This window comes from Zea mays, chromosome 1 (assembly GCF_902167145.1).
Source record: "Zea mays cultivar B73 chromosome 1, Zm-B73-REFERENCE-NAM-5.0, whole genome shotgun sequence".
Lineage (NCBI taxonomy): Eukaryota > Viridiplantae > Streptophyta > Magnoliopsida > Poales > Poaceae > Zea > Zea mays.
The window spans coordinates 53,179,572-53,251,660 of record NC_050096.1 but is presented as its reverse complement, the minus strand read 5'-3'; the positions used below and the strand labels follow the sequence as shown (position 1 = coordinate 53,251,660).

The following is a 72,089-nucleotide window of genomic DNA, read 5'->3' as shown; positions in this document are numbered from 1 at the left end:
CCACTATAAACCACTCCAGACGCCAGCCTTTAATGCTATCCTTGAGGGGTATCTCGAGATACTCGGTCTTCCGCCCCCGGCGCATCTCTAAACTGGCACCTCCGACCAATTGATGTTGCCCCCCGGCCATCCCAGGACGGCAGTGATACAAATATTTCCATAAGCCAAAATGCGGCAGCACGCCAAGAAAAGCTTCGCAAAGGTGAACGAAAATAGAGATTTGGAGAATGGAGTTAGGGTTCAGGTGAGTCAGGTTGATATGATAAAAATCAAGGATGCCACGGAAAAAAGGAGATATGGGAAGGCCGAGGCCGCGAAGAAGGAAAGGGGTATAGACCACTGATTCGTGGGTATCTTCGGTTGGGACAGTAGTCCCATGGCAAGAACGCCAAGAACAGAGTTCCCGTAGAGGGAGAACCCCGACGGAAACAAGGCGGAGAAGCTCAACTTCAGAAATCACAGACATATGGTTACCTGCGAAGGGTAACTGACTGTTGGGATCGATGGCGGGGATCACCGCAGCAGATGAGTTCGCGGTTTTCCTCTTGGGCGCCATTCTTGCTTCTCGCTAGCGAAACAGAGTGGGAGGCGAGTGGCAGAGAAGATTCAGATGCGGAAATGCAAGAACTAGGGCACGGAAAGCAAAGGCGGCTGAAAGCGCGACACTTAAGGGATATTCTTGAGCCAGATACCTTTTGAAAAAGTGCCCGGTCATCACCCAGCGGTCATCTCCGAAATCTCAGCACGCCACGTGGATATCTAACAGTTATTTCCAAGAAAGCCGATGTGCCACCTCATCACTCGGCCATTTTCCTCAAAGAAACTTGAAGAAGCTGGCTATCACTCGGCGTTGCCTCTAAAACGCCGACCACGTGTTCAATCGCTCGGCATTACTTCCAAAATGCCGACGCCGACCTTCAATCACTCGGCGCTGCCTCTAAAACGCAGACCATGGGTTCAATCGCTCGGCATTACTTCTAAAATGCCGACGCCGACTTGCTATCACTCGGCGCTGCCTCTAAAACGCCGACCACGTGTTCAATCGCTCGGCATTACTTCTAAAATGCCGACGCCGACTTTCAATCACTCGGCGCTGTCTCTAAAACGCCGACCATGTGTTCAATCGCTCGGCATTGCTTCTAAAATGCCGACGCCGACCTTCAATCACTCGGCGCTGCCTCTAAAACGCCGACCACGTGTTCACACGCCCAGCATTACTTCTAAAAATGCTGATGCCGGTATTCTATCACTCGGTGTTATTTCTAAAATGCTGACCCCGTATTTTGTCACTCAGCATTATTTCCAAAATGCCGATGCCGACCTTCTATCATTCGGCATTGCCTCTAAAATGCTGGTCTTGTGTTCGATTGCTCAGTGTTACTTCTAAAACGCTGATGTCAATCTTCACAACTGCTCGGCGTTATTTCGACTACATCAAAAGAATCGATTCAACATTTAGCAAAACCAGTGACGAGTCATCAAAAATAGGAGATAAACGACAACTTTCATTGAAGGGAAGTTAACAAGTTACAAACCAACTCTTTATGAGTTGATACTTCCCTAATTCTACTCTACACTACTACTACTACTACTAAACTACATTATACTACTACTACTACTAAATTACACTAATTACTACTACATTATATACTAAACTATACTAAAATCTAAAAAGACCAGTGGCATCTAGCCACTGGCCCTGCCCCTGCCGCCGCCGCCGCCCCGGGTGCTGCCCCTGCTGCTGCCCCTGGTGCTGTCTCCGCTGCCGCCGCTGCCGCCCTTGGTGCCGCCTCTGCCGTCGCCGTCGCCCCCGCCACCGCTGCCGCCGTCGTCGTCATCGTCGTCGTCGTCGTCGTCGTCGTCTTCACCCTCCTCGCCGCCGTCCGAGTCCTCCTCATCCGAGGAGTACTCCGACTCATCCGAGCCTTCGAGCCCGGCGCGCTCGACGGCCCGGATGTATGTCCAGACCTCCGCGGCTATCCCCTGGGAGTCGTCCGAGTCATCGGACGACGCCGGGGGAGAGACGGGAGCCGGAGACCCCTCGGGCTCGGAGGAGAACCCCTCCTCCGAGTACTCCGAGTCGCCAAACTCCTCTGATGGAGGAGTCGGCTCACGCTTACGCTTGTTGTTCTTGCCCATGGTTGAGAGCTTTGGGAGAGAAGAAGGAGAAGAGGCAGTAAGGAGCAACGAAGAGATGCGAAGAAACCAGAGAAGCAAAGGGGTTATTTATAGAAGGGAAAGGCAACCGCTCACTTCTAACCACGGTCACTGAACAGTCGCAAGGCATTCAATAAGCACTTCCACCCACCCGAAGACACGACAGGCGGCGGACGCCGTTTCATGCAACACTACACCCATTGGGACTCCAGTCAACAGCGCAAAGGATATGATTACACTAGCCGTCCCATCGTATTACTACTCAGAGGCAACCAGGCTAAAACACTCAGCGTACCAAGCCGTCCCTTGCCCACACCCATTGGGGGGGGGACGCCCAGGAATTATCAGTATATTTTTCAAACGGTCACATCCGTGCAGGGCGTGCAGTGAATACCTCAAGACAAAAATGAGATATCAACAAGAGTTAGAGGAAAGCCAAATATAGCCAGTGGAGTGCAAAATATGGTCGACAGAAATGACTTGAAGACTAGACAGAGAACGTCCATCAGATGTCCAATCAGTCACAGAGCAAATAAATTACACTACCTAGCGAGATATGGATGGATTGCGAACTCGGCTGCAAAAGACAAAAAACATGCTGACCTCTGAAGCATAAAAACTGATGACATAGCGCGGATGACATCATGCCAATTTTTTACAAGCAGAAAGGATAATTCTCAGCAAAAGGACACAGAAGGAAGACCTTCGAGTGGATTATCCTCAAAAATCCACTTGAAGGTCGGGGGCTACACCCATTGGGTGCACCTTCGGTGCACCCCATGGATTATCATTCTAAATCAATATAGTGCCGACCTCTAAGGCGTAGAACAAGATTGGAAAGGTCAATCCTCAACTGAGATACAGGAACGCGAATGGAGATAATCTTTGGAGAAGACCTTTGAGTAGATTATCTTGTAAAATCTACTCAAAGGTCGGGGGCTACACCCATTGGGTGCACCTCCGGTGCACCCAATGAAGTCTAGAGTCTTACAATCCAAAATGCCGACCTCTAAGGCACAAGCACAAAACCAAACTTTGGTCGAACGAGTGATCAGAGCCAGAGAAGACAGTAGGAAGTCATTTTCCGGACCTTGGATCTTTGAGTTGATTACCTCTAAATTAACTCAAAGATCGGGGGCTTGTGGGAGATAGATATCCCCTGGGTCCACTAAAGAAGTAAAAGGCCTCACGAAAAGCCCAAGGGCCCAAATAATTCGTAAGGTCATTCTTTCGTGGGCCTAGGGAAAGACAACCAATAAAGAAGACGTGGGACTGATTAGTGCAAACACAGGCGGCCCACAACGTCGAACGAATGAATCACAAACAGAGACCCGACTTTCCCGCGCTGAAGCCCCCATGCAACGGAGCCATGCGAGGATAAGTCGGCGGAGGTTACGTAAGGATAAGCTCAAGAAGTTCACTATCTTTCAGCTACTTGTTGTTATCGTATCACATGTAATGCTCCACGGCCGAGTATATAAGGCCTAGGGGGCACCCCTTCAGATGGATCGACCCTATTTTACTTAGCCACCCACAAACATTCTCTGGGCCTTCTAACCAGAGAATCCTCTTGTAACCACGCTCATATACTCACCAGGACGTAGGGTGTTACGCACTTCTAAGCGGCCCGAACCTGCAAACCTTGTCCATTGTCCCTCGTGCGATCGGCACGAACCATTTTGCTACAGTCGTCGACACCGTCCTACTCCTAAAAGCACCTTGAGGGGCAACCCCGGGTGTGCGGTCGGACCCAAAACACCGACAGGTGCCACAAGAAGACAAAGCTCCAACGGTCGACCAAGCTCTGAACCCTAACGGTTGGCTGACGTGCCGACGCACTGGACATTGAACAATGTGTGTCCAGTGGCGCACCGGACTGTCCGGTGCGCCCATCGCCAGCAACCTTCCCCAACGGCTACAAGGTGGTTGGTGGCTATAAATACCACCCCAACCGGCCATTTCAAAGCGTGGGAGTCCAAGCAACATATCAAAGCATATAGTAGACATATTCAAGCCCTCCCAACCACCTCCATTCATTGATCTATTTCATACACAAGATTTAGGCCACAACAAAGCCTCACAAGTGCCACAAAAGAGAGTCAAGCAAAAGAGAGCTACTCATGTGAGATTAGCGATAGTGCCTTGTTAGAATCATTGAGACAAAGTGTGTGCTACATCTTGTGATAACTTGAGCGTGGAGTTTTGACTCCCATTCATCTTCCTCCAAACTTTTGGGGACTTGTAAAGCTAGCAAGAGACACCTAAGAGTGTGGTGGTCCTTGTGGGGTCTTAGTGATCCTTGAGATTAAGAAGAAGCACTTGCCGGTCTTGGTGATCGGTGGAGAGAGGGAAAGGGTTGAAAAAGACCCGTCCTTAGTGGACTCCTCAACGGGGATTAGGTTCTTGGTGAACCAAACCTCGATAAAACAAATCACCTGTTTCACTTGTGTTTATTGCTTGTGATTTATTTGTCTTCTCCCTCTCTAAGTTCTCTTGCACCATTCTTTGTTGATATTACTTTGTGTTGCTTCAAGTTAAATTCTCATTTAAAGAAGCAATGCCTTGCAAGAAAGAACTTGTGCTATTCCTCTTCTTATCTAAGCCCTCTTGCTTTACTCTCCATAAACATTTTAGTTGTATTGATTTGTTAATTCCACATTCTTTGAAAGCAACACTATTTGCAAGCAAAAGACTTAGTTTTATACTCCGATAATTGTGCATCTTGTTCTAATCACTAATCATGGGATCAAGTCTAGGTTTAAAGTTATAATTTTCAGGGTTCGCCTATTCACCCCCCTCTAGGCGACTTTTAAATGGTATCAGAGCCAGGCACTTCATATTGAGTCTAACAACTTGAAGTGATGGCTCAAAGAAGATCCCAAAAGAACAAGAAGACACCTCCGAAGAAGAACAATGAGGTAACTCTTGAGATATTACTTTCCGATTGTTCTAATTATGCTTCATGATCTACTAGTGTGATAAATGCTTTTAGAACCATAGACTCACAATTAGAACAAATCTTAGACAAGAGTATTATACCTTCTAGTTATGATAAGAAAAATGCTTCCGAGGAAGATCAAAGATGTATACGCTTATACTATCTTGCTTATGACATCTTAAGTAATTCTCTTAGCAAAGAAGATTATCGTGCCTTCATAATGAGATATGATGAACCTATTCATGATGCGCATGATATTTGGACTAAAATTAAAAGTAAATTTAATGAGTCCAAACATGTTAGTTCATATGATGCTTCTACTTCCTTTAGTCCTTGTGAAACTAACCCTTTGAAGGAAAAAGAAGAAAATGAACGTTGGAGACCAAACGATGAATCCACCTCTCCAAAAGGTTTGTCTGCCCATTTCAATTCCCACATATGTTGTGTGGCTAATGAAAATGATAGCGGAAGCACAAATAAGGATGAGGAGGATGAAAGAAGCTTCATGCAACTCTACGCTCATCTAAGCCAAGAAAATAAGACGGTCATGATCAAACTTTTAAAAAGAGCGAGAGAGCAAAGCAAAGCTCTTCACAAGCTAGAAGATATCATCATCACTAAAATCCAAAGCTTTGAAGAGTTGACTAAAGAACATGAGGAGCTAAAGTACTCTCCTGTTGATTTGGTCTAAAGGTATGAAACTATTTCAATTGAGCAAGATAACTCTTTATTCTGTGTCGCTCAATTAGTAAATAGGAATACCTTGCTTAAGGATCAAGTAGAAAGGCTAAAAATTGAAAATATAGCTTTTCAAGAAAAACATGATATGTTTCTATGTTCTCATGAAAATCTTATGGATGATCATATCATGTTAAACATTGCTAATGAGGTTGTGATAGAAAACTTAAAATCCCAACAACCTCACTCATGCACATGTATTCAAACTAAAACCATATTGCCATGTGCTAATGCTTGTTGCTCGTCAGCAAGCAAATCCTCCTTTGAGCTAGAATTTCTAGGAATAAAAGATGATACATGTCAAGAGCTCAAGGAAGAAAATGAAAGGCTTAGAACGAGCTTGACACAACTAAAAGGGAAGTGCACTGCACAACCTTCTCAAGATAACCGTGATTACATGGTGAAGAAGTTTGAGATAGGAACAACAGTGGCATGCACAAAATCCCTTGAAGAAAATGTCAAGGACTTGAGGAATGTCAAGGGGAAGGAACAAAAGAAGAAAATCAATACCTCTGCCAAAAACCTCAACCGTGCCTCCATGCAAGGTAACATCCAAGGTAATGATCAAGCCACACTTCACACTAAGAAAAGTAAGAAGTGTAGTGAATGCTTTGAAAAGGGGCACTTTATTAGGTCATGTCCCTATATTAAAGAAAATGGCTTAATTCTTAACAAGGATGATAAACGTTGTTTTAAATGCTCTAAGAAGGGACATTTAGTTAAGTCATTCCCTATGTAAAACAAAAATGCATAGTTTTAGAAAAGAAAATATCTACTAACCATGTAGCAAGCAAGAAACAAGGAAAGAAGAAATCTTCAAGACATGAAGATCGCCTTTGCTACATATGCCGTAAGAAATGATATTAATGTAAGGATTGTCCTATTGGTAACTATCCTGCCCCTAACTTGTCAATTGATTCATATGTAACTAGGCAATCCAAAATTGCAACTTGTGTTAGAAAGGTAATGAGTTTACCAAGTGCTAGCACAAAGGACATTTGGGTTCCTAGATCTTTGTTGACTAACCTTGATGGACCCATCAAGAGATGGGGACCAAAATATGCATGACAAGCCTTGCAGAGGAAAGAAGATGATATGAAGCTTTGGCGGTGCTTGAGGGGGTTAATTCAATTCTTATTGACTCAAGCTATCAGTCTTACAATATTATATATCTCTAAGATTGACCCAAAGGTGTCTTATCATATTTAAAACTCATATCATCTCGAGCAAGATATTAATGTTGTAGGAAATAAAGGATTATCCTATGTGGAAAATCAAAGCCTACAACACGAAGGAAAGCCAAAGAATGGTAACACTTATGTTTTTAAGTGCAAGTATCTTCAATTATCATTTCTCTTGTGTCTTGTGTAGTCACATAGAAAAAGGAAGCACTTAAGAATATTGTCAAATTATGTCACCATTCTTTAAAAAAGGTTCCTCTCATATGGTAGATTGCTTTTTTATCATTTCTATATTTTGGCAATTTACATGCTTTAATAGTTGTAAGTACCTCATGGCATGTTTTACATTAATTATCCTGTTGGTGCCATGTTCTAGACATAAGGAGAAATATTCCATGTTCTTAAACGAATAAGGTGCCATATAAGGAATTCAAATCCTTAGGACACTTATAAAAAGAATCTCTCTTTATGACTAGAATCATGAGACTAATGCTTTTGTCTAAGTGACTTAAGTAGTCTCTCTTGTAGAGAATGAGTTTCTTTATGGAAATGTGAAATCTAACATAAAAAGAAAAATCAATCCAATGGTTTATGATGTATTTCTTCCTGCTTAAATTGGATATGATTCTTCCTCATTAATCGCTCTCCATGTTATGAATTAGATTTATTCCCATAATCTTGAGAAATTAACTATGCTTGTTTTATGAGTTAAAACTGTGCATAATATCATCTATGGGATAATCTAGTTCATGTTGTGAAGTTTTCTCATTCTAAGTAATCTACCTGTCACTCCTTATAAAAAATGATTACTAAAAAGGAAACAAATGCTTGCGTTATTAATTGCATCACTCTTGAGCTTATGTATCTTCATGAGGGTGAGTGCATATTCAATTCATTAAAGGACACAATCCACAAGGGTACTCTGCACCCAAAGAAAGAAAGGTAAAAGCAAAGGATTTTATCTCATGTCTGTGTGACTTGTGGATGATGATTTGTTTATATCTCTTATCTAAAGAAATCGTCATTTATCATACACTCCCTTGTGCTGCTAAATCTCTTTTTGAGTATTTTCAATAAGTTGGAAAAGAAAAGGACACAACCACAAAGAGAGGACACTCAAATCAAAAGGAAGACATCAAGAACAACAACACCCACTTAGACAACAATATCTTCAAATTAATTAATGGTGTGGTTGTAAGTATTCTAAACCTTTTCATCTTGAGAATAATAGGCATAAGTTGATTATTGCAAATTTTATATATGCCGCAATCAAGATGTACATTGCTTTCCCCTATTTGTCTTTAAATGAGAGTGCATCTAACCAAGTCATTTAACTACTTGATGCACATCTTTGGGGGAGCTCATTTCTATATCTTGATCATTTTGAGACTGACACTTTCTCTTAGTAATCTCATGCAGTCTCAAGTAATGAGAATGAGTTTCTCATAGAATATGCTACTACAACTCAATCCAAATTGGTAAAGAAGTATCACTTTTATCAAGGATTGCCACCTTCATTATTAAAGTAGCATAATTACTAGATTCTCCTGTTTTAAGCTTATTTGATAATCTAATGCATATGTTGTTCTTTTGATCACATCTGTTATTCGTTTGATCATTAAATAGCTTCAATTGACACTTACATTGCTTAGTGCCTCTTGTGCTATCAAATGATGTCTCTCTTGATATGCACTGAGGTAAAAGGAGAATTTAGGATAAATTTATGCAATTTATGATCTACTTGATATGTGATAACAATGACTTATTTAGAGAAAGAGGTCACTAGTTGTAGAATTATCTCTTGTGCAAAATAATTTTGAACACTGTCTTGAGCATAGGATTTAAGTAACCAATACCAAGGACAAAGCACAATGAAGAGAGTGTCTCTATGTGAAGGTACAAAAGGGTAAACTGCTTCCTATCATTTACACATGTACCTAAATCTTCCTCTTATACATGTATTGCATATCTTTTACAAAAGGAAGAGAAAGCATGTCTATGCATATCCCTGCTTCATACCTAGTTTAACTTCTCAAAATTTCATTCCTGCTTTGATGCATTTTTGTTAAAACTAGGTGAAGTGATATTCTTATCAAAGAGCTTAAAGCTTAACCTTGCAACGAGGATAAGCTACCTTTGTTTCAAAGGTGGAGGGTCCTTAAGCTTCCTTGAACCATTAAGGGTAAATGCATCAAATGTTTATAGCATGCTTTCTCAAGTGCATAGTTCGTCATAAGCATCACATTTATATTATGATGCATCACACTTCACCGATTCTATGATATAGATATATTCTCATTGACCTCATTATGTGCATCTGGCATTTAAGGCCAAAATATGTATTCCTCTCAAGGCACATACTTAGGGAGAGTAATCTATATTATAAAACTGTAATAAAACCTAACTAACATATTTTTTATCTTCTATGTCTCTTTCATTTGGTACATATACATATCTCCTATTCTTCTTATGCCAAGGCTAAGACTAATATGTTTCCATGAGTATCTCTTGTATTAGTCTTAGATTGAAAGGGAAATGGAGTATTCGGCAAAGTCAACGCATCCACTCAACTCTAATAGTATTATCTACCCTTTGCCGGTATTCCACAAACTCTCGATGGTATGATCTTTCACTCGTATTTATTTCACCATTTGGGAGGTAATGTTAGGCCCCAAAGGGGAGAAAGTGCTAAAGGGCTCCAACGTTCTCTGTTTTTGGCGATTAATGGCAAAGGGGAGAAAATATTAAGCCCAAAGCAAAGGGACCGCACCACCATTTCAAATTTCAAAAATTTTCACAAATGTTTGTTTCTCAATTGGTATTCAAGGAACTTTTTAATTAGTATGATTTTTCATTTGATATCTTCAAAAGTAAAATTTCAATTAATGTATTATCAATTGGTATCTTTATTGACCCTTCAATTGATATTCTTAAAAGTCAAAATTTCAAATTGGTATCTATTTCAAAACCCTCTTGAAAGCTAAGAGGAGAATTTCTTCAAGGGGAGCTTTTATTTAGTCAAATGAAAATCATTTGAAATAGGGGGAGAAATTTCAAATCCTAAAAATGCTTCTTGTAATCATATTCCTATGCCTTTGACTACTTGCAAAAGTTTCTGAAAAAGATTTTCCAAAAGATTTGCAAAAACAAACAAGTGGTGCAAATGTGGTCCAAAATGTTAAATAAAGGAAAGCCAATCCATTCACTCTTATTCTTAGTAAATACTTTCAATTGGTTTAACTCCAAGTAACATATGCACAACCTATTCAATTGCAAACTAGTTATATTTATGCACTTTATATTTGCTTTGGTTTGTGTTGTCATCAATCACCGAAAAGGGGAAGATTGAAAAGGAAATTGGGTTAACCATTTCCTATAATTAATTTTGGTGGTTGACGACCAACGCAAACCTATGGACTAACTAGTTTGTCTAGAATTCATGTGTTACAGGTGCATAAGGTTCAACACAAACCAATAAAAGAATCAAGTTAGGGACACAATTTAATCGGAGCAAAAGGACTTGAGTGTGCTGAAGAATGGTGCACCGGACAGTGTCCGGTGCACTAGGGCCGTACAAGTTTGAACCAGCGACTCTCGAGAAAACGAAGGCGCACTCCGCTATAATTCACCGAACTGTCCGGTGTGCCACAGACTGTCCGGTGAGTCAGCGAGCAATGGCTATCTGCGCCAACGGTCAGCTCTATTAGAAAGAATAGTGCAGCTACAGTGCAACGTCAGAAATCAGAGCAGCGATGTCAGAGGGCACCAGACTGTCCGGTGCCGCAAGAAGACAAAGCTCCAACGGTCGACCGAGCTCCGAACCCTAACGGTTGGCTGACGTGGCGGCACACCAGACATTGAACAGTGTGTGTTCGGTGGCGCACCGGACTGTCCGGTGCGCCCATCGCCAACAACCTTCCCCAACGGCTACAAGGTGATTGGTGGCTATAAATACCACCCCAACCGGCCATTTTAAAGCATGGGAGTCCAAGCAACATATCAAAGCATATAGTAGACATATTCAAGCCCTCCCAACCACCTCCATTCATTGATCTATTTCATACACAAGATTTAGGCCACAACAAAGCCTCACAAGTGCCACAAAAGAGAGATCAAGCAAAAGAGAGCTACTCGTGTGAGTTTAGCGATAGTGCCTTGTGAGAATCATTGAGACAAAGTGTGTGCTACATTTTGTGATCACTTGAGCGTGGAGTTTTGACTCCCATTCATCTTCCTCCAAACTTTTGGGGACTTGTAAAGCTAGCAAGAGACACCTAAGAGTGTGGTGGTCCTTGCGGGGTCTTAGTGATCCTTGAGATTAAGAAGAAGCACTCACGGTCTTGGTGATGTGGAGAGAGGGAAAGGGTTGAAAAAGACCCGTCCTTAGTGGACTCCTCAACGGGGATTAGGTTCTTGGTGAACCGAACCTCGGTAAAACAAATCACCCGTGTCACTTGTGTTTATTGCTTGTGATTTGTTTGTCTTCTCCCTCTCTAAGTTCTCATGCACCATTCTTTGTTGATATTACTTTGTGTTGCTTCAAGTTAAATTCTCATTTAAAGAAGCAACGCCTTGCAAGAAAGAACTTGTGTTGTTCCTCTTTTTATCTAAGCCCTCTTGCTTTACTCTCCATAAACAATTTAGTTGTGTTGATTTGTTAATTCTGCATTCTTTGAAAGCAACACTATTTGCAAGCAAAAGGATTAGTTTTATACTCCGATAACTGCGCATCTTGTTCTAATCACTAATCAAGGGATCAAGTCCGGGTTTAAAGTTATAATTTTCAGGGTTCGCCTATTCACCCCCCTCTAGGCAACTTTCAGTTGCTATCCTACTTAAGAGACAAATTAGATGGGACCCAGTTATTTTCAATAGCTCAGCTACATCAGCGGGCTTTAGCCTGTGAAAGCCGATCTAAAGATACATCAAAATCGGCCGCTCGTACTATACATCTAGTAGAGCGTGATGATTCGGATGATGAATCCGCAGAGGTATATATTGCTGAGTTTGTTTGGCCAACAAAGGCCAAATCTTCTGCATGTTCTTCCTTACAGTCGGTTCAAAAGAATCGGAAAGAAGAGATTAAATTTACCTTTAATGTTGCCAAATGCGAAAGGATATTTGATGAACTACTAAAAAATGGCAACATTAAATTAACTCATACTATTCCTCCTATGGAAGAATTAAAGAGACATGCTTATTGTAAGTGTCATAATTCTTTTTCCCATGCCACCAATGATTGTAATGTTTTTCGTCGACATATACAATTGGGCATAAATGAGGGTCGGTTGGCTTTTCAGGAGATGCAAGTGGACACACAGCCATTTCCTATCAATACCAGAGAACCCACATGCAAAGAGGTATTGGTTCGGCCCGAAGTGGCCGATAAAGGCAAAGGCAAAAACATCATCATTGGCGATCCTCGCACATCAAGTATATCACAAGAAGAGATTGCTCGGAAGACTCCGGACAAAGAGACTAGAAGTCTAGAGGCGCCAGGGGGCAGACTCAATTGAGGAGCCGAGCACGACAACCTGACCTAAGCATTGCGGACGGTCCAACACCTACGTGCGGATGGTCTGGTGCTCAGACAAACGGTCTGTCTGACTCAGCCAGACAGTCCACCCATGGCTAGAGGCATCAGCGTCCACACAAAGTAAGGAAAGAGACGCAAGGGCAAAGCCAACATGATGCACATGGTCGGCTGGTAAAAGCCGATCCTACTTTCGATCAATTGCTAGCCAAATATGCTGGCAAGAAGGTCGTTCTACGCGATCGGCCAACAAAGAAACCCCGGTCGCCCACTAAAACAAAACAGCCGAGTAAAATGGCCCAAAAGACGACACAACAAGCATCGCCTGTTCATCCTGTCATGTCAGGATGCTTCCCACCCACCTACTCATCGTTGATGTATTGTCCTGTTCAAATATGGAATGGTACGACGATGATCCCATGGTACATGTGTACTCCCTTTGTCTATTCAGGCTGTGGGGCACCTCTAGTCTAATTCTTTTGATCAATTGATCAAATGGTTACGGTCGAGAAAGATGTAGTCCTAAACGACCTTTATGCATTGGAGCTCTATTGAATGATCACCATATTGGATTGAAAAAGCCGGTGGCTCGCATCAGACTTAGTTCATATGCTTTTGGTTCGTCAACCTCCATCAAAAGACAGAGGGGCATATGTTGAGCACCAAAATATACTTGCAGACGGTCCGGTCCTGAGTCCGGACAGTCCGCGGTGGTGGCCCGGACGGTCCGCGCGTGCGCAGAGTCAGTTAGGGTTCCTAGCTTCTCGCGGGATTTGTTAGCTAAAACCGTGGGATTAGCTCGGGAAACAACTTGTAGCGGATCCAGACCTCCCCTTTATATAGATGAAGGGCTACGGCCGATTAAACCCCCAACAATCGATCAAATCAAGTCTATTTCTCGTTTTACTTATGCATTAGTAGTTCTAGTTTAGCTCTAGGTTAGCCTTTCCCTACCCCAAATTCTTCGCTTCTCTTCGGCTCTACGTCGATTAGAGGTGTCTAGGGTGGCCTGTCAACCCTAGACAAAGCCTAGGATCTCTCCTCCCCGATGGGGTCCCTCCCGGGAGCGAGATTAAGGCACCGCCGGCGAACTCCGCTGCCCCTATGCACGTGCGGACCGTCCGGCCCGTCAGACAGGGAACTCGAGCCCTGCGTCAGGTCGCGGACCGTCCACGCCTGTGCAAAGAGCACCGCCGCAGGTTCTCAACGCAGTGATTGATGTCCGGATCGGCGCCAACAAGAGTATTATTTAAAAGGATAATATCACTTCTAAATATTATTAGTCCTCGTTTGGATCCTTAAAAATAAATTCCATTCTAATAATCCTAATTTAGGCATAGATCAATTAAGCTAATATAGTTTTATACATAATTTATTTGTATAGTACGTGATGTTAGTCATATGTGGAAGATATTTATATGGTAAATTTCTACTATAGAGAAGCGAGCAGAAGAGCGTGTTATAACTTGTAGAGTATACTAGTGATACATAATATCGATTTCCACACCTTATCATACGAATTTGGGATAGACTTATATCTAAACTTGGGAAACTGGTGAAATATTAAATTCTAAACCCAATAACCTACTCTATGGAATAAATCCCTATTCCTTCAAAATGAAGGGATCCAAACGCTCGAGTATCTCTAGCAATACCTCAAACTAGTGTCTTAAATTGAAATATAGGGCTCTAAAAAACTAATCTAACAATACCTTATTTTATAAAATTTGGTCAAAAAATTATAGAGTACCATTTCAAGTGTCTCAAATATACTACATCTTAGAGCATCGCCAATGAGGTGACTCAAAATATGTCCCATAAATTAAAATACTATATCATTTGAAATATTTATGGCACTAAAAAATTGCGCTCCAAGAGTTGAGCCCTAAATCATGTATTTTAATAAGTAAAATACATTATTAGGAGAAAATATTAGAAATGATGTAGAAAACAAGGATAGAACACTAGAGTGGGGTGTAGTATATTTGGGTCACTTTATGATATGCTCTATATTTTTTATTAAAATTTGTAAATTAAGACACTATTGAAGCTATTTTTAGCCCTATATTTTAAGATAGGGCACTGATTTAAGAAACTATTATAGATGCTATTAGTGGGCTGCCCTATAATCTAGATTTTACGTTTTACTTAGAGATGTCAATGGAGAATTACCCATCGGGTTATAGCATCCCATACCCATCCCCATCATGTTTGATCTATCCCCATACCCATCCCCATACCCATCATGGGTACAAGACTCATCCCATACCCATCCCCATTCGGGTTTCGGGTCCCCAATGGGTCCCCATCCCCAATTAAGGGATAACTAGGTACTAACAGATAGCACAAACAATCTAGATTTCAGACATCACCACATCGATAAGCACTCATCCATGAATCATGATCCATTCATCCATCCATCAGAAAAGAAATAAGCACTTCGGGACCGATAGAAGAATTGGAAAAATGGAGTTTGCTCACCTTCCTTGGTCACCATTTGAGTTCGTTGGCGCCTGAGAATCCATGGTCGTCGCTATCGTCTGGGCAGGGCGTAGCATATGGCTGGTTATTTTAGGGTTTTGTTTTTTGCTAGTCTGCTAGTTGCCTTGTTGGGCTAGGACCTGGGGCCTGGTGTGCTGCCATGCTGGGCTTGGTCGCTGGCTCGACCTCAACTCATTCATACAAATACGACAGGTGTACACGTATGAAATACACATGGGTAATCGGGTTCGGATTTTTGCTTCCCAAACCCATACTCGTTTACCCAATGGGTGGAGATTTTGTCCCATATCCATACCCATGGGGATAAATTTTGTCCCATACCCATACCCTAATAGGGGAATTCCCCACGGGTTGGCGGGTATCGGGTCCCCATTGACATCTCTAGTTTTACTATTGGAGCAGAATATTTTGTTGGTATTCTAAATCCTATAAAATATACACATTTTTAAGTTATAAGTTATTTTTATAGATGACTGTTGAATATGTTGTTAGAGAAAAAGATATAGTTAGTACCATAATAGGAGAATATATTGGGTGAAGATGAAAGTGTGGTGCACATGATGTATGTATTAAATCACCATCACTCATTTTAAATCTAACGTCTCTGATTTCTCTATATATTTTGTAAAGAACACCATCTGAAGTGGTGGAGTGTAGTGGTGAAAGATGTTATTTGTAAAATATAATAAGCAATCAAAGATATCAGATCTAAGATGAATAATAATAGGGGCATAGCCAAGATGTTTCTTTAGGGGGCCAACACATATGTTACTGTAGTTATAATGAGAATAAATAGATTATGTGTACGTATATAATATGTAATAGTCAGTAGTCATAAAATTAACATATATATATATATACTAAGTATATAATAAATATTAATTTATTATAAGCTACCTATTTTATTTTAGACATAGATATACAACCACAAAACATTTTTTTGTTAGGAGGGTTATGATTTTGCTAGATCCTTATCTACATCATTATTAAATGATACTCCCCCCGTTTCTTTTTATTTGTCGCTGGATAGTGTAAAATTGTACTATCCAGCGATAAATAAAAAGAAACGGAGGGAGTAATAATTTAATACGTGTATCATGTGCACCACGTTTCTTCGTGCACCAGATATATGTTATCCCATAATAGATGTTAAGACGATGCTGCGGTCTGCCATAAATAGTCTACGTCTAATTCCGCTGCTTTCACTCTGCTCTCCTTTTCCCCTTTCTCCGTTCACCTTTCTCTCTTCCTTTTTCTTTCCCCTCCCTCTCCCTTTCTTTCCTCCTGGCGACGACTGGGCGAGTGCCGCCGAACTTCGCCAGGTCTTCACCGGCGACGAGCACCTACAAGGTATGTCCGGCTCTTCTATTCCTATCCTGCTGAGCGCAACCGAACATCCGAAACCCTAGTATAAGCTATTTGTATTCCGTATTCGGATCTGACCACAGTTATATACGAACACGATACCTACTAACTTCGAGTTCTTGCAAATAATATCGGGTGTATACATGTGCACCCCGCCAGGCCCATGTCCTCTACTGGGCGAGTTAGTTGGATTAGTTTGGTGGTTTACCGGACTAGGAGCTGAACTCTTTAGTCTGCACGGGGGATTTTCTTGTTGAATAGGGGCATCAGTGACCGACTGACTGCACATGAATGGAATTATTCAGGTGCAAATAGAATAAGGGGGTGTTTGAATGCAATAGAGCTAATAGTTTATGGCTAAAAATTACTAGTGGAATTAGTAAGCTAACAAATAGTTAGCTAATTATTAGCTAATTTACTAAAAGTAGCTAATATCTGAACTATTAGCTACACTGTTTGGATGTCTTCAGCAGTTCAGCTAATTTTATCATCTAAGGGCTAGTTTGGGAACTCTGTTTTCCCAAGGGTTCCTATTTTCCTAAGGGAAAATGAACTAATTTTCCTTGGGAAAATGGGGTTCCCAAACTAGCCCTAACTATTAATTCTAGTGCATTCAACCATGGCCTAAGAAGGAATAAAATTATGAAATAGATTTCTTTCCCGTTTATTCACCTCTAGAACTAGGTTGATGTCACTTGGTGAGATCAATGGGAACATTTCCTGTGCAATCATATACTTTGTGCATCCGAACAATCTTCACCTTTGATTGTCCATCCTATGGTGTCTTCAAATAATATAAGGAGGGGTATTTACACCGAGGGGGGTATTTGCACGGAGACACAAAACAAGGGGTTATTTGTAAAACATTATCACCACATGATTTACAAAATGATATGGATTGCTTGAATATGCCCCCGAGTTTAATTGGCGCAAATTTGTTGTGGGGATTATTACTAAACCTTGTGGCAATGCATATTACCAAAAAATGAAGCTTTATGGAATGATGTATATGGGACCTGTATGCACAGTAATAGTTCACCTGATGCATAATATGTTCTTTTTGCATCCTGGATGGGGTTTGATGTGGCCTAACTGTGAATGGAGTTGTTCAACTTGTTATTCATCCTTCTTGGTTGGAGACAATAGCATGTTCATTACCCCCGAAAAGGAGACATTTCTTCAGATGCTATTTTTTTCCTGTTTATTTTTTTTGACAACACTGACACATTTCTATGTGCATAGGTGACACTATTCCTTTTCTTCACTTGGTGTATAATCTCTCTTTGCTCCGATCAAGCTTTTCAAACATAATAAGCAAATAGTCTCTGCACGTGATTGCCAAAATTAGTCAAGACGGGTGCTCTTTGCTGCGTGGCCGCTAGGCCACATGGGACAAAGTCTGACCCTGCTAGCAGAGATCGTTCTATGGATCCTACTGAGCCTCGTTGGCGCATAAATTCGAGCTTTTCTCCTCCAACGTCAAGGAGGTGGGATTGCCGCTATTCATCAGATGGATTGCCCCACAGAGTTCATGATGCTCCTCATGATCACCCGCCATATGTTTCATCACTATCATCCCATAGCAAAGGAAGCAGAAGTGCATTTGGCAGTGATCAGTACCTCAATCATCATCATTCTGCATCTGATGGAGCACTTTCTTACTTTGGGAGTCCAGCTGACAGCCTTCAGGCCCCACGCTGGACACCCTCTCTTCAAAGATTTGATCTCGGTGAATTCTCTACCCCTGCAGGAGGTATGTACTTTTCATTTCATATGTCAGATGACATTAGCTGAGCAGCTAACCAAATTTTTTTTTCTGTTTTCTTTTATGGCTGTCTCTTCATAGAATTCCGACTTGTGAGTTAGACTGAATTTGGGCTTCTATTGGAAATAATGACACAGTGTGCCAACTTATTTCGATTGGAAAAATATAATATCTTCCTCGTTTAGTCAATCTTCTACAATTTTGTAATCTATGGCTAAAGTAAATTTGATTCTTTACAGACATGCCTTCCCATTGCATTATCAGTGGGGGATTGTAAAGTTAGAATTTGGTTCTTGATTAACAACTTGTATAGCTGCTATTAATTACCAGCTTTTTCCTACTGAACTTTCATGGTGAGCACTCTTATAATCTTTTCTATTAGACGTGTTATTATTTTCATATATGATATATGCTCTGTTACTCAGCGTGCATTCAGTTGTATATGGTTTAGACATGATTATGTTTTGTTAGGTTTTCATTGGGTTTAACAATATTTGAGCCCAAATAATAATAGGATTCATTATTGTATCTTTATGATTTTCGTTATTTATTACTTCTAAGATTAAGTTGGTTCAATACAAACATAGCTTTACATTGCATAATCAATGGGGAACTTGTAATCTGTTTTGTTTGGCCAGTTCATTGGTTGATTTTACATTGTATTCTTTGCGTTAAGACTTACTCCCTCTATTCTAGTTGTTTTAGTTTTTTGTTCTAAGTCAAACTTTTACTTTGACCAAGTTTGTAGAAAAAGATATTAATATCTCCAGTACCTAATAAATGTATTATCAAGAGATTTCATGGTGGATCTAATGAAACTAATTTGACGATGTAGATATTGATACACTTTTCTATAAACTTTGTTAAAGTTAGATAAGTCTGACTTAAGACAAAACTAAAACGACCTATAATGGAGGGATTTACTACTAGGATTTTATGGTCATGCACTCTAGTTGCTTATAATGTTTCCATTGGGTTGGATCTTGGTATTACTTTTCATACATTATATGCACTGTTAGTATAAACATTGCTCAAAGTGTGCCTTGTTCTATTTTGCACAAATTGAGCAATATTTATGCCCAAAGAAGCCTTAGGCCCCTGTGAATCAAACAAATGTATCTGGAATCGGAATCATCTTAGGTGTGATAATTGACAAGTATATTGAGACCAAAAAGATTAGTCTCAACTTTTCTTCTAACTGAATCTACTGGTAGTGTTATTTTCTTCATTGTAAACACTGGGGTTGGCATTAATGGCATGCAAGTCAAAGACTGCTACGCCACAATTTTTCTTCGTTTTTGTGACTACTAGATGTCTTCCTATAATCCTACACAATTGTAGAAGCAACTGAGACATTCATGTGTTTCTCGTATTCCTTTGATATCTTCCTGTTGTATTGTATTAACCGTTGCTTTACTCATTGAACCAGGATCAAGACCAGAAACTTCTGATTATCCTCAGTCAAGTGAGGTAAGCGATGTTTCGCCTTCTCTGTGTTATATCCACATTCCTTTGACAAGTGACATAGATCTAATGAAACTAATAAATAATTTGCAGTTTGTATCACAATTCTGATTTTATGCTCATCTCCTGCAGAGGCCACTGACTGCCACAAGCAGTTTCAGTTCTGCATCCCCATTTTCGGAATCAAGCCAACTAGCTTCGTCTAGTAAACAAGCGGCCCCATATCTACCTCGCAACCATATGGGCAGGCGGTCTTTCATGTCTAAACCAGTGTACCCACTTGTCTTCCGGAACCCTGTGTCCGAATCAGAAGCGTGCAGGATGCTTGAGGTTAGTAATGCCGGGCGAGCGACACCAAGTGATGACAGCCAGGCTTCTCCTCTGTGGCGTCGCAGCTTGGCGAGCCCAGAGCTCAAGTTCCATAACGCACTGAACGAACTTGGGAAGATGGAGGTTTCACCTGAACGGAACACGAGCTCAAGAAGGGAAGGGTTCAGATGGAGCAATGCCAGCAGTTATGATTTTGGATACGATGGAGATGCCATTGACATGTCAGATCATATCAGTATCGAGTCCCAGAGATCACCCACAAGCTCAGTGAGGTTCCTGAAATGTGGGCTCTGCGAGAGATTCCTGTGCCAGAAATCACCCTGGACCTCGAACCGGATTGTTCGAAACGCCGATATGCCAGTAGCAGCGGTTCTTCATTGCCGACATGTCTTCCATGCGGATTGCTTGGAGGAGGGCACTCCCAAGACAGAAGTCCATGAACCACCCTGTCCGCTGTGCACGGCACCCACTGACGACGAAGCACATGTGTCATTCTCGGAACCTCTGCATGTTGCCCTCCGATCTGCTCGCAGGAACCTTTCGCTGGGCAGTGGCGCTGGAGGGAGTAACAGCAGTGGCGCGAGGCCTCCTTGCAGTGACCGTGGCCTGAAGAGGAACCATTCTGCTATCGTGCCGAGACGCGGCGGCGGCGGCTCGTTGTTCCGCAACCGCTTCAAGAGGCAGTTCCCCTTCAAGGCTAGGATCGGGAAGGAGCTCTTTGGCGGCAGGGTTTTCAGCAAGGTCGGGTCGTCTTCAGGTCAACAGGATGACCATCGACAGCAAGCGCCGAAGCGTGATCGGCTCATGAAGTAGCTAGAGAACTTAGTGGCACGGAGTATATGTTGTGTGCCCTCCTGATATTCTATCCGTGCCATCAGTTATCATGTCTAGTGTAACCTATAACAGCATGCGAAACTTGGCATCCATGCGCAGTAGTCGTCCAAGACGGGGGCTCTGTATATGGAGGCTGCCTGCATTGCATGTAGCACCCACCGTTGGCTAACTATGAGGTGTATTTTGGATCCTTGCAGTAAGAATCTCAGAATCTATGCCCTATGATTACTATGTTCTGCTTGATCTTGTTCACGTGTTGTCTTGAGCAATTGGAGGTATAGAATTGATGATCATTCTCCTACTTACCAGAGGAGCCAACGGCGGAACCGGCCCAGTGCCTGCACAGTCAAGCGTGGCGTGCGGCTCCTTGCATTAGCCGTCTAGAATGACCCGTTCTCTAGAAGCGAGAATACCGGTGAACTACTAGAGTCTAGGCGTTATTACTCTCTACATTGATGAATCATTTTAGCCCGCGTGACCTTGATGCGTTGCCCGGTTGACTCTGGAGGGAGAAGAATCTGCACATGCTGCGGTGGTGGTACTGCCGCCGGCGTTTCTGCTGACTTAGGCCATGATTCAGAAGCTTCCATAGCAGGCTCATTTTCTGTCTTTCTGAACCTCTAGAAGACATGATGCGGTGTCATTATAGGAATCGTCTGCGGACAAAGCACGCCGAAATGATGGTGCATTCATTTAACTGAAATGGGATATGTAGTGAAGTCCAAACGGTGACACTGTGTAATAGAGGGGGTGTTTGGTTGCCCCTGCTAAAGTTTAGTCCGGGTCACATCAAGCGTTTGACTTTCAAATAGGAGTATGAAATATAGACCCAACCAACTGGACTAGATTCGTCTCGTCTTTTAATCTTCGGCTGACAAATTAGTTTTATAATCCGACTACATTTAATACTCGGAACGGAGGTTCAAACATTCGATGTGATAGGGGCTAAAGTTTAGTTTGGGGTAACCAAACACCCCCAGAGTGTGTTTGGTTTGACTTTTGGCACTGTGTATTAGGGTGTGTATTAGAGTTCCAGAGTTTTCTCAATCTACATGAGAAAATTACTCTTTTTAATATAATGCTGTGAATGCGGTTTCATCCCGAGCGCAGGTCGAGTTTTTTATATGCCTCTCTTTTCATCTACAGTATAACTCAAACTGACGATCGATGCTCATACAATTTACAACAGCCCACATCTAGTAACTGTACAAACTACAAAGGTTGACTCCAAAACGAGTCCATAGTTCATACTTGATATTACTTAACTAACTAATAATCGGTTGATATGCCTCCCCACGAACCCTAATCATGCACGGGGTTACCTTAAAGCTCGTACTCGATGGCTCGTCTTTCTCCCCTTCGTTCTCCTGGCCGCCCCCCTCCTCAAACACCACAAGCCACAAGTGCCATTGCCGGAAAAATCCTTCCCCATTTTCAAAAGGCGAAAAGCTCTAAGCCCAGGAAGCCGCTACAGGAATGGGCTGTTCCTTGCGATGGTCGTTGCGCGGATGGACTTCAGGGGTGTCGACTCCGAACATGAAGAAGAGAGGCGAGACAAATGGATTTGGCCCAATCTGTGCGGTGAAACCCTTGTATTCCACAGGTATTTCCTCCACGTCTTCTCCGCATTCTCCTCGTCTCTCCAGTGCGGTGACGCGCAGAGGAAAACTAGGGTTTCCCAATGACCTAATTGGGGGTCGCCCTCTTCCTCACCTCGCTGCTTTCCTTTCTTCCCTTTGGTGTTTGCCTTCCTCGGTGAAAACTAGCTTCTGTGGTGGTTGGAAATCTGTTCCCATTCGTCCTCTACCCCCTTCTGATCCGTGGCCGAGAGTAGGGATTGGATTCCAAATCCCTAAAGACTCGACCGCGATGGATCCAAAAGGAAAGAATACGAAATGGGATCGCCAAATCCCTAAGCCACAGAGACAAAACTCTCCTCCTTGGGGAAGACACTGGAACCTTAGCTGGCGTTTGAGACCCCCTCATATGAAGGTTGAGTCCAAACAGGATATGCAGGCTGCAACATTCGGCGAGAGCGCGGATCCAGGTAACATGAATCACCCCACTCCCCCCGTTCCTATGGATCTAGATCTAGGTCGCCGATTTTTTTGCCAGAAATGTGGGGAGGAAGGGCACCATGCTAGAGAATGTTCCAAACCCCTTTGGTGTGAGATTTGCAGGAAGGAAACACATGTGACTGCTAAATGTGTTTGGCCTAAGCAAAGCAAACCTACCATGCCTATTGTGGGTATGGCGGCTGATGGGTTAGGTTTCTACGCTTCTCAGTTTGCAAAAAATGCTGCCAAAAAACCTAGAAAAAGCTTTTTAGGTTTGGTAAAAGTCATTGAGGGAGAGATTAGGTGTGAGGATCTGGAACAAGATTTTAGTTTCCATTTCCCCTGGGGAAAAACTTGGAAAGCCACTAAATGTCCCTCAGGTTTTTAAATACAGTTCCCCTCGCAGGAAAGATTAGATGATGTTGTTAACTTTCCTGAGCTAAAAATGAAAATATCTGGGATCAAAATTAGTGTTATCCCCTGGTCTTCTCAAGCTAAAGCCAAATCTAGGCTTCATACTATTTGGGTGGTTGCTGAAAATGTTCCTGAAGAGCTGTTAAATTACCAGGCTATTTGTGAGATTGGCTCAACTATTGGGGCTATTGAGGAAATTGATTTGAATTCTCTTGAATCCAAAGATATGGTCAGATTTAAAGTTCATGTCAAAAGCATTGATATGATTCCTGAAGTCATAGAAGTGAGAGTTAAACCTTATCTGTATGACATATTCTTTAAAGTAGAGAATATTGATGCAGAAGGGTGGAATGATGACTCTGTTAGTTTGGGAAAAAGGGCTTCTGTTGATGTCCAGAGATCTGGAAAATTTGTGATGGAGAAAAGTGGGAAAAGGCAAAAAATGAGGAGTTTGGGACAGAGGAAAATGATATGGGCATTGAATAACATTCTGAATCGTCCTCTAAAATGATTGGGAGCATGGTCACTTCTGATAAGACTGGCAAAATGACAGAAGTGATAAAAGAATCTGGTGAAAAAGAAGGATTTGAAGGAGATGTGGAATTTAATGAAAGTGAAGATGACCTTCTCAGTTCACAAGAACTTGATGTGTTAGTTAAAGACATGGGAGTTGATGTAACAAACTCTCAGGATGAGATGATTTCTGAAAAAGATGATCCAGAAAAGCATGACATGAACACAGATGAAAGGAACAAAAAAAAATAAAGGAAAGGGAGCTGATCCTATGGAAGGAATTAGGAAAAGTACAAGATTGGAGGCAAATGAAGATATCAAGATAACTGACAAAGCTATCTCTAGGGCGGTAGCTAAAGACGCTTTCCTGAACAAAGGTATGTCATCTAATCCTTTCTCTGTTTTGAGTACTAGTGATAATATTTTGGTTGAGATGGTCGATTTGCTTAATGTTAGTCTAGGAAAGAATGATGAGGATGTTTGTTTGAATCTTAATGACATTAAAATGGTTGAGACAGAAAGATTTATTGCTTGTAGCTCTAATATTGTTCCTGAAGTTAATTTGAACATAACTGAGACTGAAAAAGAAATTGAGATCTCTGATTCTATAGATAAAATGGTTCAGGGTTTGTTAGATAGTGAATCTGAGAAAGAAAAAATGTTGGTTTATAATAAAAAAGAGGATCTAAGAAGAGAGAAAAAATTTTCTCTAAGAAATAAAAAGAAAAATAATTCTCCAAAGGTTAGGTGTACACCTAATAAAAGGAGGATTAAAAAAGAGAGACTCCAGACTTATTAGTTCCATAATAATAGGAGTCATATGGAATTGTCAGGGTCTGGTGAAACCGGGAAAGTTTGAGTTTCTAAAGGAACTTATTACAAAACATAAAGTAGACTTTATTGGTCTTCAAGAGACCAAAAGAAAGGAATTTGATCAAAGGTGGTTTGAGGCTCTGAATCCTCAAAAAAAATTTATCTGGATTTCTTCTCCCCCCAGAGGTAGATCTGGTGGGCTTCTGGTTGGATTTAACTCCGATATTTTTAATATCATTAGTCAGGACATTAGTGAGTTTATGATTAATTGTTTGATTCATCATAAGACTAAAAATGTCACTTTTAGTTTTGTCAACATTTATGGCGCGGCTCAAGCTGAAAATAGAAGTAGATTTCTCAGTGAGTTCTCTTCTGTCTGCTCAAATTGTAAAGGCCCGACCATTTTTGGTGGTGATTTCAATATCATTAGAACTAATGAAGAAAAGAATAAACCTGGGATTCTTTGTAGATGGAGTGCTCTCTTTAATTCGATTATTGAAATGCATGGTCTCATTGATCTTGATCTTTCTGATAGGCTCTATACTTGGTCAAACAATAGGAACAATCCTACCTTTGAAAAACTTGACAGGTTTTTGGTAAACTCTGATTGGGACTTGATGTTTCATAATGCTACAGTCAGAGGTCTTGATAGATCTTTGTCTGATCATGTGCCTCTTGTTCTTCAAACTGAAGAAAAAAAAAGATCCCTCATGAGTTTAGGTATGAACTCAACTGGAAATTTAGACCAAAATTTAAAGATATAGTGAGGACTAACTGGACTCTTCCAGTTAGAAGTAAGAATAATATTGATATTTGGAAAGAAAAAGTTAAAAGACTTAAAAGAACTCTGAAAGGATGGAATATCAACGAAGAAGGATCAAATAGGAGGAAAATAAACACTCTGAAATTGAATCTGAACAGATTGGACATCAAAAATGAGTCTAGAAACCTCTCCGAAAAGGAGAAAGATGAAAAGATGGATTATGAATTTCAATTGAAAAACTTACTTCTTGAAGAAGAAACTAAAATGAAGCAAATTGCTAGAGAAAAATATCATTGCTGGGGATGAGAATACTAAATATTTTCATCTAAAAGCCAATGAAAAAAAGACGTCTGAGAATTCATTCTCTGCTCGATAATGGGAGACTTGTGGAGAATGAGGATGAAATTAATAAGTTAGCCACTGACTATTATAAAGACCTTTTTGGCCCTTCAAATATTTTGACCATTCATATGAATGATATGAATATGCGAAAACTTAATGAAGATGACAGAAATTTTCTTACTGCTCCTTTTAGTCTTGAAGAGATTTATAAAGTTGTTTCTGATCTCAAACATAATAGTGCCCCAGGCCCTGATGGTCTTCCTGCAGAATTTTTTCAGGATTTCTGGGATATTATTAAAAAGGATATTTGGAATATGTGTGATGATTTTTATAAAGGTACTTTGGACATCAAAAGACTTAATTATGGTGTGATTACCTTAATTCCTAAGGTAGATAATGCTATGGAAATGAAAAAATTTAGACCAATTTGTCTATTGAATGTTTGTTATAAAATCATCACCAAAACTTTGAATAATAGGTTATCTTCTTGTATTAACAAGGTGATTAGTGAAAATCAATTTGGTTTTGTTAAAGGAAAATATATTTTAGATTGTGTTGTTGCTCTTCATGAAATTATTCATGAAGTAAAAAAGAAAAAGCAAAATGAGATTATTCTCAAAATTGACTTTGAGAAGGCTTATGATAAAGTCAATTGGCAATTCTTATATAGCATGCTCCAACAAAAAGGTTTTGGAGACAAATGGGGTGATTGGGTGATGAAGGCTGTGAAAGGAGGGAAGGTTGCCATTAGAACTAATGGCATGATTGGCCCTTATTTTCCTACACATAAAGGGGTCAGACAGGGTGACCCCTTTTCCCCTCTTCTCTTCAACATAGCAGCTGATGGTCTTGCGTGTCTTATTGAAAAAGCACAAGAAAAAAAACTGATTGCTGGTTTAATTCCTCATATTATAAGTAATGGTTGCGCATATCTTCAATATGTGGATGATACAATTCTTTTGCTTCAGGACAATCTTGAATTTGCAAGGAACTTAAAATTTATCCTGGTTCTGTTTGAAAAGATATCTGGTCTGAAAATCAATTTTCATAAAAGTGAGGTTTATTGTTTTGGTAATGCTAATAACAATAAAGATGCTTATGCTGAGATTTTTACTTGCCCTATTAAAATTCTTCTCATCTGCTACCTTGGTGTTCCTATTGACCATAAAACATTGAGCATTTCTCAGTGGGCTAAGACTGAAGAGAAATTTGAAAAAAATTTAGGAGTTTGGTAAGGTAGATATCTCAGCCTTGGGGGGAGATTAACTCTCATTAACAGTAGTCTGTCTAACATTCCCCTTTATATGCTTTCTCTTTATCTGGCACCATCTTCTGTTTTGAAAAAAATGGATATCTTTAGAAAGAGATTTCTATGGAATGGTGGAGGCAAGAAAAAAAACACCATTTGGTGAAATGGGATACTGTCTGCACTGCTAAAGATAAAGGGGGTCTTGGTATCTTAAATCTAAGATGGATGAATATCAGTCTGCTGACTAAATGGTTGTGGAAACTTGAGAAAGAAGATGGTCTTTGGCAGACAATTGTTAAAAAAATACATGAAAGGCAAGCCCTTATGTATTTTGGAAAAAAACAAGGAGACTCTCAATTTTGGTGTGGCATCATTGACAACAAAGAAGAGTATTGCAACAACAGAAAAATGAAGATTGGAAATGGATATTCTACTAGTTTTTGGAGGGACAAATGGTGTGGTGATGAACCTTTCTCCATAAAATACAAAAGATTATTTGATTTATCCCTTAATAAAGAGATAAATGTGAATTGGGCCTTGAGAGATAACTGCAACTCCTTAATCTTTAGAAGAAGATTATTTGGAGTTGGAGCTAATCTTTTGGAAGACTTAAAAAAGGATTGTGAAGGGCACTGTCTTGAGGATAGTAAGGATATGCCTTCTTGGACTCTTGATAAGAAAGGGTTTTCAGTGAAGTCGTTATATATAAAGTTTAAACAAAATACGATCAGAAAACCATATTGGTTTATCTAGAAGGCGAAAATCCCACAGAGAATAAAAGTTTTTCTTTGGTTGATCTTAGAAGATAAAATTTTATCCAAAGAAAATCTGAGGAAAAAAAACTGGCAAGGTAATGTTAAATGTGAATGGTGTGGTTGCCTTGAAACCACTAATCATATCTTTTACAAATGTCAGGTGGCCATTTTCACTTGGAGAGTGATTCAGATGGCTTTAGTGTCTTTGTCCCTTCCCAAAATTGCCAACGAGATGTTTGGGTTATGGCTTTGTAGCTTCAAAAAATATGAAAGAAATCTAATCACTATTGGTTGTAGTGCAGTGCTCTGGTCTTTATGGAAGATTAGGAATGATTGTTGTTTCAATAACATCTCCCCTCCTAATGCTGCTAACATTGTGCTCCTATGCTGCTCATGGTTGGATGCTTGGGCGGTTCTTCAGAAAGAAATGCCAAGAAAGATGCTGCTGGAAGGAAGCTCTCTTCTCAGAAGAATGGTTAAAGAGATCTTCAGCAGGAAGTTTGGCTGGGCGCCGGTGGACTATCGTTTATGCAGTTGATGTCAAGTGCGTTGGTTTTTGCTGTGTGATACATCTGTTTGAAGGTTGTCAGCTAGAGTCAGCTTCTGCTTCTTAATATGTCTGGTTTATTTCTGGATGGTATGGACATGTAATTGAGGGCCCTTACCAAAAACATGTTGGTATTGTTAGGGTTCTTGTGAGTGATTTCTTTTTGGTTAGGTGGTTTGCTTAGATGTTGGAATCTGGAGTGATCCAAAACATGTATGGATGGTTAGCTTCTATTCCGTTAGCTTGAAGGGCTAAGTATTGTAATAAGTAGTTTTCTGTTGGAGTCTGTCATACTATGTTCCTATTTCTTAATGAAATAGGGGGTATCTATCCCCTCTCTGTTAAAAAAACTAATAATCGGTTTTGTCTAGCTAGCAGAGCATCTCCAAAAGGAGTTGTCTTTTGAAATATAGGACTCTAACATTAAAAACCTGCTCTAACAGAGTTTATATTTTATATAAAACTCATCAAATAATTATAGGACTCGGCTTGCCAAGTCCTAAATATACCTCATATGTTGGAGAACATTTTATTTCTAAATAGCATGTTCTATTTACTAATAACATGATATGATATAGAACTCAATTGTTGGCTGCAAATGCTTTTGTGACACTAAACACTTCAAATCAGGTCATATTTCAATTTTTAAGACTCAAATATATGACTCCTTGTTAGAGATGCTATTTGTTGGTATTGAACTACCAACTAGCAAAACTATTAGTCGAGCCTTTTTAGATTTCTCTACTCAAGCTATAAAGCACTAAACACCAGTTTCGTCGTTTGTCCCGTGTCATCACTTTTAAGTTAAAAAAGCTTAGAATAAACTAAAATGACTTACTCCATCTTAGTGGCATAAGCAGGACGATAATTCATTGGAGCCAAGAAGACCGCATGACAAAATCAAGTAAGTCGTTAAAAAACTAGTGTTACATATAATCCAAGTTTTATATTAATGGACAATACAAGTTAAAAGAAGAAAGCTATATGGACAAAATAAGCAAAAATACCGATAAGTTTTTGTTGGTCGAATTGAAACTATGTGTATCTTATAGAATGTTGATCTCTTCTAAGGGTGGGGATGCCCAAGAACTAGGCTGATCCGACGAAGATGTCCAGAATGGAATTATTTTAGCCCACCTAAAACTTAATTTTTTCTATACTTAACGTTAGGCACAAGAGGTTATTGAAAATTGAGGTGCCATGGCCCATTTTACACCCTTTGGATTCGGCATGCTCCATCTAGTCAAACATACTTATCATTTGACTTTTCACCGTTTTCTATCTATACATAAATGCGGCTAATATATATTTGAAATAGTATATTCATGTTATCCTCTGAATTTATGAGATTTTACAAGTATTTTCAATACAAATCTTGGTATTTTCAATACAAACATTTGGAATGCCGTAAACCGCCAGGTCTGACGCAAAATCAAACGCTGACGCATTCTGGTCCAATTCGTGCGCCCGCCAGCCATCCACTGACTTGTTCTTAACCCTCACACCCTGGTCTCGCACACCTCTTTCTGCACCACAAGACATCCACGTTCCCTTCTTGGCGTCCTGACTTCGTGAGCTCTCCTCTCCCGCTCCCGCAAGTAACAGAGGAACAGATTCATCGCGCTTGAGCTACTTCTCCCCTTCCTCTTCGAACTCCCCGCCAGTCCCCTGCAAACGACCAAGCGACCACTCCAAAAACTTAGCCACGTCTCTTGTAAACTCCAGCCCGGACAAAATCAAGCGATGCTCCCTTCTTGTCCCGCACCTCGCTGATTCCAATCTCTTCTGCGCCGCGCTGGTTAGTTGGCGGCAGCGAGTACGAAATCGAGAGCGCAGCAGCATGCGACCGGAACGGCCATTGCCGCCGCTGCCGCCGTCACAAGAGACGGAGGAAGGGGTGGGAGCACCAGGAATGGACGTGCCCACCAGGTTGCCAGACCCAGTGGCGTCGCCTATACTGAGGCACTCGTCTGCCAACTCGATGAGGAGGACGCGGTCGCTGCGGTCCCTCATGGCCGACTCGCCGTCCGTCACCTTCGCGGCCAACCTCAGGTCGGGCTCCAAGGCCGAGTCCACCGCGTCCTCGCTCGAGAGCTTCCGGTTCCAGCGCGACGGGTCCGCGTCAGGGACCCCCGCGGTGTTCTCGCGGGTATCCACCAGGCGGTCCGCGTCCGAGCGCGCCGGCTCGCAGCGCGACCTCCGGGACGAGGACGCGCGGTTCGTGTACATCAACGACGCGGACCGCACGAACGCGCCGCCGGCCGGGCTCCCCGACAACTCCATCCACACCACCAAGTACTCAGTTGTCACCTTCCTCCCGCGCAACCTCTACGAGCAGTTCCACCGGGTGGCCTACCTGTACTTCCTCGTCCTGGTGGCGCTGAACATGGTGCCGCAGCTCGGCGTGTTCACGCCGGCCGCGTCCGTCCTCCCGCTGGCATTCGTGCTCGGCGTGACGGCGGTGAAGGACGCGTACGAGGACTGGAGGCGCCACCGGTCCGACAGGAACGAGAACAACCGCACCGCGTCGGTGCTGGTGGGCGGCGTGTTCGTGCCCAAGCGCTGGAAGGAGGTGCAGGTGGGCGAGGTGCTGCGCGTGGTGGCCAACGAGACGCTGCCGTGCGACATGGTGCTGCTGTCCACGAGCGACCCCACCGGCGTCGCCTACGTGCAGACCATCAACCTCGACGGCGAGTCCAACCTCAAGACGCGGTACGCCAAGCAGGAGACGATGCCCACGCCGCCGGAGGCGCTCGCGGGGGTCATCAAGTGCGAGAAGCCCAACCGCAACATCTACGGCTTCCTCGCCACGGTCGACCTCGACGGCCGCCGCGCCGTCTCGCTCGGCCCCTCGAACATCGTGCTCCGGGGGTGCGAGCTCAAGAACACGACCTGGGCCATCGGCGTGGCCGTCTACACCGGCCGGGACACCAAGGTGATGCTCAACAGCTCCGGGGCGCCGTCCAAGCGCAGCCGCCTGGAGACGCGGATGAACCGCGAGACCATCATCCTCGCCGTCGTCCTGTTCGTCCTCTGCGCCATCGTGTCGGTGCTCGCGGGCGTCTGGCTCGGCGACCACAGCGACGAGCTCGGGGTGATCCCCTTCTTCCGCAAGAGAGACTTCTCGGTGAAGGACGACCCGGATGCCACGTACAAGTGGTACGGGATGGGCGCCGAGGTGGCGTTCACCTTCATGAAGTCGGTGATCATATTCCAGGTGATGATCCCCATCGCGCTGTACATCTCCATGGAGATCGTCAGGGTCGGGCAGGCTTTCTTCATGGTGCAGGACAGGCACATGTTCGACGACAAGCGGCAGGCCAAATTCCAGTGCCGCGCGCTCAACATCAACGAGGACCTGGGACAGATCAAGTACGTGTTCTCCGACAAGACCGGCACGCTCACCGAGAACCGGATGGAGTTCCGGTGCGCCAGCGTGCACGGAGCAGACTTCAGCGACACTGCCGGCGCCGGCGCCGACGACGGGCATTCTGTGATCGGTAAGCAGCATTCAATTACTTGTTTCGATTGAACAAACATTCACACCCATATATTTTGGTTGACTAGTCACCGAGGTCGGCGGTTTTAGCATTGTCAAATCAGAATTTTTGTTTTGAAAAAAAAAATAGTCGCCATGCTCGTTTCCAGCACGACCTTGGAAACCCCCTAGAATTTGAGGGTTCTGACAACGCTGACCAAAAAAATGACGCCGCTGCTTCTGTAGTGATGTTTCTTCTGTGTGCCTCCTTTTATAGCTACGGGCATTGGACACAGTCACACAGCTAAGCCCCTTGCCCCCTTTGTTTGGACCGACTAGAGTTTGTCAAATGCGGCTTGCAGTTCTAGCATATTCGAACTGACAGGCCAATAGCTTTCAATAATCCCTAGTGCAGGTTGTGACAATTTCACGAACCATTCGTCTCCCTCTAACTTTTGTCAACTTTTACGATGCACAATCTAGGAACGACCAGTTTTTCAGAATCTCTAACCTATCTGAATGCAGCTTTAACCATGCTAGCTACACTGTTTACCGCAAATTGATGCTGGCGCTGTTTCGCTAAGAATATTTATTATAATAAAGGATCCTATGTGTGTTATATGCTAAGACGATAAGAGAGAGAGAGAGAGAAGCGGATTATTAATGTTGCTCCAAATCCTCCACTTTTGGACTCACACACACACACACACATGCTGAGACCTCTGAAACTTTTGGCACTTCTCTTAATCCCAGGGACTGGATTGAAAAGGCCACGCGATCGCTGCAGCTTTCGTTGCCATTTGACCGACCTGATCGTCCCTTCCTTTGCAACGCCGACAGTCGGTCCAACCACGCGAACGACATTATTGTAGGATGGCTGATTGCCCTAGCCCACATCCCTATCTGATAGGAATTACCAACCCCTTCCCAACTAATCCAACACCCATGTATCGTTGTTTATGGTGGATTCCGATGTCTGGATAAGTCGATAGCGATGATTCGTCACCACCATTCGATCGATTGTTTTGCTGGACCGGCCGGACACACGGTCGAGAGAGAGCCAAATCAGTGGGCTGCTTTGAGCGGTACTCGATGCTGTCGTGTCGTCTGCCGACCTGTCACGAGGAGACAATTCTGTTCTTTTTTAAAAAAATAAAATAAAATAAAAACACGTTTCGAGGGAGAAACAACTGCAATGCCGATGTTTGCAGTCGATGTACGGTGCCAAAATTTCTCAACGTGAGATTTTACTGTGTTGCGCCCTCAGGGGAGGACGGCGTCGCGCTGCGGCCGAAGACGGCCGTGAAGACCGACCCCGAGCTGGTGGCGCTGCTCAAGGAAGGCGGCGGCGGCGCGAGTGCCGACCGCGCCCGCGACTTCCTCCTGACGCTGGCGACGTGCAACACCATCGTGCCGATCGTGGTCGACGACGACGACAACGACTCCGCGGCGGCGGCGGCCAGGCTCCTGGAGTACCAGGGCGAGTCCCCCGACGAGCAGGCGCTGGTGTACGCCGCCGCGGCGTACGGGTACACCCTCGTGGAGCGCACCTCCGGCCACGTCACCGTCGACGTGCTCGGCTCCAGGCAAAGGTACGTGCGTGCGTGCTGTTCCTCGCCCTACCGATTTTCTTGCTTAGCTTCAGTTCGTTGTCTGCCATTGCGTTGCTGTTTTATGGTGAATTGTTTGTTTCCTTTCGAGTCGTGCATATATAACTGGGCGGCGCGATGGGATTCGATCATTGACAGAGACACGTAGGCAGGTGCCCGGACAGAGCGCGTCGCATGAGACAAGGGAGGGGGGGACAAACATACGAGGGATTTGTTTTTCCGATGGTGTGCACCAAAACCTCGGGCCCTGATACGTACGTTTCTCTCTGGATGCGGTGATCAGCAATAGGAGATTTCACATCAACTACTCCACTTCGTTATTAGAGGGCAGACATAACAGAAGAGACCTACTGCATGCGCATGGATGCATACAACACACCCGGCCCTAGCACACCGGCGGAATTATGGCCAGCTCGCTGGTCTGCCGTGCACGAAGGACCGGACACTGCGTTTTTTCAGGCAAGGGAACTAGAGATGGCAACGGGTACAAACCCGTTGGGTTTTGCCATCCCAAACTTGTACCCGTGAAAAATATCTATGTCCATTAAAAAACCCGTACCCCGTACCCATGACGGGTTTAAGATTTTGTCCAAACCCGTACCCATCGGGTTAGCGGGTACCCATGGGTTACTCGTGGATTTCATCTCCAATATGCTTGTTCTTCTCATAATCAATAAGTATAATCAATAAGTATCGTAATGATTAATGATATTATGATCCAAAAATTATGTGACGAACAACGAGTTCATGATTTGGTATAAAAATTATTAGTAAAGAGAAAGAAATACAAATAATAAGTTATATAATTAAGTGACATTGCACTAAGTTATCCATCCACCACATATACAACGCTAGTAAAAACTATAATAGCAAGCAAGCAACACTCTCACCGACTACTTATACATTCACCATTGATTAAAATTAGGAAGTAAATGAAGAATAACAAGTTTGTTGTTCGTTTATAAAATGAAATGGCAATATGCACTAGGTTTGGTCGGGTTTAAAAAACCACGAGTTCACGGGTTTGGGTACTATAGAAATAAACCCATACCCATAAACCCGTCGGGTATAGATTTATGCCTATTAACAAACTCGTGGGTATGAAAATTGGTCCAAACCCGTACCCTAATAGGATAAAAGCACATCGAGTTTCAGGTACCCATTGCCATCTCTAAAGCGAACCGTGCTTGGACTGTTTATACCTGTCGTGGAGGACGTGGCATGGGCACACCCGCGCTTCTCCACACCCAAAATCAAGTAGGTGAATGTCCATAATCATTGGAGAATAGGGATGATTCAGGTAAGCACCTCCATTCACCGTCCGTGAAGCAGATGCTAGTTGGTACTTGGTAGTAGCAAATTGTTTTTTCGGTGGCTCATAGCCGCCATCACGAAGCTAGGGTTTGGTTGGCCCCTAGGATGTTTTTTTTTCTCGGCCCCTAGGGAACGATCAGCAGGCGGCGGCTTAGTTAGTTACGAGCACAGCCAAATCCGTCGGCTTCCATCAGGCATGATGCGTCTACAGAGAGAATAGAAGATTCAAACTAGCGACCATTTTTATAGCCTCTCACGCCAGCCAAGTCTGAAAGCGACGAGGATTATATAAGGGTGTGTTTGGTTTGGCTTTTGGCTTTGGCTTTTGCCCCCTAAAAGCCAAAAGCCAACCAAAGGGCTGGATCCAGGAAGCAGCTTTTTCTAAAAGCCGACTTTCTCGTAGTGCAAAACTGAAAGCATCCCTGGACCTGCTTTTAGTGGCTTTTGGATGGAACTGTGAAAACATATATCGAAGAACTTTTAACGACTTTTAGTGGTTTCCACCAAACGATTTTTAGCTTTTTAACAGCTCACAGTCTACAACAGCTTTTTCCACAGCTCACAGCTCACAGCAACTTTTTCCACAGCCACAGTCCAACCAAACAGACCCTAAGTATATATTCTTCAGCGTCCGGTCCCAGCGCGACACTTGCTCCTACAATCCAATTCAGAAGCTAGCTTTATTTGACGCCGCGGCATGCACAGTTTTGGTTTGCATGTACCACACAACACACGTAGTTGTTAGGATTCCACGCCTCGCCGCCTCGGCACGTTCAGGTGAGCGAGAAGGGTGCGCTGGATTGGACACGTTGACCCCCCCCTTTGCAATCAGTTCTGATATATAGAGAGAGAGAAAGAAAAGAGGAAACGGAACTATGAAATGATCACGAACGAAATCGACCGTACTCTAGAAGTGCATCATCAAGTAATGGTGGACATGTGCGAGTAATTAAGCGAAGACTGGCTCGCGAAGCTTCCACTGGCTTACATGCGGGGCCCAGGTGCGCCGAACCAGTGAGTCACACCGGATGCGTGTGCCGTTCACATGTGCGCCGTGCGGGTTAGACCTTTGGCCAATTGCTTCCACGCACGCAAACCCATCATCATATCATCCGTATTATGGCGCTCGCGCCCTCTGAAAATAGGAGAGGAGCTCCCGAGTTCTGATCAAGTCAAACTCAAACCCGGCCCAGCGACGGGCCCACGGGCACTTCCAACGCCACCAGCACGGCCAGGATTTAAAAATCGGGGGCCGGATGCTTCCGGACGCGACCGAACAGGGCAGACCGCACGGACGGCGCCCACTAGTCACGGCTCGCGACCAGGTTTTCAAAAGTTTCCGTGCTGGCAAGGTGTCTAGACTGACTTGTGACTTGTGCTGCCTGCTAGGCCAACCAAGCCGCGCCGAGCTTGGCACCTGCCTGCATCACCCGGCCGCCGGGCGCGAGATGTCGCGCGCGTACGGGACCCTCCTGAGGCGTGCGTGGGCGGCGCCGCCGTGCTGGATCAAGACTTGTTTGTCCTAAGTAATACTCCGTAGCATCGTGCGCTAACTGTGCCCTCCGCTTGATGGATCCCTGGCGAGTTTGGCGTGCCGTGTAGGACGCTCCGGCAGGGCTTGGCAGGTAAGGTTTACCGTGCTTGCCATGATTCAGCCAACGTTGGCCAGTGTTTCACTTTCACCGGTGGCGTGTCAACTGCAGTGGATTCACAGGAGGGAGTTGACCGGTGCGAGGCCCATGGTTCTGTGTAACCCTGTAGCAGGTCTGTCTTCTGATAGCACGTGTACGCCTAACTTTTTTTTTCAGCGCCCTGTAATTCGTTGAGTAGTCCAGGCTTCGAGTTTTCTTTCAGCCGGTTTGACCTGGTTTTAATTAGTGTTGCAGCCACCGCGCGCATGATTCCAAGAGATCCTTTCCTTGATCACATCTTCATCATAGGGCTGTCCTTTCCCACTACTGTTTTTTAGCCGGTCAATTATGGACAACTCAACGCGGATTGGAGAGATATATGCTCCACACACGAACTTTCTTCTCGTCAAACATTCATAAACTTCATTCACAAGAAATCCAGAGAGTACTCTAATATCTGCCTTTTTCACATGCCAATCCTGTTGCTATCGTACAAGCCTGTTCATTAATAACGAGTACTCTAATATCTGTCTTTTCCCTGGAAAAAAAAAGAGAACTGCAGAACTGACCAACCAGGCTCTCTCCATAGGAAGAAAATTGGCACATCATTTGTCCTGTCCTACTAGCTATCGATCATCCATATGCATGCATATAACAAGCAAGTCACGGGCAGATAAATTAGAAATCCAATCATAAAAGTTGTCTTCTGCAGAGATGCAATTCCTTTTTTTTAATATATATCCAAAAGTATATCGACTGTAGGATATGGCGTGGTCAGTTCAGTTCGTAGTGGCCATCGGTCGTCCATCCATCCATCCAAAAAGGACACACATCTTCGAGAGAAGAATTCAAGTCCGCACAGTGCACACGGTCATTTTATGGCAAGTAGTACTACACCTACTGTGAATGAAAAATTGATATACTGCGCCATCCATCAGCTCAGCTAGAATTGTTTTTTATTTCCCCTAGAAACCAATAGGACCATGCAGGCTCGGCACGTTTCTGAAGCGAACATGATGCATGGTCCGTCGCATCGCATCGCATCGGTCATGGGGGCTTGGACAGGGCGTACTACGTACGTCCAGGAGTGCAACGCAAGCACGGTCGTCATGCGTGAGCGTGATGATCCGGTTCTAGAAGCGGACGGGCGAGGGACGGGGTGACCTGTCACCAATGCAAGTTTACATGGCGCTGATTAATATGGGCGTTAGATAGAGGGTGGGAGGCGGCTTGACGTCGTCAACCGCTCCCTGCCCAAGCCGCCTTGTCCGCAACCGCAAGTTGACTTCCACCCGGCTGCTTAAGGCTAGGCTACGTACGAATGAATAGATGTTTATTGCTGAGCTCAGCGTAACAACAGAAGATTTGTGCGTGGTTTACCATATGGATTAGGAGCAGGCGAGGCGAGGCGAGCAGCTCCCTGACAAGATTCTCTACTGATAGAATAATAGGGCCACGACATTATACACGTCTATTTGTTTTAGCGTGTGATCGCGAGCCTCGCTTGCCGTGATCTCGAATTCAAAAAAATGCTGGAAAAGGAGTACGTGTGGCACGGGAATAAGTCAGCAAGCCAGAGACCCTATCTTCGTAGTACATGTAACTGCCGTGCAAGTCATGCAAAATCTCCCCTATATATATACTCCTTGTTTTTTCCACCTCCTTTTTTTTCCTCCCAAACGGTTTAAGGATTAATTAAAACGTACTAGAGCTGTTTGAAATACGACGATTAAAACGTACCAGAACCAACCGATGAAAAAGGAAACATAGGCTACCACTTCGCTCCGCTGATTAAGATGTTTGCATCTAAAACGTGTATCCTATTTTCCACGCACTATACATTCACGAATTAAAAGTCTGCGCAATAGCGGCTATAGACAGTGCCTTGCAACTGCAAGCTTAAGCACGAAGGGAAGCTTTTCTTGATTCGTGAATAGGATGTGGAGCCCCTTTTTTTCAGCCGGGAAAGATTACTAAAGAGCGACGAAAAAGCAAGCATCACCCATCCGATCCGCCTTTCGGGTCGGAAGCTTCAAGATCTCCGCCCACGAAGCGAGAGCCGGCCGGCCGGCACCGGCGCCCCAAGGTTCCAAACTGCCGGAAACAAGGATAGTTTAGTGGCCGCGAAAGCGAAACCCCTCGCCGCATGGGCCACGGAACGCCGCCCGCTCCCGTCCATCCTGCTGCGCTCTGTGCTCCTCCTCATCCATATATGTGCGACAGCCTAATTTCTCCGTGATTTGCTAGGATGATTAGCAACGAAAACGGGTCAAAGAAATCAAAACAAGTCCCGGCGTTAGCCCCATCCGCTTGTCGATTTTTCTCTGTCCTCTCCTGTCAAGTGGAGCGGAGTGCTGAGAGGGAGCCACAGAAACTTCCACGAGGAATGCAGTCAGCCAAGGAGGGGCAGCGTTGCCAAATCTTCCTCCGCTAATTTAGTATTCTCATCAGGCTCCGCTTAATTACTTCTCTGCGGCAGATTCCTTGCCAGGCTTCATTCAAATAACGCAAACCCAATGCTGGCTGGCAAAGTCTTCGAGCTCCCCTTCTCTCTGTGTCATATCATACAAACGGTGCCGTCGCCCCGTCGTCCTCATCAAGTTCCCCTGCCCAAAACCACACTTCTCCCTTCCTTTCCGTCCGCGCTTCGCTTCCTCCTCCCCGGCCTGCGGGAGCTGGAGTAACCGCGCTTGCTGAGTCCAATCTTTAATGCGGTACTCACCCTAGTTACTCCCAGGCGTCCACCTCGCCCAACCACCTGCGCCTCCTCCACCTCGCTTGCTTTTGTTGCCTGCCAAAACCCAACTCGTCCTCCGCTAGGCTCTGCTCGTTTCCCTCCCTTCCCCCCCTCCCTCCCCTGTTCTCTCGCCCGAACACGGCGACCGTCGCTCCAAAACACGACCTTCACGCGCGCGCCGGGAGCGGCATGCCCGGGAACGCGGGAGCTGAGGGTCCGTGCCTCCCGGTCGTCTGACGCCGCGCCGGTCATCGCCCACGCCTCCTCGCCCGGCCATGGCCGAGGACCACGGGTCGTCGCGCCACATGTCGGCGTCGCAGAAGGAGCTGGGCGACGAGGACGCCCGCGTGGTGCGCGTGGCCGACGCCGCGCGCACCAACGAGCGCCTCGACCTCGCGGGCAACGCCGTGCGCACCGCCAAGTACTCGCCGCTCACCTTCCTGCCGCGGAACCTCTTCGAGCAGTTCCACCGCCTCGCCTACGTCTACTTCCTCGCCATCGCCGTGCTCAACCAGCTGCCCCAGCTCGCCGTCTTCGGGCGGGGCGCCTCCGTCATGCCGCTCGCCTTCGTCCTCCTCGTCACCGCCGTCAAGGACGCGTACGAGGACTGGAGACGCCACCGCTCCGACCGCGCCGAGAACGGCCGCCTCGCCGCGGTCCTCTCCCCGGCCGCCCCCGGGGGCGCCCAGTTCGTCCCGACCGAGTGGAAGCACGTTCGAGTCGGCGACGTCGTGCGCGTCGTGTCCGACGAGTCGCTCCCGGCGGACATGGTCCTCCTCGCCACCAGCGAGCCCACTGGCGTCGCTTACGTGCAGACGCTGAACCTTGACGGCGAGTCCAACCTCAAGACCCGCTACGCCAAGCAGGAGACGCTGTCCACGCCGCCCGAGCGCCTCGCCGGGGCCGTCATCCGCAGCGAGCGCCCAAACCGCAACATCTACGGCTTCCAGGCCAACCTCGAGCTCGAAGGGGAGAGCCGCCGGATACCGCTCGGTCCGTCCAACATCGTGCTGCGCGGCTGCGAGCTCAAGAACACGCCCTGGGCCGTCGGCGTGGTGGTTTACGCGGGGCGGGAGACCAAGGCCATGCTCAACAACGCCGGCGCGCCCAAGAAGCGCAGCCGCCTGGAGACGCACATGAACCGCGAGACGCTCTTCCTCTCTGCCATCCTCGTCGTGCTCTGCTCGATCGTCGCCGCGCTCTCCGGCGTCTGGCTGCGCACCCACGAGGAGGAGCTCGAGCTCGCGCAGTTCTTCCACAAGAAGGACTACCTGCACCGCGACAAGGACAATGACTACAAGAACTACAACTACTACGGCATCGCGGCCCAAATCGTGTTCATCTTCCTCATGGCGGTCATCGTGTTCCAGATCATGATACCCATCTCGCTCTACATTTCCATGGAGCTCGTCAGGCTGGGACAGGCCTACTTCATGATCCGAGACACGAGGCTGTACGACGAGTCCTCCAATTCGAGGTTCCAGTGCCGGGCCCTCAACATCAACGAGGACCTAGGCCAGATTAAGTGCATATTCTCCGACAAGACCGGCACGCTCACGCAGAATAAGATGGAGTTCCGGTGCGCGAGCATTGACGGAATCGATTACAGTGACATCGCACGGCAGCGGCCTCCTGGTAGTGTAGCATCTCCCTTATCCCATCAATTCTTCTGATTAGGAGTGCCATAGCTGGCAATTGATTACTTTTGATTCATAGAAAAGGGCGATCGGATTTGGGCGCCAAAAATATCGGTGAACACCGATCCGGAGCTGGTGAAGTTGATCAGGGATGGGGGCGATACCGAGCGAGGGACGCAGACTCGGGAGTTCTTTCTCGCCCTGGCATGTTGCAACACCATTGTTCCCATGATCGCCGATGGTCCGGACCCTAAGGAGAAGGTGATCGACTACCAAGGCGAGTCACCGGATGAGCAGGCATTGGTCTCTGCCGCTGCGGCATATGGCTTTGTGCTAGTCGAACGAACATCGGGCCACATTGTGATCGACGTCCTTGGTGAGAAGCTCAGGTATTATTGACTGAGGCATTCTTCCTGACATAGATAATGTAGGCACTGATTCATACATTCCGTGGGGCGCTTTTCACAGATTAACGGCCTGTTTGGTTTGTTGCGCCATATTTTACCAAGGTTAGTCGTTCGAATCGAAGAACCAACCTTAGACAAAAAAATTAATCAAAGCGTGGTAAGTTAGGCAGTGAACCAACAACATTAGAAATAGGGACAATGGGAAGTGGAGTTCTCTTTACTCTCTTGGCTACCGTTGGTTTCTGTCTTTTAGTAGTTCAAACTTTTGTTGTTTGTGGCTGTTGTTTGCATCTTGTTTTGGGGGCTTGTAGTGCAGAGTGCAGACAGTTGGTGGCGTCTTTGGTTCTGGAACAGATGAAAAACTGTCTCAGCTACTTTACCTGAATTAGCACAGTACCATGAATGACTCCTGTTTGTCTTGCTATGCATGGGATTTGCCTATGGCCCTTGTATTGTTACTGTCATTTTTCAATTTGACCTTAGATTTTTTTATGTGTCTTTGGCCTTTCCTATTTCTCAGAATATGTGCTTAATTAGTTACCTTTTTACTGGACTTGATCTGCAGATATGATGTCCTTGGTCTTCATGAGTTTGACAGCGATCGCAAGAGGATGTCTGTCATAATTGGCTGCCCTGATAAGTCTGTCAAGCTGTTTGTAAAAGGCGCTGACAGTTCGATGTTTGGAGTCATCGACAAAACTGCGAATTCAGATGTTGTCCAAGCAACAGAGAAGCATCTCCATTCATATTCATCATTAGGTCTGCGAACACTTGTCATTGGTATGCGGGAACTTAGCCAAGAAGAGTTTCAGGAGTGGCAAATGGCTTATGAAAAGGCTAGCACGGCACTACTAGGAAGAGGAAACCAACTCCGCAACGTGGCTGCCAACATCGAGAGAAACTTGCGTCTATTGGGTGCCACTGGAATTGATGACAAGCTGCAGGATGGTGTACCCGAAGCAATTGAGAAACTGAGGGAAGCAGGGATTAAGGTTTGGGTGCTAACAGGTGACAAGCAAGAAACTGCTATCTCCATCGGCTATTCCTGCAAGCTTTTGACAAGAGACATGACACAGATTGTAATTAACAGTCGCTCAAGAGAATCATGCAGGAAGAGTCTAGAAGATGCAATCGCCATGGTTAACAAATACCAATCGTTCTCGACAGACCCCCAACTTAGGGTGCCCCTTGCTTTGATTATTGATGGTAACAGCCTTGTCTACATTTTCGATACGGATTGGGAGGAGAAGGTATACTATCATACTAAAATCTTACCAAGTGAGTAAATTCTACTGTCAGCAACTCATGAAATTTTCAATTTTTTCAGCTTTTTGAAATCGCTATAGCCTGCGATGTCGTCCTATGCTGTCGGGTAGCTCCCCTTCAGAAGGCTGGTATTGTTGATCTCATTAAGAAGCGAACAAGTGACATGACTTTAGCTATTGGAGATGGTACGTTTTCTTTGATTATATTCTACTCCCTTCACTCCAAATTCTAAGTCACTCTAACTTTCTTAGAGTGTTACGTCATCTTAAATTTGATCAAAATTATAGAAAATAATCTACAAAAATATAGCTGATAAAAAAACTAATGATATTTATTTAGTACCATGAATGCTATTATTTTATTACATAAATTTGGTCAAACTTGAGAAGTTTGACTATCTAAAAAAGTCGAATTATTCCAACTTAAAATGTAGGACAAAGGAAGTAGCTCAGAACTTCATATATGTTTTATCTTCACGAGTCAAAAAATATGAAAACATACACGTTTTCAGGTGCAAATGATGTATCCATGATTCAAATGGCTGACGTTGGCATCGGCATCAGTGGGCAAGAGGGAAGGCAAGCTGTTATGGCCTCAGATTTTGCCATGGGTCAATTCAGATTTTTGGTTCCTCTGTTGTTGGTTCATGGCCATTGGAATTACCAGAGGATGGCCTACATGATCCTATATAACTTCTACAGAAATGCTACTTTTGTCTTTGTGCTATTCTGGTAAGCACGTTGCCATAATTGATACTTATTGGTTCAGTCTGCATAACAAATACGTACATATTAATTCGCTGAACATTTCAGGTATGTACTTTACACTGGTTTCACCCTAACAACAGCGATAACTGAGTGGAGCAGCGTGCTATACTCTGTGATATATACTGCTGTCCCTACTATTGTCGTCGCCATTCTCGACAAGGATCTCAGCCGGCGGACATTGCTGAAGTATCCCCAACTCTATGGCCCAGGGCAGCGTGATGAGAACTACAACCTGAGGCTATTCATATTCATCATGATAGACTCCGTCTGGCAGAGCCTTGCATGTTTCTTCATCCCCTACCTTGCATACAGGAAGAGTATAATTGATGGTTCCAGCCTTGGAGACCTATGGACACTATCCGTTGTTATTCTTGTCAATATTCACCTGGCAATGGATGTCATCAGATGGAACTGGATTACGCATGCGGCAATATGGGGTAGCATTGCTGCGACATGGATTTGTGTCATGATCATAGATTCCATACCAATCATGCCTGGTTTTTGGTAAGCACGCATTCCAGTATTTGTTTTCTACACTTAAACGAAAAGTATGTTCACAATTACTGATTCGGTAACTGTATGACAGGGCAATCTACAAAGTGATGGGAACTGGGCTGTTCTGGGCACTGCTGCTTGCGGTAACTGTTGTTGGGATGATTCCTCATTTTGCCGCAAAGGCCTTCAGTGAGTATTTCATCCCCAGTGACATTCAGATTGCAAGAGAAATGGAGAAGTCGCAAGATTTCCATGATGTAACTCATCCAGAAGTTCAAATGAGTACAGTGAGTAGAGCTTAGGGTAGGGGGTTACACAGTGATCTTTTGTTCATTCGAGTAGGATATAGCTCTACACTTTCTTTGGTTCTTTTTGTTGTGTGTACAGGCAATTCTTTCAGCAGTGTGCAAGCTTTCTTGATGCTTGCTCCCTTGCCAACTATCCAAAGGATAGGCCCCTTGTACCATTCTGTGTATCCACCAGCCAAATTTTGTTGATTTACATGAAAGGAGATCATACAGGAGCTATTATTATATTATATATTATATATAATATACATAATAATTAATAACAATAAATTCTGCAGTTCGGAACATGTTCCCCGCCGGAGAGCCACGTCGCCTTAATTTCGTCCGCCGTTAGATTCTCGTGCACAACGTCGATTCACGCAAGAAGCAACTACCTTCTCCAGCCGAGCCGGGCTTCGTCTCACTCAATACATGCGGCTGCTTGGAAAATGCATGAGCTTAAGAATAAGGCTCAGCTGCTTGGAAAACGAGATAAGTTGGGCTCGATTTGGCTTGTCTCTCCCACTAAATGAGCTTAAGGTTTTGTTTGTAACCTTCAGAGCTAATAATTAACTCCTAAAATTAGTTGTAGAGATTTCAAATACCTTTAGTTAATACCCTATATTGTTAGCTACCTCACAGCTAAGAGAGCATAAACGTCAAGCCTGCTGAAGGTTCATTCTGGTATGAATCGACCATTTGATAATAACACTTTATGGCAGTGTGGTCGAGCTTGCTAGCACAGAGGATGATGGCTATTGTCATGAAGGTTTGAAAGTGGTCTAGAGGAGGGTGAATAAGCTAGACCTGAAAATTTCACCAAGAACTCGAAACGAACAGAGAATAACCAGTTCAACTAGTGTAGGCCGGTTTAACCGCTACCAGGGTGGTTCAACTGTTCTGAACCAGTTCAACGCGAAAACGAGAAATAAACTGGATTGATCCCTAAAATCAGCAAATAAACGTTACAATGTGATGTCCTTGATGTTCCTTAGGGTTGTAGGAAGTAGATATAAAAGGGAAACTTCTCAAAACCTACACACCACAAATTTATGGGCAAATCTTCCACAAAGTAACGTGAGTATGAAGAACAAGAACAATCACAATAATTAAGAACACAAGAGACACAAGATTTATCCCGAGGTTCGGTCACACCACCAAGGTGCTCTACTTCCTCGTTGAGGCGCCCACAAAGAGTCAGGTCTCTTTCAACCCTAATCCTCCACTCACCGACCACAAAGATCCAAGTGAGGTCACTTATTAGAGATTGATCAAAAGAGCGAGTAATACAAACCTCTTGTGGTCTTCCACAAGCTTTGGAGACTCACAAGCAATGCCTAGACGTCTAGGAGCTTGGAGCTCCAAGAGAAATGAATCAACAAAGAACTTGTTCTTGCACCAAAGCTCGAGATATAGATCAAAGAATGAGAGTTGAAATCACGTTTGAGATATGAAAACTTATCTCAAATCGAATACTCTTCCCACCGATTGAAGGGAGGAAGACTTGGAGCGTGAGAATGGAGTGAAATCACTTGAATGAAGAGATTGTAGCCGTCACAGAGCCTAGGTTTGAGCCTTCTAGAGTTTAGAGAGAGGGGGAGGCATATACAGTTGCCCCCAAAACAGATCTGGATGTTATTGGGCGACTGCGCAAATCCCGGTTAAATCAGTATAAATCCCGGTTGAATCTGGATTCAACAGAGAGCTCCCTTCCAAATCCTGGTTGAACCTGAATTTAAATCCCAATTGAACCTGGACTTTCCAGATAGGTTCCTGAGAAATCCTGGTTGAACCGGCCCTATGCCTAGTTAAACCGCAATTCTTAGAAAAGATCAAACTTGGAACAAAAACAAGATAAACATTAAAAAAGTTGAAATACATACTTCCCATAAAGATTAACAAGGGTAAAATAGAAGTTTTGAATCAAGATTTTGAGCTTTAGTGCAAGTACCAATGCTCATTTGTAGATCTCTCTTGATAGTATGACTATTCCTAAACTCAAGAACTCAATATAAAAATCAAACTAATTCTCCAATAGACAGTTGGAACTCCAACCTTCAAATCTAAGCAATCCTCTTAACTCATTGAGTTCCAATATGTTGCAATGGTCACCAAGAACATGTCCAAACACTGAAATGACCCAAGTCCAATTCTTTCTAGATTTTTCACTTTTTTGGTCATTTATATCAAAGTCTTGCACAACTATGAGCCCTTTCCAGGTTCTTTCTTTGATACCTCTTCCTTGGACCTGTGACCATGCTTCTTCACTTGTCTTGAGCTAGCAACCCTCGTGCCTTATGGATTGAATCATTTCATAAAAAATGAGTTAAACTTATGACCTCAAATCACATCTTCTTATGTTGTGATCTTCATCATTGTATGACTCTTTACAATCTGATTAGTCCATCAAGTTCTTGCAAGTACTCTTTTCTTCGCCTTAGCCATGTTACTTGTTGGGATTGACTGACACGTGGTCAGGTGGACCCAATCACTCGAGAAAGAGGGGACACATGTGCTCAACAAAACAGTAAGCATGGAACCGTAGCGCCTTGTTAAGCGTGTCCCATCCATGTACAGTGCGGGGGTATTTATAGGTAACGAGTAGGTGGGTGTGTGGGGGATAGATATCCCCTGGGTCCACTAAAGAAGTAAAAGGCCTCACGAAAGGCCCAAGGGCCCAATAATTCGTAAGGTCATTCTTTCGTGGGCCTAGGGAAAGACAACCAACAAAGAAGAGAAGACGTGAGACCCGGACGGCCCACAACGTCGAACGAATGAATCACAACAGAGACCCGACTTTCCCGCGCTGAAGCCCCCATGCAGCAGAGCCATGCGAGGATAAGTCGGCGAGGGTTACGTAGGGATAAACTCAAGAGGTTCACTATCTTTTAGCTACTTGTTGTTATCATATCACATGTACTGCCCCACGGTCGAGTATATAAGGCCTAGGGGGCACCCCTTCAGAACGATCGACCCGGTTCTACTTAGCCACCCACAAAAACTCTCTGCGCCCTCTATCCAGAGAATTCTCTTGTAACCACGCTCATAAACTCACCAGGACGTAGGGTGTTACACACTTCTAAGCGGCCCGAACCTGTAAATCTTGTCCATTGTCCCTCGTGCGATAGGCACGAACCATTTTGCTACAGTCGTTGACACCGTCCTACTCCTAAAAACACCTTGAGGGGCAACCCCGGGTGTGCGGTCGGACCCAAAACACCGACAGCTGGCGCGCCAGGTAGGGGGTGTGTCGACGATCCAAGCTAGCTCAATGGCCGTCACCTTCCACAGCAAGATCACCATGCGTCCCGGATCCATATTCTGCTTCGGGACAATCTCATCCGTGGCGGACGAAGAAGGAATCCTACACCGCCTCGCGGATCTGCCGGAACAGAAGTCTCCTCCAACAAACCTCGAAAATGCTGGAAAGACGATACCTCCGGCTCTTCGGAAAAAGATCGTCTCCGGGGAGGCTGGGGCGAGAAGCTCGCTGACCCGGAAGACTCCGCTGTCTACTTCCCCGACGAAAGAATGGACACGGGTCGTGAGAAAGAAGGAGACCAGGGGGAGGCCAGTCGTTCTTCCCGTTCCTCCGACCTCAAAGGAGAACGGAAAGAAAGTCGCCGCGGCAGCAATACCGTTCTACCCCGACGTCCTCTTCATCGGGAGAGCAGAGTCGCCCGCCATCTCCGACGATGAACCGACCGCGCCTGGAGAAGAACCGCCTCAGCGAGAATCCCGCCGACGAAGGAATCGACGCAGGAACGTTCGACGACATCACGCAGCTGGAGAACGGGGTCCGGAGCAGCCTGTCTCGCGAGACGAGGTCTCAGAGATAGGAGAAACTCCGGAAGAACGCGTCTTCAGGGAACGAAGGAACTCCCGACGACGAGATCGCCGTCGGACTCAGGAGCAAGCCGAGCAAGATGCAAGGCAACGACGCGAGAATCCGCTCTTCGGGCGCAACCTGAACCCCGACTTCGCCCGAGCTATGAATACGCCGAGCGAAGTCGGAGGCGTTCTAGCCCGGATAGCTGACGGACTTCCTCGGACCCCCGACGCCGAGGGATACCGACGCCTGTTCACTCAGGCAGCCAACCATCTTCTACCGCTCGCTCACCCGCCGAACGATCTGTGACACGCCATCAACAGTCGCCGAGACGCGCGAAGCTCTATCAATGCTTCGCGCGAACGACGGCACGAGAACGAAATTCGCCGTCGGGAGGAGTATGATCGAGATCATGGCTTCCCGACTCAAAGCCAGGCCACCCGAACTGAGTCGGCAACAGCTTCAACTGGTGGAACCACCCGGGGACGGTCGAGGAACCACCACCGCCACTCCCCTCCCCGGGACAGACGACATCCTCGACGACAGGAGGACACGTGCGGAGTATCTGCCCTTACTCCGCGCCTTAGGGCCATCCAATGGCCTCCCAACTTCAAGGTATCCAATGTCGACAAATATGAACCTAAGCAGGACCCAGGGGGCTGGTTGGCCGTCTACACCACCGCTGCTCGGGCTGCCGGGGCATCCGAGGACGTCATGACTGCGTATCTGCCCATCGTCCTCGGGCAAGACGCGCTGCAGTGGCTACGACATCTACCCCGACACTGCATCGACGACTGGGGAGACTTCAGTCGACGTTTCACCGCCAACTTCCAGTCTCTCTCCGACAAGCCAGCGCAACCATGGGACCTCAAATCCATCAAGCGCCGGGGGGATGAGACTCTCCGGTCATACCTTAAAAGGTTCCAGACCATGAGAAACCGCATCCCCGAGGTCACGGAGGCGGCCGTGATCGAGGACTTCTACAGAGGATCTAACGACTCGGCTTTCGTCCGAGCCATACTGCAAAAGGCGCCGACTACCTCCGAGGAGCTGTTCCGGGAAGCCGACCTCTACATCACCGCTGACGAGCGGGCCCAGGACCTCATCGGAGGAGCAAAGCCCGCACCGGCGGCACCACGACGCGACGCGAACCAGCCGCCCGACAAGCGCTGGGAGAAGAGGCCTCGCGAAGAGGTACACGCCGCCGGACCACCCGCCTCTCGCGCCCGAGGAGGACCTCGTGGAGGCGAACGCACGCTGGACGACATCCTCGACGCCCAGTGCCCGTACCACAAGGATATGCGCCACACTCTCCGCAACTGCCGGGATTTCAAGCACTCCGTCGGGCATGGCCGACCCTTCCAACCTCTACCACCTCCTCCGCCGAGGGGAGGACCAGATGAACCACGACAGCCCCATCAGCCGGAGGAGGGGGGAGGAGGAGCTTTCCCGCGCGTTGACAGGGAGGTCAACGTCATCTTCGGCGGACATGGGTCGCAGGAGAACAAGAGACAACAAAAGCTCAACGACCGCCAGATACTGGTGGCGACCACCGGCCCTCCCGCCCCGTACCGGTGGTCGGAGCACCCAATCACGTTCACTCGGGAGGATCAATGGCTCAACTTCGACCACCCGGGCAAATACCCGCTCCTCGTCGATCCGGTGATCCGAGAGAGCCGGGTGAAGAAGGTGCTAGTGGACGGGGGGAGCAGCATCAACGTCACCTTCCCCCGTACGCTTCAAGGCTTGGGAGTTCACCTCAAAGAGCTCCACGAGTCAGACACTCCTTTCTTCGGCATCGTGCCGACGGAAGGGGAATACCCGCTGGGCCACATCTACATGCCGGTCACCTTCGGGACTCCGGATAATTACAGAACCGAGTTCCTGAGGTTCGAGGTGGCGAACTTCGACTGCGGGTACAACGCCATCATCGGGAGGCCAGGGCTGGCCAAGTTCATGGCCATCCCACACTATACGTACATGATACTGAAGATGCCAGGACCACAAGGAATCATAACTGTGCGCGCCGACTTCCAAGGCGCCGCAGAATGTTTCCGAGTGGCCATCCAAGCAGCCCTCACCACCAAACCGTCAACGGTTCCTTCTACACTGGCGAACTCTAAGCCTGAAGAAGACCTCGCCGTGCCGGCAAACGAAGCTCAGGCCGCGACCTCTATGCGGCCGACTGAGGACACCAAGCGGATCAACCTGGGGTTCGCTGATGAGCGCAAGACGGCCATCATCAGCTCCAGTTTGAGCGACAAATAGGAAAGCGCGCTCGTCCAGTTCCTGCAAGATAACCGAGACGTATTCGCATGGCAACCTGCGGATATGCCGGGAGTCCCGAGGGAATTGGCCGAGCACAAATTGAAAGTCTATCCTCAGGCGAGGCCGATCCGGCAAAAGCTGCGTCGTTTTACGCCCGACAAGAGAGAGGCCATTCGTGCCGAGTTAGCTCGCTTGGTCGCGGCCGGATTTATTAGAGAAGTATTACACCCCGAGTGGTTAGCCAACCCTGTTCTTGTACTCAAAAAGAATAAAGTGGATTGGCGCATGTGCGTCAACTATACTGATCTCAACAAACACTGTCCGAAGGATCCCTTCGGGCTCCCGAGGATAGATCAGGTGGTGGATTCCACCGCTGGATGTTCGATGCTGTCTTTCTTAGATTGCTATTCCGGGTATCATCAGATTAGTTTGGCAAAAGAAGACGAGGAAAAAACGGCGTTCATCACCCCGTTTGGTGCTTTCTGTTATACCTCCATGTCGTTCGGCCTCAAAAACGCTGGAGCGACTTATCAGAGAGCTATTCAAACATGCTTAGCCGATCACTGGGGCAAGCGTGTGGAGGCTTACGTAGACGACGTGGTGATTAAAACGGAGAATCCGGAAAACTTCATTGAAGATTTACAGCTGGTTTTCAATAGCCTGAGAAGATATAGATGGAAGCTCAATCCTGAGAAATGCGTCTTCGGGGTACCAGCAGGAAAGTTACTCGGATTTATTGTCAGCCACCGGGGAATTGAAGCTAATCCAGATAAGATTGAAGCTATCATGAAGATGGAAGCTCCTCGATCGCAAAAGAAGGTTCAGCGACTCACTGGATGTATGGCAGCCCTGAGCAGATTCATATCCAGGCTGGGAGAAAAAGGTCTGCCATTTTATAAACTGCTGAAGAAGGTGGATAAGTTTCAATGGACTTCAGAGGCACAAGAAGCTCTAGATGCACTGAAGAAATTCCTGACAACACCGCCAGTATTGAAACCGCCCCGGCGAGCTGCGCCGACTCAGCCGGCTGAAGATCTGCTGTTATATATCTCTTGCACGACTCACGTGGTGAGCACTGCGTTGGTAGTCGAGCGAGCGGAAGAAGGGCATGCCTACCCGGTACAACATCCTGTCTACTTCATCAGTGAAGTTCTAGGCCCATCGAAGAAAAAGTATCCTCAAGTTCAGAAGCTATTATATGCAGTACTTCTAACTGCCCGCAAGCTGCGCCACTACTTTGACGACCACAAAGTCATAGTAGTTACTGGTTTTCCAATAGGGGACATTCTTCACAACAAGGAAGCCATTGGCCGAATAGCCAAGTGGGCTTGCGAGTTGGGGTCCCATGATATCGAGTTCCGACCTCGCACTGCCATCAAAACTCAAGCACTGGTCGATTTCGTATCAGAGTGGACAGAACAGCAAGTGCCGGATAATCCAGAAACCGCAGAAGTATGGCGAATGTATTTTGATGGCTCGCTGAAGCTGCAGGGAGCAGGAGCAGGAATTCTTTTCACTGCACCTGGAGGCGAGCACCTCAAATATGCTCTCCAGTTGCTATTCCCGGCCTCTAACAATGCTGCCGAGTATGAAGCTTTGATACACGGATTAAACATCGCCATATCACTGGGTGTCAAGAGACTGATGGTGTACGGAGATTCTCTGGTAGTCATCAGTCAAATAAACAAGGAATGGGATTGCTCAAGTGATTCAATGGGAAGATACTGCGCCGCCGTCCGAAAGCTAGAAGATAAATTCGAAGGTCTGGAGTTTCATCATATAGAAAGAGATCGGAACACGGCGGCTGATGTACTGTCCAAGCTTGGATCCGGTCGGACTCAAGTCCCGCCCGGGGTCTTCGTGCAAGAAATTCTCCAGCCAAGCATCTCGACGGATCAAATAGAAGAGTGCATTATCATAGATCAACCCGAGTCAGACTCTGATGACTGGAGGCAACTGATTATTAAATATATAAAGAATGAAGAAGAGCCAGATGACAAGAACTCGGCAGAGCGCATTGCCAGACAATCAGCTCACTATACACTCATTGGGGAGGTATTATACAGGAGGGGCGCGTCAGGCGTCCTCATGAAGTGCGTTCTCCCGTCCACCGGGAAGCAACTTCTGGAGGAAGTCCATGCAGGGCAGTGTGGAATACACGCAGCATCCAGAACATTAGTCGGGAAGGTTTTCAGGTCAGGATTCTATTGGCCGACGGCGAAGAATGATGCAGCCGAGTTAGTTCAGAGATGCGAAGCTTGCCAATACCTGTCAAAGCAACAGCACATGCCAGCACAACAGCTACAAACCATACCAGTAACTTGGCCTTTCGCATGCTGGGGATTGGATATGATTGGACCTTTCAAGAAAGCTCAAGGAGGATACACCCATGTATTAGTAGCAATTGACAAATTCACTAAATGGATAGAGTTCCAGCCCATTGCCTCTTTAACCTCTGCTAAAGCCGTGGAATTCATACAAAGCATAATATTCAGATTTGGGATACCAAACAGTATCATCACTGACTTGGGATCCAACTTCACCAGTTCAGAATTCTTTGACTTCTGCGAGCAAAAAAGCATTCAGATCAAGTATGCATCTGTAGCCCATCCAAGAGCCAACGGGCAGGTTGAGCGAGCCAACGGAATGATATTGGACGCACTTAGAAAAAGGGTCTTTGATAAAAATGAAAAATTCGCAGGAAAATGGATAAGAGAATTGCCTTATGTTGTTTGGAGCTTGAGAACCCAACCTAGCCGGGCCCTGCATGGAAACACTCCTTTCTTCATGGTCTATGGGTCGGAGGCAGTGCTACCTGCTGATCTCAAGTTTGGGGCGCCAAGATTGATCTTCGAAAGCATAGCAGAAGCCGAGGCCACTAGGATGGAGGATATTGACGTACTTGAGGAAGAACGACTGAATGCAGTGATTCAATCAGCACGATACCAGCAGACTCTAAGGCGCTACCACGACAAAGCTGTGCGGCAACGTTTCTTTTCGATGGGAGACCTCGTCCTCCGCCGAATTCTAACGGGGGAGGGACGGCACAAGTTATCGCCCTTATGGGAAGGACCTTTCATAGTAGCAGAAGTCACTCGTCCCGGATCATATCGCCTCACCCAAATGGATGGCACGGAAGTTGGGAACTCCTGGAACATAGAGCACCTCCGAAAGTTCTACCCCTAGCTGTATTTCAAAACAGTCGGAGCGACCATGTATTCTGTATAATGGAAATATGTCATCAATAAAGAGAGATTTCAAAGATACTTGGCTCATTTATGATTGATTCTTACTTAACTCGGGGTGACCACTATGCCCTACAAACGGAGCAATCGACTTAAGTCGGCAACGACTTAAGGCGGTGCAACATGCTCACGCTTACTCAACTCGGGGTGACCACTATGCCCTACAAACGGAGCAATCGACTTAAGTCGGCAACGACTTAAGGCGGTGCAACATGCTCACGCTTACTTAACTCGGGGTGACCACTATGCCCTACAAACGGAGCAATCGACTTAAGTCGGCAACGACTTAAGGCGGTGCAACATGCTCACGCTTACTCAACTCGGGGTGACCACTATGCCCTACAAACGGAGCAATCGACTTAAGTCGGCAACGACTTAAGGCGGTGCAACATGCTCACGCTTACTCAACTCGGGGTGACCACTATGCCCTACAAACGGAGCAATCGACTTAAGTCGGCAACGACTTAAGGCGGTGCAACATGCTCACGCTTACTCAACTCGGGGTGACCACTATGCCCTACAAACGGAGCAATCGACTTAAGTCGGCAACGACTTAAGGCGGTGCAACATGCTCACGCTTACTCTACCGGGGGTGACCACTATGCCCTACTAACGGAAGTTACCGGCTAAAAGTAATTGACGGTTTAAACCAGAATAGCATACTCGCGCTTATGCAGTTCAAGGGATGATCTCCATATCCCACAAACAAACTTCATAATCATCGTGCAGCGTTACCACAAACTTGCGAACTAATAAATTCTGATACAATAAGGGAGTAATCATGTCATTCGAATGATAAGCCGATAACCTCTAGCGAGTACTTGATTATGCTAACTGCGCGCTCAGAGCACGCGAACTGTTTCTTTATTCCCCAATGTCTTTCTCAGGAACGACCGATGAAGAAGGGCGATTCGAGGAATCAGGGGCAGCATTCACGTCGGCTCTTATATCTTCAGGGACAACCACGCCGGGTCTTCTCATCAAGATCCGTCCCGCCCGAATGGCCTTGTCCAGGGCCTTATCGCGCTGAGCTTTGAAAGTGACAGCAGCTTCTTCAGCAACTTTAACAGCCTGCTGAGCAGTTTCTAACTCCTGAGCAAGGGATTTCTTAGAAGCTCGGAGTCCCTTGATGGTGACGTCCTTTGCTGATAGCAACTGTGTAAGGCGGGCCACTTCGTCCGAGGATTCTTGCAGTTGACGGCGCTGATTGTCAAGCTCCTCCATCGTAAAACGGTGGCTCCTCTCCAAGATGGTCAGCGAGTTACTGGAATCTCGGTACAATCTGTCCAAGTTGTCGCGAGAAGCAGCAAGGATGCGTTTTTCTTCCTACAAGCAAAAATCAACTCATTCAGAATCCAAGAGCACGATAAGGCGAAGCACAGGTTCGTAAGCTACCTTCTCAGAGTCAAGCTGAGCATGAAGAGAAGAACTCAGAGCGTTGGCATCATCCAAAGCCGCAGAGACCTGACTCAACTCGATCTGACTTTGAGAATACTTCTCCTCGAAGTCAGCGCATCGTCGAGCCATTTCAGCTTGATCTTGAGAGTGTTTTTCTTCAAGAACTGTGATCTGCCGAGTCATCCCTATCAAGAGGTATCCAAACAAAATGAGGTCAGAAGGTAAAACAACCCACGGGCAAGAACAAAGAAGAAGAAAGGACACTAACCAGCATTGGTGGCCTCCAACTCAGATACACGACCCCGAAGCAACACCGGATTCCAACGCTCAAGAGATGAAGCCACCTCCGGGATGGAAGCACCCTGCGACTTCAGCTGGCCGACCATTCCATCCACCAAAGCCTGATAAGAAGAGCGGATGAGCATAATGGCAACAATTCATGCAACATAAAGATCAAACTAAAGCACAACACAACACCTGGAGGTTGGAGAAAAGCGAAGGGATCCCCAAGTCAGGAGAAATCAGCTGATGATCAGGTGCCAGACCACCGCTCGAAGCAGCTTGCAGCAGACCGGCAGGAACGAGCTCAGTACATTCAGCAGAGCTTAACGCCAGACCAGTGGGGATGCTGCCCTCCAAAGCGACCCCCTGATCCGGAGTTTGAGCCACCATCATGCCGCCAGAGTGTGGAGGTGAACCCACATGAACATCCATGGAAGTGCAGGAGGGAGACCTCGCTCGGACACCCTCGGGGGCTGGGTCAAGGTTGGCACTGCCCACTCGAGCCGGGTCACCCCCGGCAACACCCTCGGGGGCTGGGTAGTGGCCTACACTCCTCACCTGAGCTGAGTCCTCCCCGGCGACACCCTCGGGGGCTGGGCACATGTCAGCGCTATTCAAGGGATCCAAGCTCTCTGCCGTGACCACCTCTAAGGTTGACGGGCCTTCAGTTACTTCCATAGGATCAGGACGATCCAAATCATCATCCCGACCCTCGAGATCGTGCTCTAAGGTCGACGAGGCACGGGACGACCTCAACCCAGCATCTGGCACGGCTGCACAAGTTTCTGTTGCATCAACGTCTGCAGGTTCCAACAACAAGTTCTCAGGGACCATATCCTCTAGAGCTTGATCAAAATTGGCCATGGACAGCTCTTGCAGACCAATAAGAGCAGACAAGGCAGGAGAAGGAACCCCACTACTACCACCGCTAGCGACGAACTGCCGACTGTTTTTCCGAGTTAATGGAGTTTCATTCTCTTCCTCCTCATCTTCCACAGCAACAGCACAAACAGCATCCTCATTGGGGTCAGCAGCAGGCGGAGCACACCCATTGGGATCAATGTCAGCAAGGCCAGTTGCAGTCATTTCTTCGGCAGCGGGAGCTAAGGTGCTGGCATCCTCGTCAAAGCTGGACACTCGCCGGAGGCGTCTTCTTTTCTTCTTCTGCTCATCAGCAGAAGGCTCGGGCTGACTGGTTCGGCTAGGACGCCTCGGGCGAGTATTGACAGGTTTCGAGACATCCAAGGTCGCATCAACCTCTGGAAGGGGCACCACTGCCAATGTGCCATCCGGAGCAGTATCAGATGAATCCTCAGCTAGCAGATCGAGCATGTCATTTATGTCTGCATCACTGGGGTTCAGGGGCACTTCAAAATAAACCTGTCGTTCATCATCAGGTATTTCCCCGAGCGAAGCAACTAAGGAACGGACCTCTTCAGCAGAAGGTCGCACTCTAAGACCCAAATTGCTATCTGTCACGGGCGGATTAGACACAAAAAGAGTGAAATCTTTGGGAGAAGGCAGGTTCCAAGCCGAGTATGCCACTGGAGCTCCAATGTTTGAAACTTTACCCCTGAGGATCATTTCGAGTCGGCTCACCAAATCAACAGAAGGAATTCTCCTATTAGTAACTCGGGTTGAGTCGGCCAGCCCTCGGTAAAGATATGCTGGATAGGCCCTGTCCTTCAGCGGCTGAATGTTCTTGAAAACAAAATCTGTGACCACAGCTTCGGCAGTCAGACCTCTCTCTTTCAGTAATCCAACTTCAGTAAGCAACACGCCTGCCTCGGCCACTTCTTGGTCCGTGGGAGACTCAGTCCAACTTGGAGTTCGAACGTCTGGTTGTCTTCCTGAACGGGAAGGGAGAGAATTTCCATAATTATCCATTATAAACCACTCCAGACGCCAACCTTTAATGCTGTCTTTGAGGGGTATCTCGAGGTACTCGGTCTTCCGCCCCCGGCGCATCTCTAAACTGGCACCCCCGACCAATTGATGTTGCCCCCCAGCCATCCCAGGGCGGCAGTGATACAGATACTTCCATAAGCCAAAATGCGGCAGCACGCCAAGATAAGCTTCGCAAAGGTGAACGAAAATAGAGATTTGGAGAATGGAGTTAGGGTTCAAGTGAGTCAGGTTGATGTGATAAAAATCAAGGATGCCACGGAAAAAAGGAGATATGGGAAGGCCGAGGCCGCGAAGAAGGAAAGGAGTGTAAACCACTGACTCGTGGGTATCTTCGGTTGGGACGGTAGTCCCGTGGCAAGCACGCCAAGAACAGAGTTCCCGTGGAGGGAGAACACCGATGGAGACAAGGCGGAGAAGCTCAACTTCAGAAATCACAGACATATGGTTACCTGCGAAGGGTAACTGACTGTTGGGGTCGATGGCAGGGATCACTGCGGCAGACGAGTTTGCAGTCTTCCTCTTGGGCGCCATCTGGCTTCTCGCTGGCGAAACAGAGCAGGAGGCGAGTGGCAGAGAAAACTCAGATGCGGAAATGCAAGAACTAGGGCACGGAAAGCAAAGGCGGCTAAAAGCGCGACTCTTAAGGGATATTCTTGAGCCAGATACCTTTTCAAAAGTGCCCAGTCATCACCCGGCGGTCATCTCCGAAATCCCAGCATGCCACGTAGATATCCAACAGTTATTTCCAAGAAAGCCAATATGCCACCTCATCACTCGGTCGTTTTCCTCAAAGTAACTTGAGAAGCTGGCTATCACTCGGCGCTGCCTCTAAAACGCCGACCACGTGCTCAATCGCTCGGCATTACTTCTAAAATGCCGACGCCGACCTTCAATCACTCGGCGCTGCCTCTAAAACGCCGACCACGTGCTCACTCGCTCGACATTACTTCTAAAATGCCGACGCCGACCTTCAATCACTCGGCGCTGCCCCTAAAACGCCGACCACGTGCTCAATCGCTCGGCATTACTTCTAAAATGCTGACGCCGACCTTCAATCACTTGGCGCTGCCTCTAAAACGCCGACCACGTGCTCAATCGCTCGGCATTACTTCTAAAATGCCGACGCCGACCTTCAATCACTCGGTGTTGCCTCTAAAACGCCGACCACGTGTTCAAACGCTCAGCATTACTTCTAAAATGCTGATGCCGACACTTAATCACTCGGCGTTATTTCTAAAATGCCAGCCGCGTATTTTGTCGCTTAGCATTACTTCTAAAATGCTGATGCCGACCTTCTATCATTCGGCATTGCCTCTAAAACGCTGGTCTTGTGTTCGATTGCTCAGTGTTACTTCTAAAACGCTGATGTCAATCTTCACATCGCTCGGCGTTGTTCCTACTATATCAAAAAGAATCAGTTCAACATTCAGCAAAAGCAATGACAAGTCATCAATAAGAGGGGATAAACGACAGACTTCATTAAAGGGAAGTTAACGAGCTTACAAACCAACTCTTTACGAGTTGGTACTTCCCTAATTCTACTCTACATTACTACTACTACTAAACTACAATATACTACTCTACATTACCACTACTACTAAATTACACTAATTACTACTACATTATTCTAGCTATACTAAACTATACTAATATCTAAGAAGACCAGTGGCGTCTAGCCACTGGCCCTGCCCCTGCCGCCGCCGCCGCCCTTGGTGCTGCCCCTGCTGCTGCCCTTGGTGCTGTCCCTGCTGCCGTCGCCGCCGCCCCTGCCACTGCCGTCGCCGCCGCCCCTGCCACTGCCGTCGCCGTCGTCGTCGTCGTCGTCGTCGTCATCTTCACCCTCGTCGCCGCCGTCCGAGTCCTCCTCATCCGAGGAGTACTCCGACTCATCCGAGCCTTCGAGCCCGGCGCGCTCGACGGCCCGGATGTACGTCCAGACCTCCGCGGCTATCCCCTGGGAGTCGTCCGAGTCATCGGACAACGCCGGGGGAGAGACGGGAGCCGGAGACCCCTCGGGCTCGGAGGAGAACTCCTCCTCCGAGTATTCCGAGTCACCAAACTCCTCCGATGGAGGAGTCGGCTCACGCTTGCGCTTGTTGTTCTTGCCCATGGTTGAAGCTTTGGAAGAGAAGAAAGGGAAGAGGCAGTAAGGAGCAGCGAAGAGATGTGAAGAAACCAGAGAAGCAAAGGGGTTTATTTATAGAAGGGAAAGGCAACCGCTCACTTCTAACCGCGGTCACTGAACAGTCGCAAGGCATTCAATAAGCACTTCCACCCACCCGAAGACACGTCGGACGGCGGACGCCGTTTCATGCAACACTACACCCATTGGGACTCCAGTCAACAGCGCAAAGGATATGATTACACTAGCCGTCCCATCGCATTACTACTCAGAGGCAACTGGCTAAAACACTCAGCGTACCAAGCCGTCCCTTGCCCACACCCATTGGGGGGGGGACGCCCAGGAATTATCAGTATATTTTTCAAACGGTCAGATCCGTGCAGGGCATGCAGTGAATACCTCAAGACAAAAATGAGATATCAGTAAGGATCAGAGGAAAGCCAAATATAACCAGCAAAGTACAAGATATGGCCGACAGAAACGACGTGAAGACTAGACAGAGAACGTCCGTCAAACGTCCAATCAGTCGCAGAAGCAAATAAATTGCACTACCTAGCAAGATATGGATGGATCGCGAACTCGGCTGCTAAAGACAAAATATACGCTGACCTTTGCAACAAAATATTGATGACATAATGCTGACCTCTAAAGCGTAATGCAAGATAGCCTCATGCCAGTTTCCACAAGCGAAAGAAAGACCTTCGAATGGATTATCCTTAAAAAATCCATTTGAAGGTCGGGGGCTACACCCATTGGGTGCACCTCCGGTGCACCCCATGGAATATTGTTCTAAACCGACATAGCGCCGACTTCTAAGGCGTAGAGCAAGATTGAAAAGATTAATCCTCAACCGAGATGCAGGAGCGCGAATGGAGATAACCTTTGGAAGAAGACCTTCGAGTAGATTATCTTCTGAAATCTACTCAAAGGTCGGGGGCTACACCCATTGGGTGCACCTCCGGTGCACCCAATAAAATCCAGGGTCTTACAATCCAAAAATGCCGACCTCTAAGGCACAAGCACAAAACCAAACTTTGGTCGGACGAGCGATCAGAGTCAAAGAAAACAGCAGGAAGTCATTTTTTGGACCTTGGATCTTTGGGTTGATTACCTCTAAATCAACCCAAAGATCGGGGGCTTGTGGGGGATAGATATCCCCTGGGTCCACTAAAGAAGTAAAAGGCCTCACGAAAGGCCCAAGGGCCCAATAATTCGTAAGGTCATTCTTTCGTGGGCCTAGGGAAAGACAACCAACAAAGAAGAGAAGACGTGAGACCCGGACGGCCCACAACGTCGAACGAATGAATCACAACAGAGACCCGACTTTCCCACGCTGAAGCCCCCATGCAGCAGAGCCATGCGAGGATAAGTCGGCGAGGGTTACGTAGGGATAAACTCAAGAGGTTCACTATCTTTTAGCTACTTGTTGTTATCATATCACATGTACTGCCCCACGGTCGAGTATATAAGGCCTAGGGGGCACCCCTTCAGAACGATCGACCCGGTTCTACTTAGCCACCCACAAAAACTCTCTGCGCCCTCTATCCAGAGAATTCTCTTGTAACCACGCTCATAAACTCACCAGGACGTAGGGTGTTACGCACTTCTAAGCGGCCCGAACCTGTAAATCTTGTCCATTGTCCCTCGTGCGATAGGCACGAACCATTTTGCTACAGTCGTTGACACCGTCCTACTCCTAAAAACACCTTGAGGGGCAACCCCGGGTGTGCGGTCGGACCCAAAACACCGACAGGGTGTGCCCTCCTAAGTACTATTATGCCCCTAGTTATCTGCTACAACTCCAGAATATTACCCCTTACGGGGTCATTACAACGATGTTAAGTATAGTCTGATTAAACGTACTATGGAACTTACCTCGAGGAGGGGTTTACAAATGGGCCCAAATGACGGCGGAATGCGACCTTCGCTCGCTCGTGGCACCCTTCGCACTATGAATTTGGGTCTTCGACATTGCCAGGACCGTCGTCGTTCAGAACTGTTCGAGCCAATGGAGACGCCTTCACGAGGCTACAACGAGCCCCTTTTAAACAGTGCAGCCCTTCAGTCCGACGTCTCCAGTAGCCCCGGTCGAAGACCTCAATTCTGATACCGGTCGAGGTACCCTCCGCTTCCTATACCTGCGAAAAACATGTTCAATTGATGTTAAAGAAGTCTGGTCGTGGGTTTGAGCCCCACGATGGGCGCCAAATGTTGGGACCGACTGACACGTGGTCAGGTGGGTCCAATCACTCGAGAAAGAGGGGACACAGGTGCTCAACAAAACAGTAAGCAAGGAACTGTAGCATCTTGTTAAGCGTGTCCTATCTGAAAGTCGCCTAGAGGGAGGGTGAATAGGCAAATCTGAAATTTACAAACTTAAACCACAACTACAAGCTGGAGTTAGCATTAGAAATAAAACCGAGTCCGAAAGAGAGGGCGAAAACAAATCAACCAAAGAAATAGAGCGGATGACACAGTGATTTGTTTTACCGAGGTTCGGTTCTTGCAAACCTACTCCTCGTTGAGGTGGTCACAAAGACCGGGTCTCTTTCAACCCTTTCCCTCTCTCAAACGGTCACTTAGACCGAGTGAGCTTTTCTCCTTAATCAAATGGATCACTTAGACCCCACAAGGACCACCACACAATTGGTATCTCTTGCTTTGATTACAAATGTCTTGAGAACAAGAATGAGGAAGAAAAAAAGCGACCCAAGCGACAAGAACTCAAATGAACACGAAAATCTCTCTCTCACTAGTCACTAAGTGTTTGGAGTGATTTTGGACTTGGGAGAGGATTTGATCTCTTGTTTATGTCTTGGAGTGAAGTCTAGAGCTCTTGTATTGAATGCAATATACTGGAAACTTGGATGCCTTGAATGGTGGTGGTTGGGGGGGTATTTATAGCCCCAACCACCAAAATAGCAGTTGGGGAGGGCTGCTGTCGATGGGCGCACAGGACAGTCCGGTGCGCCACCGGACACTGTCCGGTGCGCCAGCCACGTCACGCAACCGTTAGGGTTCTGACGGTTTCGACCGTTGGAGCTCTGACAGCCTAGGCCACCGGACAGTCACTGTTCACTGTCCGGTGCGCCTTCTGGCGCTGCTCTGACTCTGCGCGAACTGTCCGCGCACTGTTCACGTTGCAGGCGACCGTTGGAGTCGACCGTTGCGCTTGGGAGTCGTTGCTCCGCTGGCACACCGGACAGTCCAGTGAATTATAGCGGAGCGCGGCCTCAGAAACCCGAAGGTGAAGAGTTTGAAGTCGATCCACCCTGGTGCACCGGACAGTCCGGTGCGCCAGACCAGGGTTCTCTTCGGTTTCTTTTGCTCCTTTCTTTTGAATCCTAACTTTAATCTTTTTATTGGTTTGTGCTGAACCTTTGGCACCTGTAGAACATATCATCTAGAGCAAACTAGTTAGTCCAATTATTTTGTGTTGGGCATTTCAACCACCAAAATCATTTAGGAAAAGGTTTGACCCTATTTCCCTTTCAGTATCCATGTACAGTGTGGGGTATTTATAGTGTGGGGTATTTATAGGTAACCGAGTAGTAGGTGGGTGTGTCCTCCTAAGTACTGTTATGCCCCCCCAGTTAACTGCTACAACTCCAAAATATTCCCCTTACGGGGTCATTACAACGATGTTAAGCACAGTCTGATTAAATGTACTATGGATCCTACCCCGAGGAGGGGCTTACAAATGGGCCGAAAATGACGGTGGGACGTGACCTATACTTAACATCGGCGACAATAATATCACGTTTCTTTGTTGTACCAAAGTTCATGTTGATTTGTATCATGCATGCCTTTGTGGATGACACAAATTTCTTCTAGAAGGAGTTCTAGACCTCTTTGAAAGACATATCACTGATGACAACTTGAAAGACTTTCTTGGTCATCAACGAGAGAATGCAACTCAACAATTGTTAATATTGATCATACCTATGAGCATACACCGGATTAGGGACTTCAACGATGCCCATGACCATTGATGCAATGATCCTCTTCTTAGATGTGTCATTGAATTCATCAAAGTATCACATAAGCTTCAAGCTCCATAGACACCGAAGGAGCTCACACATCATAGGAGAAAATTAGATTTATTCAATCAAATCGTGATGACTTGGTGTATCGAAATCGACACTATAGTGGTATAAGCAATGGCGTCCAACATGGGAGGTGGGAGGAGGAAGACGACGAGGATAAAAAAGGATGTGTGAAGAAGAATTAGAAGAATTCTCTTGGTTCTGGTATTATATTGAATTGGTGCAAGACAAGACTCCATTAGGACTATAATCATGTATATATAGATGTACAAGAGGATGATTTACATGGTAGGTAATAACTCTAGCAAGATTAGGAAGACACATCCTAAGTCTTTATATGGCATGTAACAAAATTGGCGCATGAACCTTTTGTATTATATATATAACCTTCTATCTTTAACATATAACCTTTCTATATTTAACAACCAAGTTTAGAGTCATCATTATTCCTAGACCTGATCAAGGGCCACCGACTCAACCAACCCAACCCGCCTTACCCGAAAAAACCCGACCCATACAATGTGACGGCCGATACAGGCTATAGTTTTTGACCCGCAACCGGATACGGGCCAACCCGAAACCCGACCCAACATGAAAAAAACCCGACCGTCCCTAGGGGCGTGCGAGCTGTGCGATCGCATAGTGCCTCCAAAATCATAGGGGTTCAAAATTTATAGCAATCCATATATAACATAAATATAAATATATTATTTATTTATTTTATATAAAATATTGGTAAAATATGGCCTAGAATCATAAGAATATTAAAATCGATCTATTCTTCCCATTGTTTATCAAGCCATTTTTTTGCTTATAAGAAGGTTTCAACAATATCAAGGTTATCAAAAAAAATATTTGGTTTCGTATTTACCTCCAGTGAATTGCATCATTTAGATAAAAAGAGCTTGAATAATTGTTGTCACCAACTTAAGGCCGCACTTGAAAGAGACAGACAATCTGATTTATTCAAGTGATCTATTCCTGGAGTTGAGTTTTCTTTAAGATTCTGTTCTACAAGATATTTTCTACTGTCATTCTAATTTTTAAGCAACATGATTATTTCTCTAATGGAACTGGTGTATATAGAGTTTTTTTTAAATATTTCTGTTATAGTTGCATCGGATAAGTGAAACTTTTCTAAATTAAAGTTATCGAAGTCCTATAATGACAAAAAGACTTAATGCATTAGATGTAATAGTAATTGACAATAAAATGATAGAGAAGACTGAATACGAACATATCATTGAAGATTTTATTTTAAAGAACCCCAAAAAATAATGTCTTCTGAATAAAGATTACATAACCGATACAATATTTAATTTTCATTATATCATTTGCATACACAATGTTATTTAGTATTTTTTGCTATGTTTTGCATAGGGCCCCAAAACGATAGGATGCCCCTAGACCTGATATATCCGATCCGATTTGACACTATGCACGGGTTAAGCATAGACCATTGCCAAATAATCTACGATCAGATTTTGACCTGACCGAATCTAAACCTAACCCGATCCTACGTCATTGTCCAAGCGAGATCTAAGGACATTTTAAGAATTTGCTACAGCCAAACAGGGTAAATAAAAAGACCAGCCAGACCTTAGGCTGTCTCCCATAGCCTGTAGGCGTGAATTCGAGAAGGCTGTTGCGCAGCCACGATGTGCGCGGTGCACCGTTACGCGAAGGGGCAGCCTATTTTCCTGGGCCTTCTAGCCAGCTATCTCGGACACAGTCCTGAGGCCCTGCTGCTGCTTGGTCTCTCCTGGGTTTTCAACGTTTGGTGGATCGGTGGACCGTGCCATCTCTCTCTCTTCTTTTGAGTAACAGGCCAGAGGCCACCTCATTCTCATGATCTCACATTCTCACACCCCCCCGTTCAGCATATCCAGCAACGTCCTATCGCTCTCTAAGCAAACAATCCAAAGAACGTGGCAAATTTCACCACACATTCAGGTCAAGTGGCAACTGGCAAGGAACTACTAGCATAAAATTTCAAACTTGGCAGCTTCCTACTTCGATTTTTTTATGTGCATGCGCGCGCCATCTATCGTCCTCTCCTGCCAACACTGTTGCTGCAAACGTGAGCTTTGCAAGCGCATATACATTCACGTCAAAGTCGTATGCATCGGCAGGTGGTAGACCGGCCGGTGGCCAAACTTTCGAGCTTCATCGTTTTTTAGCTTTATTTATAAATTATAAGATGTTTTAATTTTTTTCTTATAAATTTATAAGTTTTGTTATATATTTAGATATACATTATATATAGATATATTTAGTAAAGATATATTTAAAATAATGTCTTATAATTTAAAATAAAATGAATATATCGACATAGACACCGAGACATAGTGGAACACTGCCAGAAAAAAGCTCAGCAGCCAGCTGCAAAGGCTGCGACAGGGATTGATCTAGTGACATCACATGACACCTCGTAACGCCCACGCCCGTAAAGAACTGATCGGGCACGAGGCCAGCCAGCCAGCCAAGAAGCCACGGCGAAAAAGCGCAAGTCGCGTCGCGCCAAGGTGCCCGTCCCGCTCTGTGGCGACACGCCGGGACCGGAACCCACTGCTACCTCGACCGCGCGGGAGGGACCCGTGCTACGTGCGTGCCGGTCGGTCGGTGGACGACTCGATGGCATGCATGCTCGGATGCTCGTGCTCCTCTGCTGCTGGCTGCTGCCCATGTTCCGGTCTCGCCGCGGGAGCCGGCAGCCTCGCCGTCTCGTCTTGCCAACCGCCGCTAGCTGCGTACGCATGGCCCGCCGGCAACTCGGCACGCGCACGGGCGCCATGCCGTGAGACCGCGCCGCGCGCGCCGGCGGAACCGGCTCCTTTTCTTGGCCTGTCTGTCGCTCGGTGCGTCTGGGTCCGGCGAACTGGTTGCCGGTGCACGTATGTTCCGGTCCTCGTGCAGCTCACTCGGCAAGGCAGGAAACGGCAGCATCCGCATCGTGAGTCGTGACCCGGTGGTTTCGCGCGCGGAGCACACGCTGTCTGTCTCGTGCAGGCGGCATCTGTAGGTCCGTTTGCCAGAGCCGCCGAGATGTTGATGGGTTCTCTCTTCTCTGCAAGTGCAGTGTACTCAGGTGATCTATCGGGACATGTTGATGTGCTCCCGAGTCTGTGCAGGTGCTGTTGGATCGCAGACAGGGAATCTGCGAGCAGGAGAGTGAGGTTACGGTTGTTGACCTTTAGATTGTTGGTCTGGGTCTTATATGACGCGTTTCCTCTCTCAATCATTTTTAACGGGGCATATATAAACCTCTTCCGGAAAGGCGTTATCTTAAAGACTCTCTCCAACAACTTATTCATCATATCTCGTCTTCTATTTTAAACTAAGTGAGTGCTCGTGCGTTGCAACGGAACCACTACATTGCAATCTTTAAGTACAAGGGATTTGCCACTTGCAACGAGGCCAAAAGCTCCAATACCCGGGAACAATTCAGAAGAGGCGGAAATCATAACGCGGAGTCCTTCCAACGGGCAACAGATTATTGATTAGATTGCTTTGTGCTTGTGAAATTGATTGAAAAGCAAAGGAAGGCACTGACTTGAGACAACAGAAAAAGGAGGGAGGCGAGGCAGAGCGCCGAGCGGCCTCGTGAATGCCTGCTCTAGAGCTTGGTGGACATTCTCCTCGTGCCACAACTTCTTCCTCAGCTTGGCCACCTGTAAGACAAAATCGAAAACGCTAGACGTCCTCAGCAGAAATGCAACGGGCTTACGGCTAAACACCATGTAGAGAGAGAGAGAGTGATATATCTTGCTGCAGTGCAATTTTTATGTCCCTCCGATACTGGCTTCTGTTCTTTCGATCTGCTTTACAACATCACAATTGCGAAGGACGCCTTCATGGACACCAACGCCGTCTTCGAGCTAGGTTGCCTCCTTTGCTCCTTCTCCAAGTCCTTGTATAGAGGAAATGACACAAAAAAATCGCTCGCCCCAAACATAGTCCTTTGATCTCTTTTTGGATCAACTTCAGGTTCAACAACCTCCTATTTTCTACTTCTACAAAGAGAACTATTCATAAGAACAGATAAGAATACAATAAGAATAAAAAGCTCAAATAACAGTATAATAGCAAGTACACAATATATATTTGGTCTCAAAGTACAGGTTCAACCACCTTCTACACATACACTAACCAGCTATAACGATAACAAAATGTAGCATGTCATAAGTATAATAGCAAGTACACAACATATATTCTAGTGGAATGCTAATCATCCACCATCCCTTAGCTCCTCAAAGAAACCGAGCTGGGTGGGCTCTTGAAAGGGAAATGTGCCCTTGGGCCATTTCTAAGTATTTTGGTGATTTAGTGTCCAACACAAGTGCCTAAGTGTAAAAAGGTGGACAAAGTACAAATCAAGAATAAAGGTATGTTTCTCAGACTTAGTACATTATTTTATGGACTAATGTATTGTGTCTAAGTGCTGGAAACAGGAAAAATCCAATTGAAAATGTCTTGGCTCGAGCAGCCAAGACTCTGCTCAGTCTGGGAGCACCGGACTGTCCGGTGGTGCACCGGACAGTGTCCGGTGCGCCAGGCTGGCTCGAGTGAAGTGGCCACTCTCGGGAATTCACCGGCGACGTACGGCTATAATTCACCGGACTGTCCGGTGTCCACCGGACTGTCCGGTGAGCCAACGGTCGGCCGGGCCAACGGTCGGCCGCGCAATCTGCGCGGGACACGTGGCCGAGCCAACGGCTAGAAGGGGGCACCGGACTGTCCGGTGTGCACCGAACATGTCCGGTGCGCCAACGGCTCTCAGGCTGCCAACGGTCGACTGCGCCATTTGTGGAAGGAAATCGGGCACCGGACATTGTCCGGTGTGCACCGGACTGTCCGGTGCGCCAGTCGACAGAAGGCAAGATCAGCCTTCCTAGAATGCTCTCAACGGCTCCTAGCTGCCTTGGGGCTATAAAAGGGACCCCTAGGCGCATGGAGGAGTACACCAAGCATTCCTACAACATTCCTAAGCACCAAGACCTCGATTCCGCGCATTTGTTTCATTGTGATAGCATATAGAGCTCTAGTGGAGTTGTGAACTCATTGAGTTGTGTTGCGAGCTCTTGTTGTGACTTGTGTGCGTGGTGACACTCTGATTTTTGTGTCTTGTGTGCGTTGCTAATCCTCCCTTGCTCTGTGCTTCTTTGTGAACTTCAAGTGTAAGGGCGAGAGGCTCCAAGTTGTGGAGATTCCTCACAAACAGGATTGAGAAAAGCAAGCAAAACACCGTGGTATTCAAGTGGGTCTTTGGACCGCTTGAGAGGGGTTGATTGCAACCCTCGTCCGTTGGGACGCCACAACGTGGAGTAGGCAAGTGTTGGTCTTGGCCGAACCACGGAATAACCACCGTGCCATCTCTGTGATTGATTTCTTGTGGTTATTGTGTTTTGTTGAGACTCCTCTCTAGCCACTTGGCATTTACTGTGCTAACGCTTAACCAAGTTTTTGTGGCTTAAGTTTTCAAGTTTTACAGGATCACCTATTCACCCCCCTCTAGGTGCTCTCAATTGGTATCAGAGTCGTTCTCTTCACAAAGGGACTAATCGCCCGAAGAGATGGATCCTAAGGGGAAGGGAATCGTGATCAACGACAAAGAGAAGGAGTCCTTCGTCAACGAGCCTAAGGATGATAAGCCTACCGACTCGGGCTCGGGCCATAGACGCAAAGATGGAAGGAAGAAGAGGTCGAGACGCATCAAGGAGATCGTCTACTACGACGACAGTGATGAATCCACTTCTTCTCATAAGGACAACGACGACAATGACTACGACAAACGAAAGACGGTTAACTCAAACTTTTCTTTCGATTATTCGCGTATTCCTCAAAGTTCAAATTCACATTTGCTCTCCATTCCTCTTGGCAAGCCTCCACACTTCGATGGGGAGGACTATGGATTTTGGAGCCACAAAATGCGTAGTCACCTATTCTCTCTCCATCCAAGCATATGGGAGATTGTTGAGAATGGAATGAAGTTTGATAGCTCGGATAGTCCTATTTTTATTAATGAACAGATTCATAGAAATGCACAAGCCACTACTGTGTTGTTAGCATCCTTGTGCAGGGACGAATACCATAAAGTGAGCGGTTTGGACAATGCCAAGCAGATCTGGGACACCCTCAAGATTTCTCATGATGGGAACGACGTCACCTTGCTCACCAAGATGGAGTTGGTGGAGGGAGAGCTTGGACGATTCGCGATGATAAGGGCGAGGAGCCAACCCAAACATACAACCGGCTTAAGACCCTTATCAACAAAATAAGGAGCTACAGAAGCACGCGATGGACGGACCACGACGTCGTCCGATTGATGCTAAGGTCCTTTACCGTTCTTGATCCTCATTTGGTGAATAATATTCGTGAGAATCTCAGGTACACCAAAATGTCGCCCGAAGAAGTCCTTGGAAAATTCGTAAGCGGGCGAATGATGATCAAGGAGGCAAGATATGTGGACGACGCATTGAATGGTCCAATCAACGAGCCTCAACCCCTTGCTCTCAAGGCAACAAGAAGCAAGGAGGCGCTACCTAGCAAGGTGGCACAAATTGAGGCGGCCGGACTTAATGATGAAGAGATGGCCCTCATCATCAAAAGATTCAAGACGGCACTAAAGGGTCGCAAGGGGCAGCCAAGCAAGACCAAGACAAAGGGGAAGCGCTCATGCTTCAAATGTGGTAAGCTTGGTCATTTTATTGCTAACTGTCCCGACAATGATAGTGATCAGGATCAAGGAAACAAGAGGAAGAAGAAGAAGAACTATAAGAAGGCAAAGGGCGAGGCACATCTTGGCAAGGAGTGGGATTCGGATTGCTCCTCGTCCGACTCCGACAATGAAGGACTCGCCGCCACCGCCTTCAACAAGTCATCTCTCTTCCCAAACGAGCGTCACACATGCCTTATGGCAAGGGAGAAGAAGGTATGTACTCGAAACTCTACTTATGCTTCTTCAAGTGAGGATGAATCTAGTGATGAGGATGAAATAGATTATTCATGTTTATTTAAGGGCCTAGATAGAACCAAGGTAGATAAAATTAATGAATTGATTGATGCCTTGAATGATAAGAATAGGCTTTTAGAAAAACAAGAGGACTTGTTGTATGAAGAACATGACAAATTTGTAGAAGCACAAAAATCTCATGCCTTAGAAGTTAAGAGAAATGAAATACTTTCTTGTGAATTATCTTCTTGCCATGAGACAATTTCTAGCTTGAGAAGCATTAATGATGATTTGAATGCTAAGTTAGAAATAGCTAGTAAATCAACAACTTGTGTAGAAAATGTTGTTATTTGCAATAGATGTAAAGATTTTGATATTGATGCTTGTAGTGAACACATAGCTTCTATTGCAAAGTTAAATGATGAAATGGCTAGTCTTAATGCCCAACTTAAGGCTAGCAAAAGTGATTTTGATAAACTAAAATTTGCTAGGGATGCCTACACGATTGGTAGACACCCCTCAATTAAGGATGGGCTTGGCTTCAAGAGGGAAGCCAAGAACTTAACAAGCCATAAGGCTCCCATCTCCGCCAAGGAGAAAGGGAAGGCCCCTATGGCAAGTAGTACTAAAAAGAACCATGCTTTTATGTACAATGATAGAAGACAGTCTCATAGGAGTTGTAATGCTTTTGATTCACATGCCTATGATTCTTATGCTATGTTTGCTCCCAGTTCTTCCTATATGCATGGTAGAGATATGCCTAGGAAAAAATATTCATCATGTGCCTAGAAAGAATATTGTTCATGTTCCTAGGAAAATTATGAATGGACCCTCTACAATTTATCATGCTTTAAATGCTTCCTTTGCTATTTGTAGAAAGGATAGGAAGATAGTTGCTAGGAAATTAGGGGCAAAATGCAAGGGTGATAAAACTTGCATTTGGGTCCCTAAGACAATTGTGACTAACCTTGTAGGACCCAACAAGAGTTGGGTACCTAAGACCCAAGCCTAAATTTGCCTTGCAGGTTTATGCATCCGGGGGTTCAAGCTGGATTATCGACAGCGGATGCACGAACCATATGACGGGGGGAGAAGAAGATGTTCACCTCCTACGTCAAGAATAAGGATTCCCAAGATTCAATCATATTCGGTGATGGGAACCAAGGCAAGGTGAAAGGTTTAGGCAAGATTGCAATATCAAATGAGCACTCTATCTCTAATGTGTTTTTAGTTGAGTCTCTTGGATATAATTTACTATCTGTTAGTCAATTATGTAATATGGGATATAATTGTCTATTTACAAATATAGATGTGTCTGTCTTTAGAAGAAGTGATGGTTCATTAGCTTTTAAGGGTGTATTAGACGGCAAACTTTATTTAGTTGATTTTGCAAAAGAGGAGGCCAGTCTAGATGCATGCTTAATTGCTAAGACTAGCATGGGCTGGCTGTGGCATCGCCGCTTAGCACATGTGGGGATGAAGAACCTTCACAAGCTTCTAAAGGGAGAACACGTGATAGGTTTGACTAATGTGCAATTCGAAAAAGATAGACCTTGTGCAGCTTGTCAAGCAGGTAAACAAGTGGGAGGAGCACATCACAGCAAGAACGTGATGACCACTTCAAGACCTCTGGAGCTGCTGCATATGGACCTCTTCGGACCCGTCGCCTATCTGAGCATAGGAGGAAGTAAGTATGGTCTAGTTATTGTTGATGACTTTTCCCGCTTCACTTGGGTGTTCTTTTTGCAGGATAAGTCTGAAACCCAAGGGACCCTCAAGCGCTTCCTAAGAAGAGCTCAAAATGAGTTTGAGCTCAAGGTGAAGAAGATAAGAAGCGACAATGGGTCTGAATTCAAGAACCTTCAAGTGGAGGAGTTCCTTGAGGAGGAGGGGATCAAGCACGAGTTCTCCGCTCCCTACACACCTCAACAAAATGGTGTAGTAGAGAGGAAGAACAGGACGCTCATTGATATGGCGAGGACTATGCTTGGAGAGTTCAAGACCCCCGAGCGTTTTTGGTCGGAAGCCGTGAACACGGCTTGCCACGCCATCAACAGGGTCTACCTTCACCGCCTCCTCAAAAAGACTTGATATGAGCTGCTAACTGGTAACAAACCCAATGTGTCTTACTTTCGTGTATTTGGGAGCAA

The 72,089-nt window shown here is 45.9% G+C and overlaps 3 protein-coding genes across 3 annotated transcripts; all 3 read left to right on the top strand.

Moving 5' to 3' along the window:
- The first annotated feature begins 16,263 nt into the window (after window positions 1-16,263).
- On the top strand, window positions 16,264-21,048 carry LOC100383259 (uncharacterized). The gene is given in 4 exon segments (NM_001175920.1): window positions 16,264-16,399; window positions 17,657-18,167; window positions 19,609-19,649; window positions 19,776-21,048. Coding segments are annotated over 3 exon segments (1,380 nt in total). The 5' UTR covers window positions 16,264-16,399; window positions 17,657-17,839; the 3' UTR covers window positions 20,787-21,048.
- Window positions 21,049-29,988: 8,940 nt separating this feature from the next.
- LOC100501310 (uncharacterized) lies at window positions 29,989-36,587 on the top strand. Its single transcript, NM_001196062.1, has 3 exons — window positions 29,989-31,760; window positions 33,006-33,330; window positions 36,052-36,587. Exons 1-3 carry the CDS (start codon window positions 30,101-30,103, stop codon window positions 36,200-36,202), a joined length of 2,136 nt encoding a protein of 711 aa, NP_001182991.1. The 5' UTR covers window positions 29,989-30,100; the 3' UTR covers window positions 36,203-36,587.
- Window positions 36,458-44,140, top strand: LOC103634601 (phospholipid-transporting ATPase 1). The gene is made up of 7 exons (XM_008657008.4): window positions 36,458-40,665; window positions 40,747-41,056; window positions 41,640-42,324; window positions 42,402-42,525; window positions 42,852-43,071; window positions 43,153-43,611; window positions 43,694-44,140. The coding sequence occupies exons 1-7, from the start codon at window positions 39,306-39,308 to the stop codon at window positions 43,902-43,904; spliced, it is 3,369 nt and encodes a 1,122-aa protein (XP_008655230.1). The 5' UTR covers window positions 36,458-39,305; the 3' UTR covers window positions 43,905-44,140.
- The last annotated feature ends 27,949 nt before the right edge of the window (window positions 44,141-72,089 follow it).

What these genes read in the sequence shown, in the direction of transcription:
- LOC103634601 (XM_008657008.4), top strand. Translation starts at nt 39,306, where the DNA reads ATGGCCGAGGACCACGGGTCGTCGCGCCACATGTCGGCGTCGCAGAAG. An exon ending in ATACGGATTGGGAGGAGAAG is followed by an intron (nt 42,325 to 42,401) that starts GTATACTATCAT and finishes CAATTTTTTCAG; the next exon opens with CTTTTTGAAATCGCTATAGC. An exon ending in GACTTTAGCTATTGGAGATG is followed by an intron (nt 42,526 to 42,851) that starts GTACGTTTTCTT and finishes ACACGTTTTCAG; the next exon opens with GTGCAAATGATGTATCCATG.
- LOC100501310 (NM_001196062.1), top strand. Translation starts at nt 30,101, where the DNA reads ATGCGACCGGAACGGCCATTGCCGCCGCTGCCGCCGTCACAAGAGACG. An exon ending in CGACGGGCATTCTGTGATCG is followed by an intron (nt 31,761 to 33,005) that starts GTAAGCAGCATT and finishes TTGCGCCCTCAG; the next exon opens with GGGAGGACGGCGTCGCGCTG. An exon ending in GTGCTCGGCTCCAGGCAAAG is followed by an intron (nt 33,331 to 36,051) that starts GTACGTGCGTGC and finishes GCTGCCTGCTAG; the next exon opens with GCCAACCAAGCCGCGCCGAG.